General features: G+C 36.8%; 1 pseudogene; it reads left to right on the forward strand.

Moving 5' to 3' along the window:
- The first annotated feature begins 639 nt into the window (after positions 1 to 639).
- LOC149246463 (uncharacterized) lies at positions 640 to 59,204 on the forward strand (annotated as a pseudogene).
- The last annotated feature ends 12,885 nt before the right edge of the window (positions 59,205 to 72,089 follow it).

The following is a 72,089-nucleotide window of genomic DNA, read 5'->3' on the forward strand; positions in this document are numbered from 1 at the left end:
TAAAACTCCTAGTTGTCTTAAAACAAAAATGTTCTGTGAATTTACCTGCATTGCTTAATTCGTTATTGCATGATGTGGCACGATGTATGAAAACGGCACAGCACAAAGAGTCTGTGGTTAGCCACCACAGATTAATTCGTTTGATAGTAAACCATAGTCTTACCCAGCAGCAGAGAAACTGGGAAGAATTAATTGATGTCATTAATAAAGAGACGGCCACGTCTGGACGCCCAGAAAAGCGGAAACAAATTGATAGCACACCCCAACGCCTAGAGAAGCAAAAGAAGGATGCTTGCACAGAAGTGCAAGCTGAAAGACAAGCCAAGAAACAAGCAGAAAAGCAACTTGAGAAACAACCCGACTCTGGTACATCTGAGCAACCAACAAAACGTAGAAAGTCAGCACGGCTTGCAGGATTACAAGCAAAGCTGAAGAAACCCCGGGCTCGCACGAGCCAAGCAATAGAAATTATAGATGAGCAATCGGCAGAGACAGATACAGAAGAAGAAAGTAATGAGGAAGTAGAACAGTCCACAAGGACAGGATGAAGAAGAAGAAGAAAACGAGAAAGAAGAAGTTGAGCGGCCCGAGCAGGAGGAAGAAATGGAACAACAGGGAAGAAGCCCAGAACAAAACCCGATGGGGGAAGATGAATTGGCCAATATTCTGGCCAATATGGGCGAGTATGGCCAGCCCCTGAGTCCATCCAACCTCCAGGCCGAAGAAGAAACCCAGGAAAAAGATGCACCCAAGGAAGTTCATACGGAAGAAGCAGAAGTAGAAATTTCACCCGTCCATGATGAGAAGGAAACAGAAAATATCAGGAAGGAACGACCTGTTCCTAGTCAGAAGGCACCAGAGGAGAATCCAGAGGAAATAAGGGCAGAGGAAGAATTGGCCCAAGAAACAACAGAGCCAAGAGAGGTTCTTACCCCGGATCAGCCACCTCAAGAAGAAAATCCAGAAATTAGTCACACTCCAACCCACGGCAAACATTCAGCTATTCTTTCTGAGAAGTTGATGAAAATAAGGGAATTGCAAAAGGAAAAAGGGACACTGTTAAACGTGATAGTCAGACTTCGCCAACAGATTAGGCTTCTAAAAGCAAGACAAAGGGGCGTAAGGACTTCAACAAGAAAAAATTCGGCCATGCCAATGAGACCCCGTAAGAATAAAAGGCGAAGAATTGGGAGCCGTTCCACTACTCAAAACCCTGACAGAAGCCAAACTGCTGTCCCTAATGAAGCAGAAAGACAAATTGTTGTTCCAATTAAAACAGAAGGACGGACTACTGTTCCATTTGAAAAGGAACAACAGTGGGCTGGAGTTCGTGTTAAAATTGAAAAAGATGATAAGGAGGTTCAGACGGAGGCACCACCTTCGGGAGTAATAAGGGTTATGAATTTAAAGCAGCACAATAAGAAACTCTAAGTAAAGCTCCCAGCCTCCACAGATGCATGGAAAAAGGACCCAAAAACAAGAACCCTCCACCATTAATTGAAGCAGGCTCAGTAAGACGCAAAAAAACTCAGGGAACAAATGGTCCCCCGTGAAAAATATGAGGAATTACAGCAGCAGTTAAGGAACGTCAACCTCTCAGAAAGCCATGCCTTCGAAGGATGGCAAAGGGAGCAAGAGAAAGTTTCCAAGGTAACCCGTAGATTAGATGTAGTCATTAAACAAATCGATACCTTGTGTGCTCTGTACAATGATGCCCTAGCATGTAGAGCTCCTGCCAAAAATTATGCCCTGTTTCTAATGGAAAGATATTTACAATTGAAAATTAAAGCCGTTAGGGTAGGTGCTCCCATAGAAATTAACACTATAGACGATTTTATAAAATGCTGTAAGCATTATGGAGTAAAAGTACAAAGGTTATTGTGTGAGTTTTACCTGCATAGCCTTGTACTAGAATAGGAGACCGAACTAAACCCTGGCCTTTTTGTCGGAGATATTCAATTACAAGCATTCATTTCATTTGCAGTTAATCAGATTAAATGGCTCAAAGCCTACAATGCATTTCAGAGGCAAGAAAATGGATTAGACATATGGGTAAGAGCTGAGCCTAGAGACCCGGAACAGTTATGGAAAAGTCATAGGAATCTCATGAGGACTCCAGGCGTGATTGAAGCATTAGGACCCATGCATGAAGCAATCATTCGGCAAGGGCTTGAATTCTTTTCTTCTATTAAAGACCCTGCCATTGAAGCAGCTAAATTTCGATATCGGGTATCTAATCCAAATATTCAGCTCCGAGAGCCGTTTAAGTATGAAAATTTTAAGCTTGCTGCTAACCGATTCCCCCTCTATGGTGAAATTGTTTTGAGGGCAGGGCCATCCTGGTTAGGATATAGGTTCCGGAGTCCAATCATTTGGCATCCTGCACCCGGATACCAAGCCCTGTATGAAATGCCTGAGGGCCAGACAAGCCATTTCTTTGATCATCTAGTTTCGCATCATGGGTGTAGGCCCCCACACGAAATTCCATCTCCAGCCTACTCCCTCACTGCTCTGCATGTCAACTACAATGTTTTCATGAGGCCATGAAAAAAGGTAAGCTGGGGGGTGTGTGGAGTACCTAGGAAGGTATGTTTTGATGGTCATTTTGGTATCTTTTCATTAGAACTCAAAAGCCTTTTGCATGAGAAATCTAGATAATGATAAGAATTTATAACGAAACACGAGAGATTAATGGAAAGCATTGATAGTCGTCATTTTTGTGTGCAGGAGGGAGGAAATACGGGAAGTGGCCATTCCAAAAGTAAAGACAAAGCTAAGCTAACTATTGTCCCTTTGACGGAAGACCGGAAACGAACCAGATCACACCAAATCAACCCAAGAAAGGACGCGGAGATACCAACATGAAACATAAAAAGAAAGAAGTAACGCAGTATTAATGATTCTGCGAATCCCTCAGGATCTGAGATCCCGAGGGATCGCTATTTTGCCTATTTTCTGTGCCTAGATATCTCCGCCATTTTCCCTATAAAAGGGGTAGCATTGTTGGCTTCAGGGAGGATCTTTTGGGAGTGTAATTTCTTTTAAGGAAGATCAGGACTATGATCTTTATGTTCGGTTGAAGACTTGAGTTCCTGTAATTTTATTGCATGCTTTAATACAGACTTGTTCACCCTTTTATCTTTGAGCCTGGATCTATCTTAAGCGGTGTACCCCTGGAGGGTAAGGGCCCAGCCCTGGAGGACACTTGCTCTTGTATCATTACGCGTGGTTTCCGTGTGGTTTGTTCATAGACATATTCCGGTAATCTGCTGTGTTTTGAATATTCTATTACATGCTCTGTTGTGATTAAGTCATTCCGTGTTCTTGAAACTTTATATTAATGCTATGTTGTGTTACCAATTCTTTAAGCATTGATTAATCCCTACAGGACACTGTTACTTTATTACGGAGTTCTTCACGATTGTGTTTTTGCATTCTAACAAGTCATTTGGAAAGATCTGTTTTACATGGGTATTGAATGTGACTATTCTTTGTTATGAGATACAGTCGTATGTGTTTCAACAGAAGCAGATTAAGTATGGTGCATTTCTAAGGTTCTATAGTATTGTTCCATCATATAAGATTGAGGGATTGGTGTGTTGATTGGCATGGTTAAATAGAGTTGCAGCTTAAAGAACTCAGTTATTACTTATCTCGATTACTATTCTATTCTTGAACTGTTGTTCCATTTACCTGCTGTTCCATTTATTTTCTGTTCCATTTATCTGCTGTTCCATTTCAATTTGCTGTTCCATTTCCAGATTGTTGATTTGTTGTTTCTTGAGGACGGACTTAGGCTGTAGAGGACCCCAGCATCTACTACTTGGTCCCCAGACCTCTGATCTGCTCCCGTCAGCTATGAAAGGGATGTGTTATTGCTACCAAGCCCTTGGCTGACGTGCTGTTCCATTTCATTTATCTGTTGTTTCATTTCTAATCATTAAGAACGATCCTAGGCTGTAGTGAGCTCAGCATCTGCTATTTGGCTCCCAGACCTCTGATCTATTCTCATCAGTTATGAAAAGGATGGGTTATTGCTACCGAACCTTTGGCTGGTGCAATACTTGGTGTGATTTAGTCCTTTGAAGTAGCTAAGTTGTAGACTTGCATTAGTTTACTTTCATAGTTGTAAATAGCTGCACTACAAGCATTACTCGGGAAAATGCTAGCCTCAGACTGAGACACCCTTTGAAATAACCAGACAATCCCGGATTGACATATTAATGTGAGGTAACTAGAGGTGAAAGAGACCCTTTTTATAGCTCTACACGGACCTTCGCGCAGCATAGGCATAGTTGGAGGGGCTCCATGTCAAGATCGCTGCACCAGCAGAGTGACTCGGGACGAGTCACGATGATTGTGTTGGGGGCCTGTTGGGCATGGGATCCCCCGCAACATGTTTTTGGGGCTCAAAGCGCAAGTTTTGTCAAGTATATTGTAAGACTCCGTGAATTGCGGGCGCGAAGTGCAAAGTCTAGGATGAGTCATAGGGTTGTTCGTCCTAAAATATTGTAATTTAATGTAAAGTAGTGTCGGCCTACCCATGGCGGACCATGGGATTGTATAAATAGAGCGAGGCTCTAAGTGTAAAGAGAAGTAATAATAGATAGAATAGCGAAGGCATGGTTTGAGGTTAGAGCTGAATCTGAAGTGTACTGGGTCATAGTAGTAAGAGGAGGCTCTGCAGCTAAGTGCACAGAGACCTATAGAGTCCGTAGCTAATTACGCAGACCCCTGTAGCTGAGTGCACAGTGCGGAGGCTTGTCTGTACTTGGGATTGAATGTTAATAAAGAGAAGTTTACTTTGTGCATCTCCTCTTGAATCCATATTTTGATGTTATGCATTACTTTACTCTGTTTACTTACTGCGCGAAATTGGTAAATACTTGTATGAATGCTTATATATGAAAATAATCTAAGTAATCAGCTAACAGATCCTAATTAAGGAAGACTTGGGAAAATAACATGGGTCGCGCTGCGGCTAGAACTGTGCGAAGACATCATCGCAGGGCGCCGGGTGCCCGTTGATGCACGTAGCACAGTAAGTGTGAAGGTTGGACCGCGTACCAATCACCTCCTACTAGACATCCCCAAGGTGCGGAAACTTGGTTCTAGCACACTCCCATACTACTTTGGGTGAGACCTCAGTTTGTGCTCCACGGACTGTTGTCGAAAGGGCTAGTAGTATCGGGATTTGCTTGGCTAAATCACTTTTGAACCTGGGTCAGGCCCCACTAAGCCAATAGAAATTATAGTGAATTATTTAGGTAGAGAAATAAATATTCTAAAGAAATAAGTCGCAATACTCAGAGCGAAAATCGGCAGCATAGAACAAAAGAATCAAATAGATCTCTCGGCCAGACAAGAGATAAAAGAATTAAAAGAAAAAATCAAGCAACTTGGAAAAATGCAACCTCCATTAGAAGATCTTGATGAAAAGGAAAACATTAATATATTTGATACTCAACATATGTAAGGAATTAATCAGGATACTTTCCATACAACGTCAAAAGTATCACATCCTCATAAAAAACAATGATCAAGGGCCAAAGTTTTAAATTGAAAGATTTGATAGATTCGGGCTCTACACTGAAAAATTCTAAACAAAGAGATCATCCCCAGTATTTATTGGGTTCATACAAATCATTTTTCTATTGGGATAGGGAATAAGTTAATGCATATGGATTATAAAGTACCTAAAGAAACTCTATGCTTTGATCACTACTGTCTAGATATGAGATTTCTAATTGCAGATATCCTAATGCGCTGCATTTAGGAATGCCATTCCTTGTAGTAGTAGAAGCCCATGGATCTATGAGAATAAAATAAGGCAAAGTAGGGTATTTTATCACAATCCCATCCTTCCCTAGAATCTGCAAGACCAAAATCAAACCTAGGATCACCCTTCCATTTTTATCCACTCCACAATTGTCCAAAATAGTCCAAGTAGTAGAAACTATAAAAAGAAAGCAGCAAAAAATCCAAGAGCTCAAGCATATCAAGGCTAATCTGAAGATTGAAGAGAAGTTGTAGAGAAAATAAATCAAGGATAAGGTAAAAGAACTGTAGAAAAAATTTCAAGATTAGGTTTCTTCTGAAAATCCAACAACAATTTGGAAGAGAAAAAGCATTTTGTTGTAATTTTCATACAAGTCCTCCTATGAAGGAAGACCTTGTAAAAGTAAAGCTATTCTGATGAATGCCAAATCCTTGAAAGGCCTATAGGAGCTAAGTCTATAATCTTGTGCATGCTATCATAATGAAACGATGTTAAGGAAGGGGAATAAGAGATTTCAATGCAAAGATAGCTCATCCAAGTGATAGTTTAAGAAATGATTTGAGTAGGATGATGAGATCATGTGGCATTATGGGAAATCCAGGGTTCATTCTCTTTAAAACCTACACCATCACTAAATATGTATGTTCATTCTCTTTATGCAAAAAATGTGGGCTCAACATAGGCACTTCATCCTCTATCAAATTATACCCTTCCCTATAAGGGCCACAACACATCACTAGAGAAATGCCATCAGAATGTTTGGCAACTTCCACTGTAGATTCTATATGGCAAGAAAATATGAGGTGGCTAGCATTGAGTAGGTTTTCAAGTGAAAAACATAATAACTCTCCAATGAATATCTAAAGGTAAAGTTTAATGAATGGGCCCTGGACACTAGTTGCCAACAAGATATATGGATCACGTTCTTATAACTAGTATGTTAAATGTTATTGAACCTTCTAATTATAAAGAAGCAAGTCAATATATTGAATGGAGGGCAGCCATGGAAGAGGAATATGAGTCAATACTTAAAAATAAAACCTGGGATCTAGTTGAACTACCTAAAGGCAAACAACCCATAGGTTGCAAATGGTTATACAAGCCTAAATTTAAAACAGATGGAGCATTGACAAATATAAAGCTAGGCTGGTTACAAAGGGGTACTCGCAGAAGGAAGGCATAGACTATGAGGAAGGCATAGTGAATAAATTATTTTTCTATTTAATATAAAAACCAATCTACACAAAATATAAAATTAACTTCCATATATATAGATAATAATGTATATTTAATATGTATCATCTTTATTAATTTTAAATTCACTACTTTACAATTTTATATAGCTTTTTAATGATACATTTTATTGTTTTGTTTTACACTAATTTTGATGCACTAATTTTATATATGCCATTTTTTTTTAAATAAATAAATTATTCCAAACAAATATAAATTTCATTTTAAGCTTTACACTAACTTTTTTGATAATATTTCATTAGTGAATAAATTATTTTTCTATTCATGGAGACTAACCCCACACTCCTAACCTATTAAACATATTTTATGATGATGATGATGATATTTAACGTCCGCTGAGACCAAACTTTGGTCTATCGGACCTAAAGAAACAAATTATTTAGTTTGATTTAAGATTTTATTCCTATGCTCAAAAAGCTTGGAGATAAGCCTCCCGAGCTCACTATAATTTTGACATTGTAAAAGGCTAGGAAGGTCAGTATTACAACAGAGATTATGAAATTGAGATCTAATGTGGTTGTACGCAAGGCACTCTAAGAGGAAATGATTTTCATCCTCGATGTTCCTATTCTCACATAGATGGCAGATCCTTTCCATCCATGGTGTTTTAGGAACTGCGCAATGACTTGTTTCACTATGGAGCTCATGAGATTTCATTCAAATCTTTGCTATACTAATTTTCTTCTTTGAGCTAGTTAAAATAGAGAGATACTTTTGATCTTCTAGGGTGAGGTTGATGACCTTCTTATAATAACTTAATTTTCTTTTAGCCGCTAAATCTTTCTCACACCACATTTTTCTTTGAACTTAGAAGTAACAATATGTTTAATGTTATTAATGTTTTGAAATGCATCATTTTCGTTGATCTCCCAATAGTTTAACCAAGCCCTCGTGTCTTTATACCACCCTCGTTTGAGACTTAGGTAATTTTGGGTGGAATTTAAAGCTAGCTTAGGAAGTCTATGATCTCCTATGTTATTGAGTTTGTGCTTGTACAACAAAAGCCTAATCATAGCTAGGTTCTTGATAGGGGAAATATCTACTTCTATAAGGAGAATAGGATAGGGTGTATTACTTTTAATTTTCAGGTTATATGTTATAAAACACTTCTGGATTTGCTCAATCTTTCTCTAGAATTCTCTAGAGATGTTGCAACCCCAAACCTCACATCCATATAAGATAACAGGAGTGACTAAAGTTTCAAAGAAGAACTTCTTTTTATCTCACATTACAAGGTTTGTCGTTTTACAATTATTTTCAAGACCAAAATAAGCTTTCCACCCCCCATTAATCCTATTCTCAATGCTATAGTTCCAGTTGAGCTTATGATAAATATCAATTCCTACATACTCGTAAGAATACACTTTCTCCAAGTTATTATTGTCATATATAAAATTAGTGTAAGTGTCCTTCTTGGATTTGATAATCATAACTTTTTTTTTGTCAATGTTAACAGTGATACCCATGGTAGAGCAGAAATCCTTACGAAGCCTGAGTTGCTTATCAAGATCAGATGGGCAACTTGCGAGAAGAAAAATATTGTCAGCATAGAGAAGAAGGATGATGACTATCCCAGCTAAGATCATGCCAGCACATCCTGCTTCCTCTAAATAGCCTTCGAGCTTGTCGATATAAATGCCAAATAAGGTAGGGGAGAGAGAGCAACCGTGTTTAACTCCAATTATAAACATAATATCTTTTTTATTTTATATTTTTGTTAATAAAAAATATAAATATTTAATGAAATAACTTTATTTTTAAAACATCAAAAAAATATAAAAATATCATGTACAACTTTCACAGATCATTATATGTTTTATTTATTAAAAAAATATTTAATACAAAAGCTAGTCATGCTTATTAATTTTGATGCACTAATTTTATATATGCCATTTTTTTTAAATAAATAAATTATTCCAAACAAATATAAATTTCATTTTAAACTTTACACAAACTTTTTTGCTAATATTTCGTTAGTGAATAATTTTTTATTTATTTATGATAATATTTCATTAGTGAATAACTAAATTTTCTATTAACATGGAGACTAACCCCACACACCTAACCTATTAAACATATTTTATGATGATGATGAGGATGGTTAATGTTGGCTGAGACCAAACTTTGGTCTATTGGACCTAAAGAAACAAATTATTTAGTTTGATTTAAGATTTTATTCCTATGCTCAAAAAGCTTGGAGAGAAGCCTCCTGAGCTCACTATAATTTTGACATTGTAAAAGGCTAGGAAGGTCAGTGTTGCGACAGAGATTAAGAAACTGAGATCTAATGTGGTTGTACACGGGATGGCTCATTTCTTGACGACTCTTATCACGGAAGCCCTGACGAACCGAGTTGTCAATATTGTAATATTGCAAAGTTCATCAATGATGGTTAGAGGTGGTTACATTTTAAATAGAGGTCAAGTGATAGCTAGAAGTTGTGGTGGTGAAAGAGCAGTGTTTGCGAGATTCCAAAGTGGATGTGAGTGCTAATGAAGAGTAGTCATACAAAGATTATCCTTGTTGTTGTAATATATATTAAATATATATTAAATAATATATATTTAATATGTATTAGGTTTGTTATTTTTGATTGACATGAACATGTAATCTATTTTTCTAGTATTATTGGAAGTAATGTGTCCATGTGTTGTGAGTTGTCATTGTGAATTATCAAGAGTAGGTCTATAAGATGTTGATTCCTATGTTATGAGTTGGAGTCATGATCTAGATGTCTCAAATTCAGTGTGTTATGTCCTATATATTTGTAACTGTTGTGATGAATAAAGATATCAAGTGATTTGTGTGTGTCATAATGTGCTCTCTCTATTTTTCTAACATGGTATCAGAGCTAGTATTGGCTTGACTCCCTCAAGGGAGAGCCAGGAATATGTGACAGATCCTGAGTACTATTGTTTCTATACATATTAGTATAGATTGTTGGCATTACGACACAGGTTTAGCGCTATGGCATAGGTGTTTTCCTTGATGGCAACTCACTCAGATGAAAGATCTCAGTTCAGGCTTTCAGAATGAAGGAAAAAGAGATATACGCAGGTTCCCCTTTACCAAGTTGCACATACACGCGGTTTCGCCGACCAAAAGGTGCGTATGCGTATACATGCACTTTTACGCAAGGAAAGGCACATACATGTTGGAGAACTTGGTTTTGGTGCATGGTATTTGGTCCATGGTATTGATATCCATGGTATTGGTCCAAGGTATCTTGTCCGATGTGTTGACCCTAGGTATTTGGTCTAAGGTATTGGTTCTAAGTGGTTTTGGACCATGGTATTGAGTAAGGCCTAAGACTATAAAAGGAGAAGGAGATCATTAGGCAAAAGCACTCAAGTATTGAATATCTAATGATGAGAAAGATCTAGAATACTAGTCATTGGGTTATGGTGCATAGCTGTATCTGAATCAAGGAGGAACCTGAGCGCTTGAAGAAGGATAAGTTCTATTGATGGGTCAAGATCTTAAGGCTTGAAGAGAAATATCTTTGCATGGTTTTGATATTTTATTGGCACATGTCATAATCTGTAAATTTGATGATCTGGGTATAACTGATGTCTAAACAGTTGTAAAGGTTAAATCATCTTTTACGGATCTGTACGCAAGTTCAAGGTAGCAAAGGCGCGTATACACGCTAGTTCGGCAATTCAAAACAGCATATACACAGCTTTGCCTTCATATAACGGCATATGAATGCAGGTTCGACACATTGAAGTAGCATACGTTAATGCAGATATATTTGATGTTTGATTGATGTTATTGATGGATCCAGTTTGAAAATTTATGAAATGTGGTCCCTGGAAGAAAAGAGAAGGTTGTAGCCTTTTGTAGGTCAGCACCTATGTACTAGTAAACACATCAGCTAGTACAAGAGCTAAGGGGGTTGTAGCTCCCTTCCAGGAAAAGCTAGAGAACGAGAGAAGGTTGTAGCCTTTTGCAGGAAGAAGCCTGCGTACTGGTATAAGTCTGCACCAGTGTAAAACTTGTAAAAAGAAGTTTCTTATTAAAGAAATATAGAGACGATTGTAGCAGGTGGTTTTCACCCACATTGGGTTTCCACCTTATATCTTGTGTTCATGTGTTTGATTTCCTGTTCTGTTTACTACATTTGATTAATAGTTATATGGTTCTGATACACAGATTAAAGATAAACTAACTAAATTATAAGTTTGCAAGGTATACGTTGGTTGCTCTAAACACAGTTGTGTATGCATGCAAGTTTCATTAACAGAAGGAGCGTATATGAATATGTTTATGGAAATGAAATATTGTTAAATTGCTAATACTGATTCACCCCCCCAAGTATTATTTCCAACAATTGGTATCGGAGCAGGTCCTTCAAAAGAAGTTTGATCGCCTGAAGGAAGATATATCATCATGGGCAGCTACGAAAGAGAGGGATCCATTAGCCCACCAATCTTTGATGGGAGAAACTTCGTCTATTGGAAGGTAAGAACCACAGCCTATCTTCAATCTCTTGGAATAGATGTTTGGGAAATTGTGGAAGGAGGATATACATTTCCATCAGCAATTCCTACAGATACGGCAGGTAAAAAGTAGTATGAAACAAATGCCAAGGCTGTCAATACACTATTGGGGAGTCTGTCACAATCAGAATTTGTCAAGGTTATGCAGCTCAAAACAGCCAAAGAAATATGGGACAAGATTGTTCTAAGCTATGAAGAAGACAATCAGGTAAAACGTGCAAAACTATAATCCCTTAGAATTCAATAGCAAACTCTCAAAATGCACAATGATGAAAGTATAGCTCATTACTTCCTACTTATAGATGAGATTGTTAATTGCATGAAAAACTTGGGTGAAGAGATAAAAGAAGTTACTTTAGTTGAAAAGGTTTTAAGATCCTTGTCTTCTAAGTTTGAATCAAAAGTTTCTGCCATAGAAGAAAAGCAGGATCTTCAGAGTATGACTATGACACAGCTGCACGGAATCCTAACTGCTGTTGAAATGAGAAAAGGAGTTTCGTCAGATATGATAGAAGCCGCATTCAAGGCTTCAGGAAGAGAAGCGCTCAATGAATCGGGACACATTTCAGAAGGAGAGGAAGAAGTAAACTTTGTCAAAAACCTTCAATGAGGTTCTGGAAGATTCAGAGGTAAACTACCTTTCAAATGCTTTGCTTGTGGAAGAGTCAGTCATTATGCAACCAAATGTCCTCATAAAGATAAGCTTGATAAGGATAAGGAACCGACAAAATGGAATAGAAAATAGAATGTAAGTAAAAAGAACCACTATACGCATGACGATAGCGATGGTTTATCAAATAGTGATGAAGATGAATATGGTAATGATTATAGACTTTTGATGGCTTTTGAAGATGATTATTTCTTGGATGCTTTAGATGAATATGGTCACTATGAAGAAATTTCTAAACATAAAATCTGTTTAGAAGAAAAAAGTATGATTATAGATACTCTGACATTCCAACTTGTTGAAAGGAAAAAACATAATGAAAAGTTAGAATGTCAAATTGTGGGTCTGAGAAAAGATATTGAGAAAACAAAAGCTCTCAATCTTAGATTTGTGAAAAGATCAGAAGCTTTAGATAAAATTATCAAAGTGCAGTGTTCTCCTCTGATAAAGACAGGTCTTGGATATACTAAAGAAGCATCTCAACCACAGAATCCATCAACCTCCAAAAGCTATTTTGATTCAGCAAGGAGAAGTGAACAGGTTGACAATCGTCAGCAAAGGCATAAAGTAGATCATCAGATAAATCAGGTTCAATCTACTTCAAGGATGAATAGAATCTATAAACAAACACATGTAAATCAGTCTCAATTTTCTTCAAGAATTAATGTCAATGAAATCTAAAATCATCAAGTCAGTAGATTTGATAATCGCAGGAATTTCTTTAATGGCCAATGTTTTTCATGTCATAACTTTGGACACAAAGCTGCTCAATGTATTGCTTACAAGACCATCATGACTAGAGAAGCATGAAATCAAAGGAATGTGAATGGGATCATGAAAAGGACCTACAATAACTTTTCTGCTCTTGAAAATGAAATAGAATGCTCTATCTGTAACAACTTCAGTCATGAAGATTCTGAATGTAGGAGTAAATTTCGGAAAAAATCTCAGAAGGAGCAAGCTTCATCGGGTCCGAAAACATGGAGAAAGAAAGAACTGCAAACAAAAATATGTGGAATATCATTGTATGTAGAAGGACAAGAAAATAAGTGGTATATCGACAGTGGATGCTCAAAACACATGACAGGTGATAAAGAAAAACTTCAGTCATATAATGCCTTAGAAAAGGAAAAGAAGGTCTCATTTGGTAATGACACTCCTACAATCATAAAAGGTAAAGGCTCTGTTCTCTTAAAAGAAAAGGTTAAAGCTGAGAATGTTATGTATGTTGATGGTCTAAAGCATAACCTATTAAGTGTCAGTCAAATGTGTGATCAAGGAAATGAAGTAGTATTTCGATCAAATGGATGTGTTGTTCATGAGCTAGATACAGGAGAAATAGTAATCAATGGTGTAAGAACTCCAAAAAACTTGTACATACTCAAGGGAGGACAACAATAGTGCTATGTAAGCAAAAATGATGAACACTGGCTATGGCACAGAAGACAGGGGCATCTAAGCTTCCCTCAAATGAGAAAAGCATGGAGATACCAGGCGGTTCGTAATCTTTCGAATACCCGCATTCCATAAAATACAATATGCAAATCATGTCAATTTGGTAAGCAAACCAGAACACATTTCCCTGAAAAGGAAGGATCAGCTAGTAAGCCTCTTGAACTTGTTCATACTAACTTATGTGGACCATCAAGGAAAAAGTCACCTCGTGGAGAAGAATATTTTATATTTTTCATTGACAATTTTTCAAGAATGTGTTTGATAGGACTTCTAAAGCATAAAGACAAAGCATTCAAAAAGCTCAAAGCTTTCAAAGCTTTGGTTGAAAATGAATCAAATAACAAAATCAAATGCCTCAGGTCTGATCAAGGAGGGGAATTTACCTCGGATGAATTCTTTGACTTCTATGAAGAACGTGGAATAAGAAAGTAATTCTCTACTGCAATAACTCATCAAAATGGAGTGGTAGAAAGGATGAACAAAAATGCTCAACAAATGGCTCGTGCTATGCTAGATGAGTCTGGAACTCCTACAACCTTCTAGGGTGAAGCTGCATTTGCTGCCGTCACTATTCTCAACAAAACATATGTCTGGGTAAATAGCACTCAAACTCCACATGAACTTTGGTGTGGTAAGGCTCCTACTGTAAAATACTTCAAAGTTGTTGGAAGAAAATGTTACATCAAAAGGACTGATGAAAAACTTGGCAAGTTTGAACCTAGAGCAAATGAAGGCATTCTCCTTGGTTACTCTTCCCGAAGTAAAGGATATAAGTTGTAATAAAAGTCTTGGGAAAATTATTGAATGTATTGTTGTTGTGGTTGATGAAGCAGGCAAAAATCCAAAACGAGTAAAAACCAAAGATTATGAAGAAGATGAGGACTATCCTTCCACACCAAAATCAAACTAATTCTGAAGAAGAAACCAGTGAGGCACTAGAAGAATAGATAAGGGTAGAAGAAAAGACTCCATCCAAGCATGTTCAGAAGAATCATCCAAAGACTCAAATTTTGGGGTAGAAAGAGGTAGGTGTGCAGACAAGAGGAACTATTACAGAAGCTTCAAGCTATTTAGCATTGCTTTCCTTCGTCAAATCGCAAAATGTAAATGAAGCATGCAAATATGAATGTTGGGTCAAGGCCTTGAATGAATAACTTGAGCAGATTGAAAAGAACAATACTTGGGAATTGCTTCCTCGACCTAATGATAAGAATGTCATGGGAACCAAATGGATATTCAAAAACAAGTTGAATGAAAATGGAGAAGTTATTAGAAAGAAGGCCAGACATGGTTGTAAAGGGTATGCTCAACATGAAGGTATAGACTTTGAAGAAACTTTTTCACCTGTTGCTAGACTTGAAGCCATAAGAATGCTTCTTGCTCTTTCTAGCTTTTAGAAGTTCAAAGTATATCAAATGGATGTGAAATATTCCTTTCTTAATGGAGACCTAGAAGAAGAAGTATATATTGAGCAACCAGACAGATTCATCCTTGGAAATGATCCAAAACTTGTATGCAAACTCAGAAAGGCTCTCTATGGTCTAAAACAAGCTCCAAGGGCCTGGTATTATCATCTTGACAAATACCTTCATCAACAAGGTTTTTCAAAAGGATCAACTGATAGCAATATATATATAAAAATTGACAATGATAAATTGCTAATACTTGTTGTGTATGTTGATGATATCATCTTTGGTAGCAATGAAGAAGCCATGAGTCAAAACTTTGCTTTGGTAATGTAGAAAGAATTTGAAATGTTCCTGCTTGGTGAGCTCACATATTTCCTTGGTTTACAAGTTCAACAAAATAAAGATGGTATTTTTCTATCACAAACCAAGTACCTCAAGCAGATCTTGAAGAAATATGGCATGGAAGATTCTAAACCAGTATGTACCCCTATGGTAACAGGATGCAGCCTCAGCGCAAATGATGGATCAACAACAGTACATAAACCAACCTACAGATCCATGATTGGTAGTCTGCTCTATCTAACAGGTACCCGACCAGACATCATGCATGCAGTGGGAATCGTTGGAAGATTACAAGCCAATCCAAAGGAAACACACCTTCAAGCAGTCAAAAGGATTTTCAAATATCTTCAAGGAACACAAAACTTTGGTTTATGGTATACTAGAGATACAGATCTTACACTTCATGCATATACAGATGCAGATTGGGCAGGAAGCGTGGATGAAAAGAAAAAGCACTAGTGGTGGTGCATTCTATATGGGTTCCATATTAGTTTCTTGGTTCAACAAGAAATAAAGTTCAATTGCATTATCTACAGCTGAAGCAGAATATGTGGCTGTTGCATCTTGCTGCACACAACTCCTTTGGATGATGCAAACATTGCAAGACATTCAAATCACATGTACTCCACCCATCTCTATTCTATGTGATAATACAAGTGCAATCAATATTTCAAAGAATACAGTCATGCATTACAAGACCAAGCACATACCTATCAAATATCATTTTCTCTGGGAACAAGTGCTTGAACAAAAGGTCAAATTGGAGTATGTTCCCTCCAAGGACCAGGTGGCTGATATATTCACCAAACCACTGCCCAGAGAGACATTTGAATACCTCAGACAGAAGCTGGGAGTAGTTGATGCATCATCTTGCCATTGACCTTCATCTGTTTCAAAGAACAGTGGTTGTACACGAGTTTCATGAAGCGTATCCGTGTACATATGCAGGTTTCTGTGGATACAACTGTGTATATGCTGGTTTGAAGAATATCAGTGGGCCAGACTCAGGATGAAAAGAGTCTAATATGGGTCTGATAGAGACCATCTGGCACAGGTTCAGGGGGAGCATATACTTCTAATAATGCATTGTTGGCATTATCTTAGAAGATCTTGGTACAATTTAACAGTTGTTTTTTATTTAGGTGGAATAGGTGTAGAGGGAGATCATGGTTGCTAGTCTGGATGGTGATTGACAGATACTGCTGATGATAGTTGCTGATGACTATCATAGACTTATTTTAGATATTTTGTCTCTATGTCATGTATATCTTTTATTATCAAGGTCATGTAATGACCTATTTTGTCTCCCCACCATGCCTGGGACGGATGATGTAATGTTCTTGTTTTATCATGTATAAACTTTTGGTGCATCCCCACTTGGTTGCGTGGATGAGTCAATCTTGGTATATCCCCACTTGGTTGGGAGATGCATATATGTATGAGTCTTTGGTGATAGGAAGGTCATTTATGATGTATAGAGTCATGCTCTTCTTATAGAACATCTTTTTGCAGACCTTGCTTACAGTCAGGGGGAGCATGAACAACACACTTCAGCATATCAGAGAATTCAGCATGTACTCAGGGGGAGCATAACACTTTTCCCTTGATGACAAAGGGGGAGAGTGACTTGGGGTTGCCATCAAGTCCAAAGGGGGAGATTTTTGGCATTATGACATAGGTTTGGCGCTATGACAAAGGTGTTGTCCTTGATGGCAACTCACTCAGATGACAGTTCTCAGTTCAGGCTCTCAGAATGAAGGAAAACGAGATATACGTAGGTTCCCCTTGACCAAGTCGCATATACATGCTGGTTCGCTGACCAAAAGGCACATATGTGTATACATGCACTTTCACGCAAGGAAAGGCGCGTATGCGTATACACGCACTTTCATGCAAGGAAAGGTGCATACATGTTGGAGAACTTGGTTTCGGTCCGTGGTATTTGGTCCATGGTATTGAGATCCATGGTATTGGTCCAAGGTATCTTGTCTGACGTGTTGACCCCAGGTATTTGGTCCAAGGTATTGGTTCTAAGTGGTTTCAGACCATGGTATTGAGTAAGTCCACTCAAGTATTGAATATCTAATGAAGAGAAAGATATAGAATACTGGTCATCGGGTTATGGTGCATAGCTGGATCCGAATCAAGGAGGAACCTGAGCGCTTGAATAAGGATAAGTTCTATTGATGGGTCAAGATCTTAAGGCTTGAAGAGAAGTATCTTTGTGTGGTTTTGATATTTTATTAGCGCATGTCGTAATCTATAAATCTGATGATCTAGGTATAACCGATGTCTGAATAGTTGTAAAGGTTAAATCATCTTTTACAGATTTTTAGGTAGGTTCAGGATAGCAAAGGCGCGTATACACACGGGTTCGACAATTCAAAACAGCGTATATGTAGGTTTGCCTTCATATAACAATGTATGAATGTAGGTTCGACACATTGAGGTAGCGTACGTCTCATAAAATATGTTTTAGCTACTTCTGTCTATTGTTGTAGTGTTCTGGGTTCTGGTTATTGTTACTGTAGTCTAGTTACAACATTTAGAAAAGTGATTGTTTGATTCAGTTTTGGTTGGTGCAAAGGAGAATGGTTAATGCAGATATATTTGATGTTTGATTGATTTTATTGATGGATCCATTCTGATAATTTATGACACGCGATCCCTGGAAGAAAACAGAAGGTTGTAGCCTTCTGTGGGTCAGCACCTACGTACTAGTAAACACATCAACTAGTACAAGAGCTAAGGGGGTTGTAGCTCCCTTCCAGGAAAAGCTGGAGAATGAGAGAAGGTTGTAGCCTTCTACAAGAAGAATCATGCATACTGGTATAAGTTTGCACCGGTACAAAACTTGTAAAAAGAAGTTTCTTATTAAAGAAAGATAGAGACGATTGCAGCAGGTGGTTTTCACCCACATTGGGTTTCCACCTTATGTCTTGTGTTCATGTGTGTGATTTCCTATTTTGTTTACTACATCTGATTAATGGTTATATGGTTCTGATACACAGATTAAAGATCAACTAACTAAATTATAAGTTTGCAAGGTATACGCTGGTTGCTCTAAACACAGTTGCGTATACACGCAAGTTTCATTAACAGAAGTTGCTTATATGAATCTATTTATGGAAATGAAATATTGTTAAATTGCTAATACGGATTCACCCCCCCTCTATTGTTTCTATACATATTAGTATAGATGTGTGAGAGTTTATTTTTAGTATGTGAATTTTTTTTTGATCCTGTGTGTAGATTTGTTTGTTGTTTGCAGCTTCTTCAAGCATCGTCAGATCCTTTCGTCATCTTGCTATCTATAAAGTTTTGTTTGTGCTTATCTGAACGGAACCTGTAAAGGAGTTAAATTCATGCCTTGATGGTTTTGTCAAAATTTTGTGCATGGTTATATCATACATATGCAAAAACGTGTCGACGAACTATACATGCTGCTACACGGATCTGGACTTGAGATATGGATATGAGATCTGGTGTGGGGGAGTTTCAAGTGGCCAGTGATATATGTAAAAAGTGTTAAAATTGGAGGCAAATCTCAATTTTTTTCTTCCACAGGGAAGATATCTCTGCGTCGGATGTTTCTATTGTAATATTGTTTCGATCTCAAATTTTGGAGGTTGCATTTTAAACATATTGAGGTTAGTCAACTCAATATGCGAGTGTAAATTTGTTGGAATTGACCACTCTAACAAATGCTTTGTGAAGAGGAAAAAACTCCAAGATAAATATTGAACTAGATGAACAACTTTTGACGTGTGCGAATGAACGACGTGGTGACTTGTCTATGCTTGGATGACAGTTGATAGTTTGATGAGATGTCTTTGTCAAGTAGTTTTCTATTTCTTTCAATTATGGCTATAAAAAGGTGGTGGTTCTTAAACTAGAAGCCCCAGTGTCTGAAACATCAATTCTTGTGCGTTAGTGAGGTCAAGTTGTTTGATGAACTTTTGAACACATTTAATGTCTAGACCTCCATCCTAGCAACTAACGGATCGACGAAAGATAAATATCTGACAGATGGTGGTTGTTCCATATGATGGCTCATTGCTTGACGACTCGTATCATGGAAGCCCTGACGAACCGAGTTGTCAATATTGTAATATTGCAAAGTTCATCAATGATGGTTAGAGGTGGTTACATTTTAAATGGAGGTCAAGTGATAGCTCGAATTTGTGGTGGTGAAAGAGCATTGTTTGCGAGATTCCAAAGTGGATGTGAGTGCTAATGAAGAGCAGTCATACAAAGATTATCCTTGTTGTTGTAATATGTGTTTTCAATGTTTTCCATGTAAGCATTTTGTAGGGTATTGGAGGTATTGCTTCCATGTGTTGTGAGTTGTCATTGTGAGTTATCAAGTGTTAGTCTAGAAGCTATTGATTCATATGTCATGAGTTGGAGTCATGATCTATAAGTGTCAAAGTCAGTGTGTTATGTTGTAATATCCCGAACAATGAAATAATCAACCAATCTGGCACACATAGGTGTTCTAGTTAAAATTAATTGCAAACAAAACACTGAACACAAGGGGATTTTAAAATGCAGCATTTATATATATTAATAACTGAAGGAAATGGTACATGTCCAACAATAAATTTCAAGCCCCTGCAATCGCATGCACAAATGGTTATCAAAACAAAAGACAAATGCATTGAAGCACAATCGTGGACCCTGGATGGATCCACCAGATAAAATAACACCCATGGGGTTTTCATCACTGGGATCAAACTGGAACTGGCCACGCCAAGTTCTTAAGAAAAATACAACAAGATAAATAAACCTGAATGATCCAAATGATTAGCTTCTATCCCCTTTATAGGTTTGATGGACTCTCTAAAGACCCTATTTTATTATTTTCCCTTGAAAACCGAAGCCAAATACCAGGGGTTAATACCATGGGAAAATTCCACAGTAAATACCATCGACATGTTCGTTCATTTTGACCAGATTAAGAAAGGGAATATTATAAATCTTCCTGCCCAAAGATTTCTTACCCTCAAGCAATTAATTGATATCTTCAACGGAAGCATTGATACCAGGATCCCATACAACCTAGTGTGTTATTCCATACCTCCATGCTACATGATCCCAAATGGATCCTTTGGTACCTGGATCCCAAACAATCCTCTTACTAATCCTTCCCTCGATAAATTCATCCGGATCCCAAACAATCCTCCGACCAATCATGGCCCCAATGGATTCTCCTAGATCACAATACCACCTATGTCCTAGGACCTGTGGGTTATGGTACAATCTCAGCCCTCCACCACTGCCCAAGCCAAAGGCCCTAAGCTACAATATGCCCTTGGCTTTGAGTGTCCTCCTAGGAATCAACCCATCAATAGAGTACCAACTCATAATTTCTCGCCAATCCATGCCTTGCGAAGGTTGAATACTTGCAAATCTACTATGTTGATGTTGTTCGGTGCTCAACTCATGCTATTCCACTTGGTCAACCAACATAATTCATTTGGAGAACTCTGCCCTGCTCTTCCCAATGTATAAGGGGGGGTTGGTGGTGTTGAAAGACTTATCTATGCACTCTTGTAGAAGGCTCCTCTGGAACTCCCAAATGTACTCCTCTTGTTGCCTTGTGAGGGACTTGAGTCATTCCTCAACACTAGACATTTGGGTCGTTGATTTGGTACATACCCCTATGAGCTCCTCAATTTTTCTATTCTCCTGTAAGATACTATCTCGGACTGTCCAAACTCTTTGCGTCAACATCATAAGATATATCTTGAAATGCATGATCCTTTCCCAAAAGTCATCTACTGGAAATTCTCGTGCCCTACTGAATGTCTTTGTATATGTCCGCGTCAGATTCCCCATGACGACAACTTAAACTTGAACCTTTGACCAACCCTTTGGTACGATTCATTTTTCACATTATGTCTATCATGTTTCTCCTCGTGATCATGCTCATCATGCTAGTTCACTAATGTCGACTCCTCACTCAAATTTCCCTGGCCTCCTCCATCTGTGAAGACAATATGTTGTTCATCCTCTCTAATTGTTGAACAAAGATTCACTAGTGGACTGCTACTTATACTTGATTGTTCATATTCTTTATGGACGTCCCCCTGGAGACCTATGGACTCATTTGTATAGGAATATACCTCATCAATATAATTAGGTAGAATTCCTCATGCACTTCCAATTACTTGTCATCTTGCAAGTCTCCCTGAATAATATCACCTTGTTGCTCACCATCCTGAAGATCAATAGACCCAACTACTAAAGACTCCCCATGATCCAAAGGAATCTCCTCTTTTTCTGTCTTTGTTGCCTCTTTCCTATCACCTGGACATGAACGGTTAAGGGCCCAAGGTCCCTTGCAGATAAAGCATAGTCCTCTCCTCCTTAGTTCATTCTTGTTGTAGGTTTTGTTCTTGCTTTCTCCATCAATCCTTCTGAACTCCTTCCTAGTCAGCACCCTTCTGAGCAATTTTATGTTTTGTTTGACCAACTTCTCGACTAGATCATAGGAAACTTGTGATACCATTGGTTCGTTCCTTCAAATGGTCAACAATTTGGATCTTAGTATCTTGCATACATTGGCATCTTCTTTTAAGACCAAGGACACAATATTCTGCATGCATGTCTTGACATGGTCTGAGTGAGTAGATGTAATACTGGTGTATAAGTTTTCTAGCCACTGAAAGATCAACTCATCACACTCCAAATTCGGCATGAATGTGACAAAGTTTAACTCTACCATCAGTTCTAGAATTTTGTGCTACTTTTGAAAGGTAGGAAGCATGATGTTGTTCAACCCTTGAAGGCTTTCTACAATTAGCTACAATTTCTCCCTCATGATATCATTGTTGTAAGGTGGTAGCGGCGATGTTAAAGCTATGATCCTGCTGAGACAAGAGGTAACTATGAGTCTAGCCTTTTCACAAGAATGCTCCAAGAACATCGGTTGTATCAAAGCAATCATTGATGGCTTCAAGGCCCAACCTGACCTTTTCCAATTTGATTGCTCTATCAGGGACATCATTATATCTAATGTGTCCAACCATAAGAGTATATCTTCAGAGTTTGTATACTGCAATTTGGATCCAAGTTCAAAGAGACGCTTTCTTTTTACATATTCCTTCTTGATGTCCTTTAACTATTGAAGGATAGCATGAACCTTTCGAGAGAAAGGCTTGTTGTTCTGTTCTTGCTTCTCATTTGTAAGTTGTTTCCATTTTTTATCCGAAGAAGTATTGTATCCCAGAGGATCGACTGATGTATACCATGTTGATTTATGAGGTGCTTCCAAAAGTAAAATGATGACATTTTGGCTTGGCATTAATGGATTTTGATACTTAGCCTTTCTTTTCTCTCCTTGACTCTCTTCAATAAAGTCGATTTACACCCCTTTTGAGAAATCAATCTATACTGGTTTTGAATCTTCACCCTCCATAAAGAAATTAAATCCTACAAATAATAATATAACTGAATACAACCATCGTTGGTGAAGAAATAAAAACCTCAAACAAATTCCCAAAAAAACACAATTAATTTTAATGCTCAAAATATTTCTCCACTCTCCCTTTGTCTCTTTCCTTTGTTTTAATAACCACCCCTTCTCATGAAATTTTTCCTTATATTTCCTACAAATAAGTATCTAAGCTCCTACAAAGCTCCTGAATCCAAATAAAAATTTCCAAACATAAATTGTGGTTGATGCACCCCCATATAAACTTGTTTCCCAATGCATTTGACAAGTTTTCCACTCAAAGCAATTACATCACCCACATAAGACGAAAGATTGCATGATGCTTTGCGGGGCCGCTCTGTCAGTCTTCAGCAAAATTGTTCCCATGATAAAAGAAAATATCGGGATCGCGTTCCCTCCACAGTATACCTCCAATCAAAAGCGTGTCACTTTGGGGGTTATGGAGTAAAACCCATGAAAAATTGAACATCTTGTAGGCTTGTACTAGATCTGATTTGCCATTGACTCTGAAGACCAAGATTTGCTTTAATGGAGTCATGATCCTAGTGGTTGCAGCGCAAGCCTAGGCTTGCTGTAACAGCCCATCACTTCCCATTGGGGTCCCGTCAATTCACTCTAGTGACCATCCCTCCTGGAATAGACCAGTCCAGCATTATCTTGCTTCGCTGATATATCTGTCGATCTAAGAGACCATTTGGGTTCTGGTGGCTAGAATAATCAGTTGCCATGCTACCATGGCCTCCTCCCTAAGCTTCATACTTGTAGTTACCAGTATTACATGCCTCCTACTCCTCCCTAATATTCATACTTGCAGTTACCAGTATTCCAGTATTGCATGCCTCCTACTTGCAATCAAACATGGATATGCCTACTCTATTTCAAAAGAAAACAAGGATTTTGAAATACATGCCAGCAATGTCACTGATGGAGATCTCGCACTGTCTGTAGTAGTTGCAGGGGGAAATTCCATAACATACACGAATTTAATTGTCAATGCATAGTTGCTGCACCATATCACTCCATATGCAGTCGTTCCAGAATGTGGGGAAATTAAGTCAAATCTCCCTTGGCCATGCAACGAGCTGAATAGACGTTTTTCACCCACAACAATGATGCGCTCAAGCTCCTCTGCACCCACTGGACGGATCTGGAACTGTGTTGCGTCCTATTTTCGTTGTCTAGATAGGCTGGCACTATTGTGTTGCATCCTTATTAGAATCCTAGTCCAAATGGCTCTAGCTAGAATTCTAAATCCGTTCTTTTAGAAGAGATTTACCGTTCGAATCCTACCAGCTCTGGTTACTAAATTCAATCTAACTGGCTCTGACAATTATGTATTCTTGCTTCCATCTGGATGAAAATTTCATTCCTGATAGAGATTGTAGCATAGTGAGATATTGCATTCCTGATAGAGATTTTACCCTAGTGAGATATTAAACACTGTAAATACATTTGACCTCCCTCTAAAATTATACAATTTGCCTAGTATAATTGCCTAATTTGGCCTCTTGTACAATTTGCCTAGTATAATTTCCTAATTTGGCCTCTTGTAGCTCCAATGAAATCAATCTACAGTTCTGTCAATAAACATTCTCAGTTGTAGTTCCAATGAAATCAATCTACAGTTCTGTCAATAAACATTCTCAGTTCTGTTCCCTCTAAAATTATACAATTTGGTCTCTTGTAGCTCCAATGAAATCAATCTACAATTCTGTCAATAAACATTCTCAGTTCTATTCCCTCTAGAATTATACAATTTGGCCTCTTGTAGCTCCAATGAAATCAATCTACAATTTTGTCAATAAACATAGCTCCAATGAAATCAATCTACAGTTCTATCAATAAACATTCTTAATTCTGTTCCCTCTAAAATTATACAATTTGGCCGCTTGTAGCTCCATTGAAATCAATCTACAGTTCTGTCAATAAACATTCTCAGTTCTGTCTTCTCAGTTCCCTAAATTTGACCAAAGAGGCCTCTTGTAGTTCTAATGAAATCAATCTAAAGTCCTGTCAATAAACATTCTCAGTTCCCTAAATTTGACTTCAATTTTTGGTGATAATGTTGCATCTTGGCCTCTAAAAAACTTATCTAAAGTGATAATGTTGCATCTTGGCCTCTAAAAATATGATCTACAATTCTGTCAATAAACGTTTTCAGTTCCCCAAATTTGACCTCAACCTTTGGTGATAATGTTGCATCTTGGCCTCTAAAAATTAAATAGGCTCGTCCTCCCAAAAATTAGACAGACTTGCCCTCCCAATATGTGAGAAATTCAGCCTCTATCAATAAATATTCTCAGTTCCCTAAATTTGACCGCAATCCTATCTACAATTCTGTCAATAAACATTCTCAGTTCCCTAAATTTGACCTCAATCTTTGGTGGTAATGCTGCATCTTGGCCTCTAGAAATTAGACAGACTCATCCTCCCAATATGTGAGAAATTCAGCCTCAGCCTCCTCGGAGGAATTGCTCTTGACCCAATTAGAGAAGATTCTCGACCTTCTAAGGGAATGAACACATCCTCCTGAAATTCGACCCCCAATCTGGAAATAAATTCCACCAAAGTTCCCTGCATCAAAACCCCCAAATAACCTTGCAAATAATTTAGAATTTGCCAATAAAATCCTCACGCTGGCAACGTGCACAACTCTGATACCATTGTAATATCCCGAACAACAAAATAATCAAAATATGGCACATCTAAGTGTTCTAGTTAAAAATAATTGCAAACAAAACACTAAACGCAATGGGATTTGGAAATGCAACTTTTATTTATATTAATAACTGAAGGAAATGGTACATGTCCATACAAGAAATTTCAAGCCCCTATAATGGCATGCACGACTGCTTATTAAAAGAGAAGACAAATGCACTGAAGCACGATCGTGGACCCTAGATGGATCCACCAGACAAAATAACAGCCAGGGAGTTTTCGTCCATGGGATCAAACTGGAGCCAGAGAAAATAACATCCACAGGGTTTTCGTCGCTCGGATCAAACTAGTGCGGGAGAGGCCAAGTTCTCAAGAAAAATAGAACAAGATAAATGAACCCCCATGATCCAAATGGTTAGCTTCTATCCCCTTTTATAGGCTTGATGGACTCTCTAAAGAGTCTATTTTATTATTTTCCCCAAGGAAAATACCATGGGCTCATACCATAAGAAAATACCACAGTAAATACCATGGACATGTTCTTGTCCATTTTGACTAGATAAAGAAAGGGAATATTGCATATGTCTTATATATTTGTAATTGTTGTGATGAATAAATGTATCAAATAATTTGTGTGTGTCATAATGTGCTCTCTCTATTTTTCTAACAAATACAACTAGTGCAATTATATAAATTAAATAGTTGGCAGGCATCAATATCCATCAATCTATAATAAGCATCTAAACACTTATTTTATGATACATCTCATTGCTAAAGTAAATAAATAAAAAAATTATAAAACTAACTAACTCATAAATTTATTTTATAATTTTATAATTATTATTAACTATAAAAGAGATTTATATGTAAATTAAACACACACACACACACACACACATATATATATATATAATATAATATGGAACAAGATTCATAATTTAGAAATAAGATTTATTACAATACCATGATTCAATACTATAATTTGTCAATACCATATCCTAAAAACAATAAATCGTATTCAGAAATTTATATATTTATTAAAAATTATGAAAATATTATATAAAAATTAAACTTATACTATCTATTTAATAATTAAACTAAAATTCTAAAACTTATTTTCCTAAATAAACGCAGGTATAACTACAATAATACATCATACCTCATGCATATATAATATCATCCACGACTGCCCATATTCATAGAAATAAGGTTTTAAATCAAATTTAAATTTGATTCAAAGTCATTCACACAAGTTAAGCAGACATGGTGCAGTCTTCCTTGAATTAGATTCAAAGTCATACACACAAGTCAACTTTGAATTAGATTCAAATTCAAATCTAATATTTGTTAACCACTTGTTTCTAGGTAGTTTAATTAGATTGTTTTTGTTTAGAATTATGAAAATTCCCGTAGATTTTCATAAAATCTAAATTATCGTTAAATTACAAAGTGCAGAATCCATTTTCAGCATCACAAACATAATTCAAACATTGTTAATGTAAAACTTTTTAAATTTTTTTTTATCAAAATTCCAACCATTTTTAACCATCCAAACAATTCTTCCAAAAAGACATTTCCCTTACACATGATAATTAACAATCTTACACATGTAGGATATCTATACAACGAACAAAACAATCATGATAACTAACAATCTTACACATGTAGGATATCTATACAACTAGTGTTCACCAATTCTCGTAAGTAATGATACTTACGATGATATTACACCAAGTAAATGATCCCATAAACACCCAAATGATCATTACCAATTGTAATATGGTGTATTGCAAATCATTAAATAATCATGGTCAGTTGTATTATGGTATATTGCAAATCATTTTAATTTATGAGTAAAGTGCTCAATCCTTATTACAAAATGGGACTAGATTTATGTCATTAAACTTAGAAATCCCTCTCATCTATATTTTAGTAATTCACAAAACTAAACAATTCCTTCTCATCTATATTTAAGTAATTCATAAAACCAAAAAATCCATCCAAACCATGCATTATTGGGTCATCAAGTTGTTCAATGAGCAAAGCATTATTGGGTCATCAAGTTGTTCAATGAGAAAAGTGTAATATCCTAATTCTTTGTGATGTCCCTCTATATAGCACTTCATTGTTTGATTATTAGCTTAACATTTTTATTTAACACATAGGAAAAAGTCCATGATCATAAATTTGGAATGCTTTATATCATAATGCACACATTCCATTGTCCCACCATGTTATATTTGCTATCATGCTAAACTGTAAAATTGTAAACCTTCAATGATGAGAGCTTAATATTTATTGATATATTGTGCCCACCTCTCCTTGATATCTCCTTCATAGCATAGGGAAGGTATCCTAGGCAAAATTATTGTTTGATATGGTGGGGCAGAATTTTAGAACAAATCCCTAGGCAAAATTGTTGTTCGATGTGGTGGGGTAGAATTTTAGACCCAATTTTTCTCGAAAAAAGTTGTGAGTTCAATCATATATTGTGGTAATAGTGTAGGATGTATGGTCATTAAATTTGATTCTTTTCACTCCAAATCTTAGGACAATAATTTTATACAATAATACAATACATACATGGTGATTGATTAATTTTATATATGTTTTCTCTCCACCCTACGTAAATATAATCTTCTCATACCTCAAACAACTAAGCTGACTTAAAAAGTAATTTATTTGTCTTAAATCTAAATTAAAAAATATACAACCTAAACATTTACCTACATTGTTGATAATAAACATGCAAAAAAATTAAGTTGTATTTAAAGAAAAATGGTGTCTAAAAAGCATAGAACTCCAAACATCAACTCTCTTTGCTCCTTGTATTATATACAATCTGTTGGAAATAATTTTTCAAAAAAAACATTATAACAAATATTTATTTATTATCTATTATTGATTATAAATAGAAATAAATTGCTTCAAAAATACATAGCTATAAATATTGATTTAATTCAACTAAACAAAAAAATATATTTTAACAAACTACCAATTAAAATCAATAATAGTAAAGCCCCAATGGTTAACTCAATTAGTTGAGTTCCCATCACTTTTAAATTAAAATCAATAATAGTAATCCCCAAGGGATAACTCAATTAGTTCAGTTCCAATCATTAAAGAACCTTGCTAATGAGAGGCCACGGGGTCAATTCTCCTTGACACCCTTATAGTTAGGCTTTCTAATAAGTTGATAATATGAATTTACCTGGATATTTCTTCAGAAAAAATAAATAAATAAAATCAATAATAGTAATTTAACAACAATATAGGTAAAGCCAAAAATATTTTTCTTTCACTACCCTTTCTTGGATTATTTATCAACAATCAAGTAAATTGAGGATTGTACTTTAAAAAATAACAAAATAACATCATGGGAAATAACCCAAATTGGTATAGCAATAATTTAAATGTTGAAAAAAATATTAGCTCATTTACTCATTGCTTTAATTTGCGACATTGTGCTCATGATGTCATAATAAAATTTTCAACAATGTTAATATTCAATTTCACATGGTAAGGGGGGAAATTAAACCAACAACTTAACACTTAGGAGTGTCTTAACAAATACAAATCATGTCTACAAGTGCATTCCACTTAAAAAAACTTATTTTCCTAAATAAACGCACGTATAACTATAATAATACATCATACCTCATGCATATATAATATCATCCACCACTACCCATATTCATAGAAATAAGGTTTTAAATCAAATTTAAATTTGATTCAAAGTCATTCACACAAGTTAAGCAGACATGGTGCAGTCTTCCTTGAATTAGATTCAAAGTCATACACACAAGTCAACTTTGAATTAGATTCAAATTCAAATCTAATATTTGTTAACCACTTGTTTCTAGGTAGTTTAATTAGATTGTTTTTGTTTAAAATTATGAAAATTCCCGTTAGATTTTCATAAAATCTAAATTATTGTTAAATTACAAAGTGCTGAATCCATTTTCAGCATCAAAAACATAATTCAAACATTGTTAATGTAAAACTTTTTAAATTTTTTTCAATCAAAATTCCAACCATTTTTAACCATCCGCCCAACCCTCGATCAACACAAAAGATCCGCTGCTTCTCCATCGCCTGAACGTCAGTCCAATTCTTGGCCCTCCAATATTTCCATTGCCATCACCATCCATATCAACTATCGAAATCCTGCATCCGTTGCCTTCAGTGATATCTCGCTTTTGCAATGAAGTGAAGAATTCCAGACATGTCTGGGCTGAATGAGTTGGAATAATTAAGCGGCTGAACCTTCTATTTGCGTCACTGGCAGTCAAAGCTTTTGAAAAACCTGTCGTCCATGATATCAACGTTTGGCATGCTAGCATCTCACTAGAATCCATTTTCTATGCGTCTAGAGATTTGGTGCACAAAATCTACACAGCTGCCTCTGATACAAAACTTCTCTGCTCTGAGTTTGAGTTTACAAAAACGTTTCTGGTCCTCTTGTCTCTGTAAATCAAGTTAAAGAGCAAAGCTTTGCGTCATGGGTAAAGGATTGTCTCTCTCAATCCTAAATTATAGAGGCTATAGGCAAAGAGCATCCGGGTAGTCTATTTATTATTGAAGATACTTCATAAATTATTGAAAATAGTTAATTTATTTAGACATTCAAAAACACATTTTAAATAACAAAACATACAATATCTTCCAAAAAATTTAAAAACAAATAAATATTAATGACAAATTTTTTTATACCATTACTTAATGTTTAACATACAAATAAAAACATGTACTTTTACCCCAAATAAAAATATTAATTTTTTATATATTCTTTTACCCTTACTGAAACTTCCCAATTTTCCACACTTAAAGACCTTCAAATTCTATATTCGAAAAGCCACATGTCTTTCTTCTTCCCATCTCAAGATATGGGTACATTCCTAACCTGTTGACCTGACCAAGCCATAACCATGGTCACTATTGTTATCGAGACGCAAATTAAAGTTAAATGTTGGAAAATGTTCAAACCACTGACATTACACATTCACATTTCTTGACAAATAATTTGCGTCAATGAACGTCTCTCGCCTTAAATGCGAGAATCGTGATAGAGTTGGTTGCAAGGTTTGCTTTATCTATTTTGAATTTTCAACTCCACTCGCCGTAGTAAGGTGTATTTATTCATATTTATAAATGCTCGGGTTTTGAAAGAATATATGTTTTTTCAAATGTGAAAGATGCTAAGCAACCACGCATTTCACTCAATAGAAATCACAGATTTTATTTAGGGAAGGATAGAATCTTTAGGCCGATATTTCATATTCTTATAAAATTAATACCCAACTTTCTTTTTAAAAAATGTATTATGGTAGGGTAGGGTTCTTGAACGCGTTTAATAAAAAAATCAATGAATAAGGAATCATTATCCTTTAAGGTCGTAGTTATAGTTGGTATAAGAAACTATTGGATAATTATTTTAAAAATAGAAATTTAAAAAAGAGAATGAGAAAAACAATAATATGTGACTTAATGGTTTAGAATTTATAATATATAATTTTAATTTAAAAAAAAGGCAAAGCAATGTTGATATATCATTTTCATGACTTAATATTTTTAATGTTTTCGAGGAAAGTTCTAATATAATGATAGTAGTTCGCAAAGCATATTATTTTTGGAAATAATTTTTCTCCAATAAAAACTTAATTTTTTTTTGGTTATATTACTCATAAATATCTCAATACTAAGTAGTTATTATTTAATTAATATGAATATTACATCGAATAACAAACAACTAACTACATAATATGTGTTTATATTTAAAAATAGAGTTCAAATAACAAAAATTACGATTTTACTTGACTTTTATTACTGTAACTAATAAAAAACTTTAAATCAACCATACTTAACTTTGATTGTAACGGGAATAAAAGTCGAGTTCCCACTCATCCACTCATGCAAAGTCGTTCCGACAAACTTAAATTGAAGCGCAAAACATACAGTTAGGAGAGTTAAATTGAAGCACAAAACATACAGTTCCGACAAACTTAAATTTACACCATTGTGTTTTGCTTAGTGTTTTTCCAGATATTTTATCGGATAGGAAATAAGTTTAAATTTATAAAATTAAAAAAAATAGATTAAAAATGATAAATATATATGTATATATTTTCGAATTGGTAAAAAGAATTATAACGCTATTTACCATTTTTAAAGGAAAGTTTTGGGTTTAAGGCATTCCTAGATGTCAACTCACTCTTTGATTTGAGCAATATTCAAGCGAAATATATGGATAATGAAATATAATCAAAGTTTGGGTTTCTATATATTTTCTAAAGAATGTAGCACAAGTTTAAATTTAAGAAGAAAATGTACACTAACATAAATGTCCCAGAACAATGGTAATCCTTGCAGGGAGAAGGTACATAATAGAGGAGTTCAATTTCTGTGGGGTTTTTTTAAAAGGCATGAAATAAATTCTGAACATAAATGAAAATGCATAAGGATTGGGAGGAGGCGTTCAATGTTGTTGAAAGTGTCTATTTTAATAAAAAGGGTGAAAAATAAATGATGACGTTTGATGTTGGTGGAGATGTCTATGATGGATTCTAGCTCGCTTGAAAGGAGGAAAAAGTCCTTTGTTGTTGCAGCCAAGAGTTTAGTTGCAATATCAATGAAAGCAATGACATTTTTTAGATGGCTAATATGCTCATGCAATTCAATACAGAGTCCATAACAGTGATCACATTCAAGGAAGGTACCATTGCATTTCATGCAATGCCATATGTTTTCAGATTGTTGGACAACCTTTTCCAATATATTTAATCCCATCAATGCGAAGGGGCCATGCAAGAAAATAAATATCTTCCATGTTAATTTTTGTTGTAGTAGAACATATGACAATCCATTGAGATTCCTTCATCACAACAAGTTTATCGATTATGTTTGGTTTGAGGGGCGTGCTAGAAACGCCTGTGTATTTTTTTACCCAGTGAAGGTAAGGATGCATGCGAACCTCTTTCCAGAAACCATTGTTGAAATTGATGTATTTTGACAATATATGGGTTTATAAAAAGGAAAGTTGAGGGGGTAGTTCCAATAGTCCTTGCATTTAACTCGAAGAGATGATCCCCTTTGATTAGAAGGAAAGAGTGAATTTTGAGGTGTTAAGGTCAGAAATTCCATCCCCTTAAGGATGGCATTGATGCCCCATAAGGTGAGATCGATGATGCAACCTAACATGTCATATAAGGCGAGATTTTTTTTGCGATTTTGTAAGCCATAATGTTGGCATATGATGGATGTAGGAGAAGTTGATCTAATAACACCAACAATGTCAACAATTGAACCAAATAGAGTCTCCCGACCTCGCGGCCCAATAGAGTCTTGTTGTTGCCTAGATTGTATAGTGATCCAGATTTAAACAAGAACACAACAAATTACAGATATAACCATACATACAAAGATGCAACAGAAACAATACTTCATTTCATTACTGTAAAATACTGAAATATGCTTATAAATAGAAATGGAAATAAACTAGCTAGGGCGATGGTAGCTTATCTCTGAGAAGAGATGTGGTGGCTACATGCCTCTGAACTGTGTTACAATGAGGCTCAAAGGCCTATTTATTGTTGAGAAACAATGGAAAACCATAAACATCCAAGACCTAACCCTAGGAGATGAAGCGCCACACTATGGGCCCCGTTTTGGGTAAATTGGGACATCAACTTCCCGGGGTCGTAACTTTGGCATACAATCTTCGTTTGATGCGTACCATAGCTCGTTAGAAAGATATATCCGAGGACTACAACTTTGGAACAACAACATCAATCCATGGACCCATGTTGCTCCCAATTGTCCCAAAAAATGTTGTTTAGGGCCTCAAAATGGCTCTGAAAGTTCAGGACCCGAAAAACTGCTAAAAATAGTAAATTGTGATACAATTAAGGAAACTGAAAAACTAAAAGAGACAGTTGTGGGGGTCCAAGTGGGATAGGGATCATTCCTCCCCCCTAAGGAAGCAATGGTCCCCATTGCGTTGAGTTCCTTCATGAGATGAGGAAACTTCTGCTGAACTCAATTCCTGGTGAGTTGTTCTGCAGCCTCTGATGTGTCCAGTAATGGTGGGAAGCATGGTCGAGGGCGGTCCACATTGAACACTCAGTGCAAGCAAGAATGGGGAAATGTTGTGCTCCAAAGCATTGTTTCCCACAACCTTGGTATGGGCTCTTGTAAGGCGTTCTTTCTGCAGATGCAACCAAAGTTTGTCGCCCACTTGAAACTTGTGTGGTACCTGATGCTGATCATCTCGTTGCTTGTACTTGGCATTTTCCAGAATGGAGCGGCGATATATAGACCCATTAGGTAGAGGCGCTTTAGGAGTCAGATCGAATGAATTCTTGACCTGATAGTGCAACGGTGTCCCTGTGGGTGTGGAGAAGATGCTCATGTCTGCTTTCATGACTGTATCCATCTGTTGTTGTTGTGTGGAGGAACCCTTCGCGGGGGTCATGGATGTGGTGATGATCTTCCCATTACTTGGGAGCGAACCAGACAGAAAATGAATTTCCTAGTCTGGGAGATGAGCTTGTTGCATTTCTTAGCAGTGATCAAAGAGGTGGCGGTAGTTGGGGCTACCTCCGGTATCCTGTATAATGAGTTACCCAAAGAAATAATAATAACGCAAGGTCTTGACTCATACACAGCATGTCGCCTCCACAAGTGTGGTTGGCCTAATAATACATCGCAAACATCAAGCGGTGCAACATCACATAATACCTCATCTATGAAGGGCTTGATGTTGTAGGGAAGGCAGCACTGCTAGCGAACTCGGAGATCTCGTCCTTGGTGAAGCCACCCAATGTTGTACAGTTGCGAGTGTGGTATGGTTGGGAGTCCCAGCCACTTCACAACCTCTGTTGAAATGAGGTTCTTTTCACTGCCACTGTTGACAATGAATTGTAGCGGCGAACTCTTCACCCACATCTGTGAGTAGAAAAGATGCTCCCCCTCCTCTGGATCTTCGGGCTCATTCTTCTGGACCTTGGCGGTGGCAACAGTGGTGTTGGGCTCCGCATCAATGATTTGCTTCCCTTTTCCATTCCCCTTGTTGGGTTCTGACTAAGGGTCAGAGCATGCTTTTGATTCTGAAGCCTTCAACTCAGCCACCAGGGACTGCTTGGTCCGACACTCACTTGTGTTGTGGGTGGGGCTCTTATGGAACTCACACCACTTTCTTGTGTCCTTCTTCGACTTCATGGTGTTCTTTTCTTGTGGCTTTGACGGGTTGTCTTGGGTTGCTCCGTCTTGGCTTTGTCCTTGGTTCTGCGATTTGGGGAAGCCTTTCCCTTACTTTGGATTTGTAGATCCAAAGTCTCGCTTCTTCTGTTTAAACTTTTGCTCGATCTTGACAGCGTATCGGTATGTTGTGTCAAGCAAGAAGATGTTCAGGAACTCCATCTTGTCTTGGATATACCTATGTAGGCAGCCGCGGTATTTGAGTACCAAATGTAGCTCATAATCCTTGATACCCAACTGTGTGCAAAGGGTATGAAAAATGTTTGTGAACATCGGCACATCTTGGTCCCTTCCCTGTCGTAGCGTGGTCCACTTTATGTATTTGTCCTCATAGCTTTTGACATGGTAGTACTGCTCCTTGATGGCATCCCGGAATGAATTCCAAGTGGGTGCAGCTAAAAATAGTGAGCCCGTACTTTCATCCTTCTGCTCACAGTAGGTTTCCCACCAATCCTTGACATGGGGTGCTACTTTGAGAAGAGCGAAAATAATCTTTTCCCAACTGGAAAAATCATGAACAGAAAAATACCCTTCTAGCAGATTTAACCATTTATCTACGACATCTATTTCTATCTAACCCTTGAATATGGGGATTTCAAAATTAACTTGTACCTTAAAGGGTGTGGCTTTTCCAGAGTAGCTGTTGGAAGCCGATGCGTCACCCCTATGTAGCCACTGAAGGATCTGGGGAAAGTTTTCCATCATCACGTTCCTTTGTCGCTTGAGGGCTTCTTCGAGCAAGATTTTGATAGGATGTCCTTCCCCCTCGTCTTTCTTTTCATCCGCCATGGGAGGTTGTCGGGATTTTCGAGGCTGGTCTTGCAAAGGTTTTACTACTTCAAGCCCTAACTCCTTATATCATGACTTCGTTGGGGACACACAAAGAAAGACAGAGAAAGAGCAGACCACTCTGATACCACTAATCCGGATTTAAATAGGAACACAACAAATTACAAATATAATCATACATACAAAGATGCAGCAGAAACAATACTTCATTTCATTACTATAAAATATTGAAATATGCTTATAAACAGAAATGGAAATAAACTAGCTAGGGCGATGGTAGCTTATCTCTGAGAAGAGATGTGGTGGCTACATGCCTTTGAACTGTGTTACAATGAGGCTCGAAGGCCTATTTATTGTTGAGAAACAATGGAAAACCCTAAACATCCAAAAACCTAACCGTAGGAGATGAAGCACCACACTGTGGGCCCCGTTTTGGGTAAATTGGTACATCAACTTCTCGGGGTCGTAACTTTGGCATACAATCTTCGTTTGACGCGTACCATAGCTCCTTAGAAATATCTATCCAAGCACTACAACTTTGGGAAAAGCGGCGTCGATCCATGGACTCATATTGCTCCTAGTTTTCCCAAAAAACGTCGTTTAGGGCCTCAAAACGGCTCCGGAAGTTCAGGACCCGAAAAATTGATAAAAATAGTAAAGTGTGCTACAATTAAGGAAACTGAAAAACTAAGAGAGACAGTTGTGGGGGTCCAAGTGGGATGGGTGGATGGCCACCAACATCCACCTGGATCATACAGGCACTGTGACAACGACTCAAGTCGGGAATTGTCACTCTGATCCCTAACCTCTTCATTCTAGTTGTCTCCCAATAGCATGTTATGGGGGCTAGTCCCTATCGAAATGTGAAGATGAACAACAAGTTGGCAACCAACAAGTCCGAGAGACACGATTGAATGGCCTAGCTACTTGGTTAAATTTAGCAAGACTTAAAGATTGGATTATATTTAAATGTGAGACCAGTGCCTTATGGAGTCAAAATCTTGCTTATTATCAATTGGTGCCAAGTAACCGGATGAACAATTGCTGCTTGGATGTTTGACTATCCTAGATGAAGTGGAAATCCTACAAGCTAGGTGAAATGCAAAATCTTGGTTGATTTTAAGTTAGATGCCTATTCTAAGTGTAACCTTCCTCCTAACTATTTTGGAACTAGTCTCTAGAGTAGGTTGTGGGATAGAATCCAATGGGAAGCCAAGCAGAGGCTTGATTAATGATACCTCCCCCCGTGTTCTAACCACTTGATGCCTCTGGTACTGCAAAGGTTGTGGCTCTGACGATTGAAAGGTCACCATGTTAACCACTAAAGAAGTGATAAGCCCCTCAAGCTAAATTTAGAAAGGTGGTCATATTCTCTATCAACCAAGCTTATGCTTGGAGGTAAACTATTAATGCAAGAGGTTATCCTTAGTATGCAAGTGGAAGAGATGAATGCTCTTAAGGTGGGATTACTTAATTTGTTAAGTACTTAATGACAATGATTTTCAATTAAAAACAATAAGGTATTTAAACAATAAATGAATAAAATCTCAACTACAAGAGAAAGTGTTCAAGCTTAATAGTGCTAGAGAAATGTGGTAGTAATATAAATAGACAATTGCTCAAAGACAAGATTAATGCAACTTAAGACAATTAACAATCTCCAATATTAAAACTAGAAATTGCACCAGATGTTGCAAAGGAAACATTGTAAGGCATAAATTCTAGAAGAGTCTGGCATATTGAAGATCACTCAATATAAAAATTAGTAAACAAAATGTCATTCTTACTTAATTTCAAATCTCAAAACTAAAGGCACCGTTAATACTTTGTACATCCCAATTGTTTTTGTTTGCTTTCCTGCTGCAGTTCTTATAGGCGGCTCATAGATATAGCAAACTTTAACATTACTCTCGGCATTACCGTAAACAAAAATATTCCCAGAACACTAAATCCTTTCAAGAGTTTTAGCAAGAGAACCCAACGCCCTTCACACGTTTTCATTGGAATCGTATTCCATCACTCCTTGCTGCAAGAAGAAACAACCAGACATGCCAGTGGGCCTTTCCCTTCTCTTTATATCCCATATTCTCCAGTGTTGTCCATGCCCTTGTTTCTGGATCATAAACTTTTGCACTCCACTTGATTAGATCACGGCTAATAACGAAAAACTTGTCGCGGATGAAAGCACCAAAGCATCCATCTTGTCTTCGGTTCATGTCGGGAATTGTAATGGTCTACAAACAAATTGTAAACCACTATTATTATTCATGAACTTGAATTGGTGCATAGATTCATATGGTGTGAGGTCTAGTTGGGACTTCATACCGAGGTGATCCCCTTGACCAAGACTCTATGTTGGTTCAATTGTTTTGCCATATATAAAGTAGTTTTTTTCCAGATATTTTATAGGATAAGAAATAAGTTTAAATTCATTTAAAAAAAAAAAAAAAAGTTAGATAAAAATGATAAAATTTTTATATTTTTATGAATTAGTAAAAAAAATTATAGCATTATTTAAAGTCTTTTAAAGAAAGTTTTGGTTACTTTGTTAAGGCATTTCTAGATGTGAATTCACTTTTCAATTTTGTGTCTTATTCAGGTTTCATTTTTGGATAGCCTCACCAACCTAAGTTACGGAAAAAAAGAGTTTGTTAGGCACCTAAATCTATCACTATTGGATAGAAGATTCACTACACTTCCATAGTTTGGTTGAGTTATCAAGTTAGGAGGGTTGATATTGTTATAGATATTTGGAAAATGATATTTAATGAGTAAATAGACATGGAATTTTATGTGAAAGTTCTTCCCATATTCCACCTTTTTAATATCACAAATATGACAAATTCTTTTATTCCATGTTGTTCTAGGGACAATCTACCACATTGTTTGGTTATGAAGCTTATAAGGGTTTAAACTTATTTTAGCTATGACAATTTTCCTTCTTAAGTTACCTAACAAAAATATGCTTTTTCTTTTTTATATTGGAGTCGACCACCTCTTTACAATATCTTCAGTTTCTAAAATTCACTATCCTCTACCAAATAACTTCTGGCCTCAACTTCAAGGTATATATGGTGAAGGCTCTAACAAAGAGAAGATAGTGAAGCTCCATATCACTTTCATGACCAAAGACACAAGCTCCAATCTAATTATCATCAAATATAAACCTATGAAGTAAAAACTTAACAAAGGAAAATAATACATTACCTCTCCCCAATTAGGTACTTTTCATATGCCTTTAGAATCATGTCTCTAAGCTTGTTTTTTTATTCTTGTCCCTTTAGCCATGCTCCTTGGTAAGTTTTCGGATATAAGTTTAATTGAATTTTTTTAGAGTTATCTAATATGTATTCTCACATGTTATATTCAAATAGAGGTTGGTTCTTAAAAGAGATGTTATTAGTATATCCAATCATAAATTAAATAGCTGGTAAACATTAAAATAACAATAAATATTAAAACACAATATACTGATAATTTTTATTATAATATGATAAACCAATATTATATTATTATATTATAACTTTTAAACAAGGCCGCATAGCTAGCGTTCTTTGCCTCTTAGTTTGATAATTGAACTTGAAAGGTATGAACAAATTCCTAGATTTGAAAAGGGGCTTAGTTTAACATAGTTAAATTAAAGTACAAAATAATAGGGATATAATGGGAATCAAAGATGGTGCACTAGTTTGAAATAGACACTAGAAAAAAATCATAGTAACTTGGAATGATATGAGATATTATTTTTGGGATTATATACATAGAGAAAGTCATGAATTTAAGACCCGTGTCCATCAATATTAGTTGCAAATGATCAATTTCTCATGATTTTGAATATTCATCTTAGCACAGATTGAATGAAGGAATGCTCACAAGGGTGAAGAAGTGAGATTCAAAGTAGAAAAATAAATAATGCAGCATTGATCATCACTTTTGGGACTTGCACCTTATGACTAGGACATCCTGGTAAGTCACCCATCTCAATACTCCTTTGGCTCAAGTGCACTTAAATTTGAAGTTCTTTTGATACTCAAACATATTTAACTTGCTACCCCATTTGTAAAACCATTGCAAGTATTGCTCTATATGAGCTATTCAATTAGAATTCCCTAGATCATTTTATTTATTGAGAAACTTTTATAATTCAACATATAAAAATAATATTTCAATGCAAATATACACATAACTACGAGCCAATTTTTTATTAAATATAATGTCACAAAACCATTACTAGCAATAAGTTAAAAATGATTTATAATAATAATCAATAATATCACAAACAATATAGGAAAACAGTTAACAAAATTATGGAAAATAAAAAATAAATATAAAAAAGAAGAATAACATGTAAAGTTGACACCTAATTGACAATATAACCAAGATCTTACACTAAATATATCAATAAAACAATATAACTAATATTTTAAAGAAATATTTAATTGTTAAAAAACCTAAACAACATAACAACATCTCTTATGCCTTATAAAATGTCTACTCTTACTTAATCTTCTTTATTATTTAAGTGGATTAAAATAAACTTTTTTATTTTTTGAAATGTAAATTTCTTATTTTTAAATTTTAGTGATTTAAATAATTTTAAAACAAGTTAAAAAATATTAAATTAAAAATTTTATAATTGAATTTTTCTAAAAATAAAATAAAATAAACAATAACTTTCTAAAAACTTCTCCTTAAATTAAAACTTTTATTAATTATTAATTAAAATAACATGTCAAAAAAATATAATTAAAATATTAAAACATATATATATATATATAATTTGATTAATTACATTAGAATTGGGATAATAGAAGCTTTTATTAATTATTAATTAAAATAACATGTCAAAAAAAATATAATTAAAATATTAAAACATATATATATATATATATAATTTGATTAATTACATTAGAATTGGGATAATAGAAGCTTTTATTAATTATTAATTAAAATAACATGTGAAAAAAAATATAATTAAAATATTAAAACATATATATATATATAATTTGATTAATTACATTAGAGTTGGGATAATAGAAGGTTGAATATTAATTGTTCAATGTGCAACAACCTCTCTCGAAGGAAAATGTAAAAGCAATTTTTTAAGAGTATCATGGAAATATTAGAGAATTGGATGGACCAGATGAAAAAGAAATGTAGCGAGATTTTAGAAATTCATTGATCTAATGTAACTATGACCTTGAATGAGCAGTTGAAATTCTATACCAGATATACATTCTATGATGGTTATATTTAGGAAGATTTTCTTGCCATTGCTTGTGCACTTTACTACATCATACTAATACGTATGTGCACATGTTTGGTTTTTCAAGCATTTCAGATCATTGTTTTTATGGTTTTGTGTACATACTATTAGAACCTGCACATTGAATAAAAAAATCAAGTCGTGATAGTTTGGTGAAAATAAATGTGGTGAGGTTGAATTTACACATTGAATAAAAAATCAAGTTGTGAGAGTTTGGTGAAAATAAATGTTGTGAGATTGAATTTATAATACGAAAATAAATGCAATCAGGGTTTGAATCTACAATACTATGATGAATTTAGTAAGATATTTATCAAGAGTTGGAACAGAGAAGTAATATGGAGTAATGGCTTCCATATTTTAAAAAATCTTAAAATATCTTACATGGTTTTCTATAATTTGAAATAATTAAATCTTAAATAAATCTCCATGATTCTCATCATCTGTAATATATCTCTATCTCTTTCATCTTGTTCTACATAATTAGGAGTCATATAATTAAATATTTTTTTAATAATTAATGTATCAAACTCTATCTCATTATTATTAAAATTTATAATTATATTAATATCTAATAAAAAAAACTAAAAAACTTAAAATGCCTTACACATTTTTTTTTTTATAATTTTGATATAATAAACAAATCTCCATGCCCCTCATCATCTCCTCTTGCTTCTTGCTCTCCATGATTAGGAGTCATATAATTAAACAATATTTTTTAATAATTAATGTGATATATACCATGTTTTAAGTACCAAGAGTGTGATATAACATTTAGGTTGAAGAGTCACTAAATATGAGAGCATATTTTTATTGTTTTATAGGATGAAGGATGTTGTATACTTGTGTTTGGATGAAATAAAATTTGTATATATAGTTAGTCAAGAGACTGAAAAAATAAGTTGTATTTAAATATGCAAAACATATTATATATTACAAAATTATTTAAAAATATTAAATATTAAATATTAAATATATTAATAATAAAGTAATAAAAATATCAATATTCAATCACATTAATAAATATTGTAGTAGTAAAGTAAAATCCGGTGGTAAGCCAAATATTGTATCTTATGTCATATTATATTGGATCTTATGGATCTTATCCATGCCTACATCGATCAAAATCTTATGGTTCATCATATGCATAGTTGTAGTAGGCAATATTTTAGGTGGCTGTAAATCTCTACCCTTTGTGCAGTACGTGGATTTTTGGTTGCAATAGCTGTCTACTTTCCACAATTCACTTCTTTTTGGAAGCTTAGATGAAGTTTCTCTCTATATTTTTACACTGAAGGCAATGAAAGTAGACAGACCAATGAAAAGACATTTTGGGGTTAGTGAAAGTTGATTGGAGGACTTCAAATTCCACAAACTAATTTGGTAACTCTACAAGCAATAAATTGGATTTTTATATATGGAAAAACTTAAATACATATTATGTACTTTGTTTGAGATTGGATAGCATAAAATGTTATTCGTGATGTAATACATGCACCGAATTTATTGTTTTGCAATCACTTTTCCCAAGTGGGTCAATTTAAATTCAAGGTGCATATTTGAGATAGTGTGATACAAAGAAGAAACGAAACTGCACATTATGAGGAAAATATCCTGTAGCCACGAATGGAAAACAAGGTTTGTACTTTGCAGTGGCCGATGTGAAGTTAATAACCTATAGACATGTATGGAAAACAAGATGTGTATTATGCAATGGCTGAGGTGAAGTTGTAATGAAAATGATCCAGCGACAGTCGTACAACAAACCATCTGGCAACAACAACATCATTACTAAATAAGACTTAAGTTCCCTTCACTAATGACAATTCAGAAAATTTTAAATTTAATATAATTAAAAAATCAATTAATCTGTTTTACAAAGTTAACATTGCAAATTTACCATTGTTTTTGGTCAACGAACAACTATTTCATATTCAACGCATTATTAAATGTGTAATATCTGCCTTACGCTAGGGATAATAATATAGTAATATATGCAAAAAAAAAATATAAGTCATTTTATAATTAAAATATTTTCCATATTTTTGTTTTAGTTAATTTTAAATTAAAATAAAATTAGCATAACTATTTTTTTCATAAATATCCTTAATACTAATAAAATATTCGTGAAACCTTCTTAAAATACTAATGCAAAAATGTGTTATGCAATTTTTTTGTTTTAAAGTTGAACTTTGTTTTTACTCTCACTCTTAATAAAATCTCACACTGGAATTTGTAACTTGCGAAAATAGATTACCGAGTAAATATTTATGCGGGGGTGCTGGACATAAATCATGTATTAATGTGTGAATTTGTGGCCTGTAAAGAAATGAATGTGTGAATTTGTTGCACATAATCGTTTCTATGCAGCCACAATAGTTTAATGCTTCGCAGATGAAATGAGTGGGGAAGGAACATAGGCGTTGGATACAAGTTTAACTGTTAATATGTTCTGAAGACAAGATTCCACAACTTTGTGAGGGGCAATTATTATAGGAAAGTCTTTTACGATGTTTTCGGTGCAAAGTCAATTTTCCTCCGAGAAGAAGAAACCTAGAGGTGAGTGAGAGTGAACTTTTTCCACGTGTCAATTTTTCATTTGGTCAAGGACGAAGAATATTGAAGATCACTCATTGGTTGCCGTAAACAGTCTTTGGACATCCAAAGCCTGCAGTGAAAAACTCCTTTAATGTAGTTATCATTTTAGAAGAATTCCATCCTAACTATCATTCATGAGAATTTCAGTATGAATTAATCAAAATTAAATACTAGCACTCTTCGTAAAATAATTAGATAGTCAAACAATTTATCATACATTTCATATTGCTAAGATTCAAGAAATATAAAAATCAATTAAATTTTAATTAAAATTAAAATTATATATATATATATATATATAACATGGATTCATCCACACTTTATCATAGATATTCTTAACTTTTAAATAGACATTGTTACAATACCATGACTTATCAATACTCCATTCCCAACAAGCATAACACATTTATGTGATACTCATTCCATGTTATACTTGTCGCAAGCAACAACTAACGACCAACTTCTAGGAAAGATGAGTGGTATCTATGAAAGAAATTTGTTGTTGGAAGTCATTGAGGCAAGCAGTGGTGGATAAATAATGGCAAAACTTGAACATGGATGAGTCTTTAAGGTGTTACGCTAGTTATGTGATAAACAAGCCCAACAATGTCTACCAACATTACTTGCCATCATTTGATATCAATTGACTGCAAGAAGAGGCATCCCATGGAAGTTGGTGGGAGTAGTTATAATGCATTGGACATGAGGCAACATATATTCTCGCAATTGTAGCAATAACACCCGATTGATCTTCATGTTTCTCACTTTTCCTTTGCAAGACAAAAGGCATGCGGAAAAATATGTAGATCAGGTGGTTGTTCATGACTCTTTACTTCTCTCGTACCATTATTTTCATAATGATTGACTTGATTTGATGCACTTGATTTATGGAAATCAAGTAAGAGAATGTGGCTATGTCCTAAAGTGATTTGGTTGAAAAATTGAGTATGGTAGATATTTGGAAGTTAGGGAAGAGATGGTAATTGGCCTTTCAACATTTATTCAGTTCACTAGTACAAAATAGCTAATTAGTTACTAAAAAAATTTAAAATTTGCATATAAACGACCATTTTCAGTCGGTGACTAGTAGTAGCTAATTTATAGTATCTTATAACGCGACCAACTTTTAGTCCTTTGTAACTTAGTCATTAATTGGTTGTCTCAAATGTACCATCTAGTAGTATACTTAGTCATAAATTTGGTCATTAATTTAGTAATTTATTTAGTCATTAATTGTCGCAATGAATGAGAAAATATACAACAAAATATATTACTATATGATCATTCGAGAAAACAAATTAATGACTAAAGAAATATGACCAAAATTTTGGTCGTGTTATAAGATACTGTAAATTAGCTATTAATAGTCATATATATGCAAATTTTAGTTATTATTTGAAACCAATTAATGACCAAAGAAATATGACTAATTTTTCGTCGTGTTATAAGATACTATAAATTAGCTACTAATAGTCGTATATATGAAAAATTTAGTAGTCATTTGTAATCAAAAATTTATCATTTGTAGTATTCATTATCTTTTTTTAGTAGTTTCAATTTCATTATATAAATGACTATTTTAGTAGTTTATATTCATTTCATTTATTTTCATTAATAATTATTATAAACGATTAATTTAGTCATATATTCATTTTATTTGTGTTCATCATTAGTTAATATGAACTATAAATTTGGTAGTTTTAGATTGATTTTATGTGTTCATTATTAGTCAGCATAAATTAATTAGTATGATTTTGTGACTAAATTAAAAAATGTCATACAATGCACATGTTCATCTAATATGAAAACACAAAGTTACATATGTTTATTACAATGCTAAATAATATCAAATACAACTATAAATAATTTCAACAACGTAAATTATATTATATGAAATTTCAAGTATTACAATATTAGTTTTCAACTTAATATTGGTTGGACTACAATTCACACATAAAATAGTGTTTCATCACTTCAAAACTACATTATCATTATTTTTCCAAGGCATTGTAGGTGAATTCACCAACTCTAAATACTCAACCATCACTCTGTATGTGTATGTCTCATGCGAGATATTGTCTTTAAGGGAATCACTAGACTCGTTCTCTTCTCTCTCTTTCTGCATTAATGTTATTGTTGTCTTTCCTCAATTCATGCTTCTTACCATCAATATTGAGTTCATCTTCTAAAAATAAAAGAAGATACAATGTAGAATATAATTCATCAAAGACGATGAACATTGGAATATAAACTAAAGTAGACTATAAAGGATTTATACGACATATACCTCAACATCAATGATATCAATGCCATTTTTTCCCTAAAAAATTAAGAAACTCAAACAAGTTTTCTTTAGTTGGGCGATAATATTTAGTTGGGCGATAGTGGCCACTATGTAGCTAGATGACTTGTATAAACAAAGCAAATAAAACTTTTCCATAAAAAATCACACCTTAGGAACTTAGTATTCAACCTTCAAGAAAATATTAGGCATAATGATACCAACTAAGTTACATGCTAAGAATATCAAATAATAATCTATAACTTGTGAAAACAAATGGAAAAAAAGAAAAAGAAAAAAGACCAGTGTAAAAAATGTCCTTATTGCTTGTCCTAAAAGAGTCATGTTCCTTAAATTTGGAGATGCTTTTGCCCACAGTAAAATTTCATGTCTATTATGACCTATATTTTTAGGATCATGAGATTGATACAACATCATATTGGATTGTGGAGAAAAAATTATTCAACTTTCCAAGATGAGTACCTCACTTGGTTGAATGAAGGTGAAAAACCTTAGGGAAGCAGAACACTAAGGCATAAGAAAATATATCATCACGGTCCACTAAAAGAAAAAATTTCAATCCCACAATGGCCTCTAGTAGTACATTTCGTTGGACGGATATCACACTCTGTGAGGTTATTGTCTAATACAATGAGAAGTGTACATATATTGTCATAATTCCACTCACAATCAGACCGTATAGTAGTGTCCTATAATATTAATCATATTATACTAATTAATTATAAAATTATGACTATTAGATAATTATTAGTTTGAATAATTGTTCTGAAATTGTGTTTTGAGTATTTATGTATACATAAAAATATTCGAAAAAAAAGGTACTTTTTTGTGAATAGTTAATTTCGAGTGAATCTAAATGCATAAGTAATTATGGTGCCTCATTGTTTCTCTAGTGGTTATCTTCTCACTGTACCAATTTCTCCCATGTCCTCTACTACTTTTGGTGAAGTGCTCTTTGATGATTTCCAATGCCAATGCAATGGACATTTATCTTGGATGTTTTCTGAGCCAAAGGGAAGCTCCACAAGTAACAACGAATAAGTAGCCTCAAATATATTATTGGGGGCCAAAATGCAGTAATTATATGACAAGCCAAGAAACACTACACATTAATCATCTTCCCTTTAATATTGATTAATAATTTTTTTGCATGATCATGTAATACTAGAGTGTCAAGTAGGGACGTTTAAAGTTATTCATCCATCAATATCACCTTTGAGAGTGCTTAATAGTTAATAATTCCTATTACACACGTAGTAGGTCGCAAACTTCAAGGATAACAATATAAACATGACTTAAATGAAATTAAAAGGAATGTTAGGAAGTCAAATACGACTACTCTTGAGTCAAGAAAATATCAAGCCCTTCACATTAGTAAGGCATTCTTAGGCACTAAAATATAAAATCCCTCGATTACATCATTTTCACATTTTCTTTGATTTCCTTCATTGAGAACACAACTTTCAGAAGAAAAAATTCATTGAAAAAGGTCTCAAAATCCTAGCAAATGTTGGAGTGATTGTCATATCAATTAAACAGAAAGGGAATTGTTCGATATTCTTTTCACTTGCGGAAGAGATTGAATAATATGAATCTTTCTCATCCCTTGTCCCTAATCAAATTGTAATCTCTGGGTTTAAACCAAGTAATCACTTTCCCTCCAAGATAGTTAAGAGATCACTTTGGAGAAGGGCTTCTAGAAGCACTGTGATAGTAGAAAGGGAATTAACTACAAGGAAAATGAAGCACTTTAGTGGGTGCTCAAAAATATTTGAAGGCAATTGAAAATGATTTTATACTCCCTCCATGAATTTTAAAACAGAAACCCTTCAGTTGCATCTCATTTATTTTCCACCTTTTTGTAATCTATAATTCTTTGAGAAAAAATAGAGCATTCATAAATATTCTCTTGAAAGAGGACTCTTCGTAATCCTAATAGGTTTGGCTTTAACAAATAAAAAATTTCATGTAGTGAATAAATCTTACATGGTATATTCCATTGATTGAAATGATAGCTTTATTCTTAATCTCATTACAACAAAAACAAATTCAACCCTAACTAGTTGGAATATAACAAATCAAGAATTTCATGTAGTAAAGAAAACTTACATGGTAGATCCAAATTATTTGCAATGGTGGGTCATTTCCTTCTCTAAATCTTTCCCCTATGGATATAGGATAAATAATCTTCTCGAAAATTTGAGGTACTTGCTTCATATTCAACACGGGATGTTGGGTTATTCACCTAGAAAAAGTTGCAAATATTAGATGCATAATGGAAACAAGCATGCAATTCAAGATTTCTCCTAATGTCTCTTGCCTGAATTATTAAACATTAGCTAGTTAAAACTAACTACCCAAGATCCCACTTAAGAATCACGACAATTTTAAGGTACTACCTACGGACAAGGGCACAAAGAGAACGATTGATACCATTTCATTATATCCAGACTCTAGACCAGTGAGAATCTGTGGGACCTCACACCACTACATGAGACCTCAGTAGCTAAACCGCCTCAGATCTATCCCTAGAAGACAGACTAGGTCCTCAAGACCTCAGCAGTGCACAACCTCCCCTGGACAACGAGTTAGTGACAGTCCGTACCTCCCACTGACTCTTCATCAGGCCAACAAACTTTGTGTAATTTTTTTAGTGCTCTTGGGTCAGTTCCGGATGTTAGGAGAGATTGGTATGATCCTCTTCGTTAGAGCATTCCATTCATTGTATCTTTTATGGTCCTGCATTGTACCTTTTATATTCATGCATTGTATTTTTTATAGTAGATCATTTGGTTCTTCCGCACTTTATGGACATGATTGTACTCAACAATCCTTTTGACCTATTTTATGGTCATTAGTTGGACACAAATATAATTATCGTATCTATCTAGTGCATTTTCACGTTCTGGCAAGCCTGAATTCCAATAAATTCGTGAAAGTTGAGTTCCATGATTTCACTAAACACAAAGATAATGCTAATTTCTATAACATATTACTTGGAATAATATCATGGAACATAGGTGGATGGATTAATAAATTTCCATTTCCACATCCAACAGAATCTAATCCATTAATGTGCGTGCCTTGGGTGGGGGGGCAGTCCCTTTCATCATGCACGTGGCGCAAACACACAAGCTACGAATCAATACTACTATGGTTAGACTGGCACATGATGTTGCCATGGTACTGACACCTACTACTATTGCACGCTCTAGTTGGAAGGGCCAATTATTTTACTAGTTCTGATAAATTAGAGCCACTGCCACCATAGTGATAGAGGTGTTGAAGCCATTAGTTTGACTTACCGCATTTCCATTGAGGTTTGGATGTGGCTAGTTAGCTCAAGCTAGGCCTTGGTGTTATTGGTTTTAATGAAGTCTGAAGATCCTAAGGGGCAGGGTCTACGTTCATTGTTTTAAAAGGTACACCCTGGTCTTACAGTCCTAACAAGTTAGGTTCTGAAAGGCTGTAAGGTTGTTATAGACATTTTTGTGCCTTACAGCATTGAGCATGAAATGTCCATAATCTAAGGGATCCAAAGTCCCTAAACATGTTGTTCCTACCCCTAGAGGAACAAGGCTAACAAACCACAGCAATTCACAGAAGTTTTCCACCAGAAACTGCTCAAAAACAAGTCAATTCAGGATCATTTCAGTGGCTACACTAGTTGTTTGCGCTGAATGTCAAAGCCAACACTGGCTACCTGCGTTGAATGTCAAATGGAACACTGGCTACCTGCACTGAACGAGATTGGACATGTGGCAGGCTCATTTCTCAAGGTGTCAAAACCCAGGAAGCTTCCAAAATGACACTTGCCTCAGGGAATTCGACTGGTGATGAGTAAGAGGTTCCAAATCTCCAAGTGGAAGCAAGAACCTCCAAGTGGACTCAAGAACTGACAGAGGGAGAGGGCACTAGTCAGATCTCAAGCTGACTCATCCTCTCTCCAAACATCTATATATGGATCTCTCCTCCATGAGATCTAGAGGCGGGAATTTTGTTATTGCAAAGAATTGCTGTTGGTTTGAGATTGGAATCATTGGGTGCTTAATGCTTTGAAGGGGGTGAAGATAGGAATTCCATTTGCTGGGAAGGAGATGCTAGATTGGAGCCCTCTCGGTTGTATCTCTTCCTGAACCTTGTTATTCATCAATAAATCTATCTTGGTTTCTCCTATATGCTGATGTATTTTTGATGTATGAATGCATTAGTATGTTTAGTTTATTTCTAATCCTGAACTAGTTGTGAATATGAATCCATGTCATGTGTAGTGTTCTCTTCTTGTGATCTTGAAGAAACCTCTTGAAGCTGGGCGAGTGAGAAGGCAAGTAGCTGGGAACTCTCCAAGAGAAGAGAAGTCGGATCGAGGGACAAACGGAAGACACCGGTTAGTCCATCTATCTATCTCTTCATTCTTAATTCATAAAGGAAGAATACTAGAATAGTTGTCTCTGTTTGTTGCTAAGGCACTGTCACACCTTAGGTGGATAGGATCGTCCTGCATAGGCATTTTTCCCCACAACAAATTGGCGACTCCACTGGGGAGATCTGTTTAGTCATTTTATTTGTGTTTCTATCATTGTTTGTTTCATAGACTTGACAGCAACAATCAAACTGCATCTGCTTTTCCCGGATGCAAAGTAGACAGTTGCTGCTTTGATCCAATCACTGGACTTGTCTATGATCTGAACAATGGACTCACAAATGATTTGATTATCCTTGTGATAGATCTTAGTAGCCCCTCAAATCATCCCTTTGATTACACCTTGCTTGTTGCTTTTATTTGGCCTGAAACAGTGAATTAAATAGCAATCTGTGACCCAGAACTAGTGAGAAACGAGAGTTTCTCCTTCAGCGCAGACCCAGTGAAGGGATTCTGCATTTCAATGCAGGTCCCGTGAAGGCTACCTGCGCTGAATGTCAAAACCCCTGTGTTGAGGTTGCGCTGAACCAGTTTGTCCTTGTGCAGCTGGGGTTCTCTGCTCTGTTTTGCCTTGTTTTGATCTCTAATTTTTGCAGCCTGTAACCAGCATTGGTACCAGTCTGATAACTCCTTTTCTCTGCTTAGATTCCGCCTCCTTTTGTACAAAAAGACTGTGAGTGTTTTTATGTGTTTTTGCGTCATTTACAGTTTTCCTTTGCATGAGTGAAATAGTCATCCTGTAGCCCTTGATTCAGATCTGTTGATTGTGATCTTAGAAGAGAGTTCATTGGATGTTTGCAGATTGATTATATATTTACTTTTTCTTATTGGTTTGAATTTGTCTCTTTTAAGTGTCGAAACAAGTCTTCATTTCGAAAATCGTTAAGTGTTGTAATCTCTTCTACCCTCTCTGATTTCGAAAAAGTAAACTTGTTTGTATTGATCATTTAAAAGCAAATTCAAAGTTGTACAAAAAGCTTTCTTTGTAGGCATCAATACTAAGAAAGTGGAAAACAAACACCTGCATTGTGAATTTGCATTTGATAGTTTGCATGTTGGATTTAGGAAAAGTGCATTAGAGTGTGCTGATTGCTCTTTGAGAAAAGATGGTGTCTTTCTTTTCCCTTAGTAGCTAGGATTTTCAAAGTTGAAAAGATATAAAGCTTGCTTATCATCTTTAGACTGCATTTAGGAATTGTATCATACATCTCGTGGTGAACCTTGAAAGGCAAACTTCTAAAAAGATCAACCTAAAATAAATTGAATGAACTTAACAACGCTTTGCAACATAACGCACAACATAGAGGTCTAGGCTAGAGACGTGTTCCGGCGTCGTTAAGCCTAGTGACTGTCGATCTCGTGGATGGTGGGTGATTCCTCCTGAGGGACGATAGCGCCAGTACGGATTGTGCTCCCACGTACCATCGTGTATATATTGGGAGACCCCTATAGGCATAAAACCTTTATCCTTAGGAAGCCGTGTCGGCCGCCCTACTGATCGCAATGCACTAAACACAGCATTCAGGAAGATTGACCGCCCGTACCCTAAAAAGTATTCTGCGGTTTTGCGAAAAGTTTGGCACACCCTCTGCCTAGAACTCCAGAGCAGTTCCTTTTGGCCTTTTTCAGACTCTATAATGGAAAAAGTCCATCCGAGCATTTGTCACTTCGAGCTCGTTAAAACATCGAAGGAGACTAGAGTCATCTTTAGCTTTTTCTCGACTCTTTAAAACTGAAAAAGCAAGTTGTGTCTAAGCATCGTTAAAATTTATTTTAAATGGAACAATCACCCTTTATTCCTGCGTTGATCTTTAGGTTGAAAAAATGGAGCACACCAACCAAGGAATTCCCCTTGGTGGAAATCCTAGTCCCTTCTCCTCTTGGGGAGATGTTGGTGCACCCCATATGGCCACATTGTCACTTCCAGGACTGACGATTGGCCTGCCGGTCTAGCTCTTTTCAACCAATGTCGTTCAGAACACCACCATTCCTGAACAGTCGAGTCAACAGTTAGACCAGACCAGAGTTGCCAACCAGCCTTCTACCTCATCTAACTCTTCCTCTCCTCCTTCCTCTTCACTTGACGGAACTGGTAAAACAAAAAACCAAGTTCCTAAGGAGAAGAAGGAAAAGAAGAAGAAAGAGAAGAAGAAGAAGGAGCCAAAGGCGACTGGGGGCAAACAAGTGTCGTCTGACAAAAATCCACACACAGCACTGACCAGGCCTAAATCGCCATGTGTCATATGAAAGGGAGACCATTTCCACAGAGATTGTCCCTGCATCCCTCGGATACTAAGGGACTGGTCTCCCCGTTTGCACAATTCGGTAGCATCAACCTCTGATAGCCATGTTGACAGCTCACCGTCGACTAGTGAAAGTGAAGTCCCAGGACAGAGAGGGAAAGCTAGATTTCCCTGTAAACTATGTGAAGGCAACCATGCCATCCACCGTTGTCCCTTCTTAGACGAGGCTAAAAGAGTTCTGGAAGATCGCCCGATTTTACGAGCGCAACTTCTTCCTGGATATCAAAAACTCCTGCCAAGTCCTTCACTAGTCAAAAACCCGGCTGGCCTGCCCAGGTGGTCAGTCGAAGCACCTATCATTGAAGATGAACCGTCTGGATCCATGCCTGACGAAAGTCAAAAGGTTGAGATGGCAGTTGACCCGGTTTTGCCTTCAGAGGCTCTATCTTCGAATGATACCATCACAGAGGAGAATAAAGACGACACCGTCCAAATTCTCTTCATCAACACAGACTCCGACGAACAAGGGGGCAATTTGCCCATTCCTTTGTCGCAGGAAGGAACTCCGTCAGAGTCATACCCGGCCGTCTATTCGGTCCCACCACCAAGCAACCTAGTTGCGTCCTTCGACTGGAAACAACTAGGCAGACCCCGGTTGCCAGCAAGCATACCATTTAGAATTATCGTTCAAATATAAAGAATGGTAATGGCTGGCACTATCATTGATGAGGGGGCATTTGTGAGTATCCTTTCCTCTATTGCTTGGAAAGCGCTTGGTTCGCCAACGCTTTTGCCTGAAATGAGAAATCTATCAGGCTTTGATAAAGGAACCAGTCGACCTTTAGGGATCCTCCCCAATGTGCCTATCACATTGAAAGGGAAGACCGTTCAAATGAACGTGATGGTCGTTCAAGGACCCTTGGATTATAACCTACTCCTTGGACGAGACTATATATATTGCATGGGAGCCATCGTCTCCTCACTCTTTAGAGTAATGTGTTTTCCGCACGAAGGAAGAGTGGTCAAGCTCGTGGACCAACTTTCATTTCCCGGATCACGCATCGCAAATAGTCATGTACCATCCCTAAATGGTCTATTCACGCAAGAAATGTCTCAACCCACGGTCCGTCCTCTTGATGAGCGCGAGTAATCCGGGAGGATATGACTGGAACCCAGGGGGCATGCGTCCTGGTCTGCTTTGGCTGGAAAACTTTGGGTATAAGGTAGGTTTCCGTGGGAGAATATGACTAGTCTGTACCCCGCCCATGCTGGAAGAGGGTTATTCTAGAATAAGATTCTCTTGTCAAAGTTACGTGTTTGGCACTAAGGTCATTCACCTTTGTCTATCTCGGTAGACACCGCCGAAGAAGTGTTTTGTTTGAAAGATTAACGAGACAATCTTTGGGTAACCTGAAAGAGGTAGGCGTTTCCTGGTAGAACAAATGTTTTACTTGCAAATTGAGGGGTAACTTCGAAATCATACTTTATACCTGGGGGCATGCAAACCTTTTGGAGTGCAAGCAAGGGGCGGCTATTTATTTTTTAAATTTTTAGGTCCTTCCCTTTAAACCTGTAGGTCTAACCCTTTAAACTCGTAGGATTAGTCGTTTCCGAACTTGCATAACGAAAGGATCCGGAGCAAAGCTTCGTGAGATGAAGCTCCATAAAAAATAGCATCTTCACTGAGACATTCTTATCATATGACTGGGTAATCGAGCAGTTTTAGCACACAGTTCATGCTCGTTAAAAAATAAACGCAAGATCCAAGCAGTTTTAGCACATAGTTCATGCTCGTTAAAAAATAAACATAAGATCGAGCAAATGTTTCCACCCGCGTTTAAGCTCGTTAAAAAATGAACTATCCCGGTAAATAACCACTTTGAATGTAATATCATCAGCCATTAAAGCCTTGGTCGTGTTTGCACCGTCACCTCCACTTTTCCATTGGCCGATCGTTCACCTCCATATGATTGTTTGCCCATTTTGAGGAACAGCTGCGAAGAGTGATTTCACCTAGCCATCCTTGTGACACTGCCGTGATTGGAAAATTCCAACCTGTACCTGGAATGAGCTGCTAACCCTGTTTATCACTCGTTCCTCAAAAGACGAGTCTTCTTTAAGCTCTTTTCAGTTGACTCGTAAAATATGAAAAGATTGCCGAGTCCTTGGCCTTCTAGCTCGTTAAAGGGACAGGAAGAGCTATCCCTCCTCTAGATTTTAATATTTTTGGACCTGAGGGATTATTGCACAAAAAGATCGAGCGCTTGTTTTATTCGGCTCGTTAAAACTATCGAAAACTCATCCCTTCTGTATTGTTTTATACTTTTTCGGACTTGAGGGATTAGATGACGAAAAAGGACTTTTGGAGTTAACTTTATGTACCTTTTCAGACTCTCTAAAAATGAAAAGGACCGAGTCATCCTTGTCGTTAGACTCATTAAAATCATTAAATAGCGACAAACTTGTCTTTAGAAGAGAACGAGTTTCACTATCGCTAGGCTCGTTAAAACATAGCGATGGGCTTGCCCGAAGGGCAGGTTATAGAACAAGCATATGTTATCCTCCTCAAGCTTGACAAAAATAAAGAGGTACTGGTCAGCAATGACTGGGGAAAATTGGGAGAAACTAAAGAAAACTTTGATGGTAGCAAGTCGCTCTTGAACATGACACTTTTCCTCCGTACCACAATCGGGTTGGGTTGTTTCATTCACCGGTCATATCCATGGTCTCGCCATACCATCCATATTTGGGGTAATGCTACCAATCCATCGCATCAGTGTCGCCATATGTTCAAGAGAAGTCGTTCAGAAAAGTCAACCGTGTCCCATCCACTGCCATACATTATCCTTCATCCTTTCATGACCGCCACCCTGAATCATATGTCCAGATCGTTTTCACCTCCATTATAATCATTAGCTCTGTTCCGTGTCACTGATGTGGGATTCATCAAGGCCCTCCTTTGACGGATCGCTTCTTGTCGACATCAGCTCATTATCCAAGAAGTTGATCTAGTAACAACCCCTTCAGTACTTTGAAGCTTGCATGCCTCAATGGCAAGTTTCTCACTTCCGGCGACAGGTATACATCAATGACCTTCGACCGAAAGATTTTGCGTGGTGTTCGACGCCAAGTCCTTTATTCACACCACGTGAATTGTACTGCAGTACCTTGAGGGTCATTATCATTATCGGTGATTCCTCTCGCGCTTGTTAACGGTTTACATCATTGACCGGTAATCAAGCGATGTCTTTCCATGTTCGACTTCAGAACATTTCTCACATGGATCGACTTGTACTTAGAGTGAAGATCGAACGAGTTTGAAGACCCCGGATCTAGTTTCATCCATCTGGGCTGCGATATATATTCAGGAAAGATAAAGACATTGACATGTACATCATTGCAGCAGATAATCATCCTACTCAAAGGATGATAATTTCATCAAAATTATCAGTCTACCATCAGACGATTGTCTGTTCTATGTACAGAAAAATGAATTTATAAAGCTAAGCATGGGAATGCCCGCCTCAGCTAGATCATGAAAGCAGTATGAAAAATAATGTATTGTATTGTATCTTATTACAGGTCTCCTCCCAGCATTGGATGAACTTCGGATCCCCCTGATAAAGCATTTCACCCGATAAACAACCTCATACTTTAGGGGGCAACTGTTATAGACATTTTTGTGCCTTACAGCATTGATCATGAAATGTCCATAATCTAAGGGATCCAAAGTCCCTAAACATGTTGTTCCTACCCCTAGAGGAACAAGGCTAACAAACCACAACAATTCACAAAAGTTCTCCACCAGAAACTGCTCAAAAACAAGTCAATTCAGGATCATTTCAGTGGCTACACTAGCTGTTTGCGTTGAATGTCAAAGTCAACACTGGCTACCTGCGTTGAATGTCAAATGGAACACTGGCTACCTGCGTTGAACGAGAGTGGACATGTGGCAGGCTCATTTCTCAAGGTGTCAAAACCTAGGAAGCTTCCAAAATGACACTTGCCTCAGGGAATTCGACTGGTGATGAGTAAGAGGTTCCAAATCTCCAAGTGGAAGCAAGAACCTCCAAGTGGACTCAAGAACTGACAGAGGGAGAGGACACTAGTCAGATCTCAAGCTGACTCATCCTCTCTCCAAACATCTATATATGGATCTCTCCTCCATGAGATCTAGAGGCGAGAATTTTGTTATTGCAAAGAATTGTTGTTGGTTTGAGATTGGAATCATTGGGTGCTTAATGCTTTGAAGGGGGTGAAGATAGGAATTCCATTTGCTGGGAAGGAGATGCTGGATTGGAGCCCTCTGGATTGTATCTCTTCCTGAACCTTGTTATTCATCAATAAAGCTATCTTGGTTTCTCCTATATGCTGATGTATTTTTGATGTATGAATGCATTAGTATGTTTAGTTTATTTCTAATCCTGAACTAGTTGTGAATATGAATCCATGTCTTGTGTAGTGTTCTCTTCTTGTGATCTTGCAGAAACCTCTTGAAGCTGGGTGAGTGAGAAGGCAAGTAGCTGGGAACTCTCCAAGAGAAGAGAAGTTGGATCGAGGGACAAACGGAAGACACCGGTTAGTCCATCTATCTATCTCTTCATTCTTAATTCATAAAGGAAGAATACTAGAATAGCTGTCTCTGTTTGTTGCTAAGGCACTGTCACACCTTAGGTGGATAGGATCGTCCTGCATAGGCATTTTTCCCCACAACAAAGGTCCTACCCTACCTTGGAAGGGAAAAGTCTTATCTTAGCTCTTAGCTAGATATTGGAAGGGAAAGGTCCTGAAAGATCAACCTAGATATTGTCTTGACCCTCCAAAAGTTGAGGAATCGATAGTGGTCTATAAAACATTTAGGGTCAAATTTGGTTTATTTTATACAACTTTTTCTAAATAGATTTGATTCTTCATTCTTTGTGACTGTTCATTTACTTGGGTAGATGGAACCTTTTGTTTCAATCCACTACCAATTCCAGAGAAATAGGATTTTGCACTGCAACTTCATTTATTTCCATGGGGATTAGACTTTGTCATTGATGTTATTTGAACTGTGATCTTGATGTTGTTCCTTTTTTAAACAGACAACTTTGGTTGAGTTCATTTCTTGCTAAACAAGCCTTTTTTATGTTACACTGCCTGTAAAGGCTAAACTGTTAAATTTGGGGCTTTTCTAGTGTAAGATGGGCATTGCATAAGAATGAGATTTTTCTATATATCTCAAAAATGAATTCTCTAATTTTCCAAATATGCAAATCAATTCCCTTCCATGTCTTAGAACTATTACTTGGATATGTCTCTTTGATTGATATGGCAACCTTCAATCTTAAAATTAATCATCTCATTTTTATATATGGGTATGGACTCTTATATGGACATGGGTGTTCTTCTGTTTTAAACTGAATTCATTTATAGTGTTCTCTCATATTTATGCCCATGTCATGTTCCTGCAATGGGAAATTCTTGTTTTTCATTCTTATTTTCTTTCAGTTATTAGAAATTGTTATTTGTTTTGGTCTGATATGCATTTCCAATTCCTACAAAAAAGGCATTGTTTGGAGAAAAGGAATGGCATATTTTCACTCCCTGGGACAAGAAGTATCCAAATGGTTCTCGCCCCAACAAGGTTGTTGGCTCAGGATACTGGAAAGCCACATCAGCAGCAACAGGGATGTTGGCATCAAGAATGCTCTGGTTTTATATGTTTGAAAAGAACCTAAAGGAAACAAGACTAATTGGATTATGCATGAATATCGCCTTGCTGATTCTATTCATGTATATTCCTATGTGTCAATAGACATTGTAGGTGTTTCTTGGTTTAAAACACCTGTTAGGTTGGATGCTATTATGGCCTAGTCATTACAAGGCCCACACCAATTGGACTTTAGAGGATGAATGTATCTGGGAAAAATCAATTTGGGAAACAGGGGGTTGTTTTCTATATTATAGAAATCAAGTGTTTTCTAATTTAATCCAAAGGCTTTCAATAAGGAAAAATATAAATATAAAATATTATTTTTGTTTTCCTCAGTCCAGTTTAAAAATGAGGGCTTGTGACGGGTTTCAGTGATGTAAATTTAGCTCAAAATCCTTTATTTTCTCTTTTGGGTTATCCATATTTCTAATGAGGAAATTGCTTCTTGTTGCAGTTGGATGATTGGGTACTTTGTCGAATATACAACAAGAAGAGTAGTATGGAGAAGTTAGCTAAGGAGAAAGAGTGGTCCATGGAAGAAGAAATGGAACAATTCCACGAAGAAATTGATGAAAAGGTGCCAGGAATACTACCCATGAGGAATACTATAATGAACTCGAACATTGAGCATTCAGAAAGAACTTCACAAGATTCAATGATAACTGCCCCGTCTCCAAATTGTGGAACGATCTCTAACCATGATTCAAGAACTTCTGCCATTACATCCATGAACCACAACTCAAGCCCCATTTTTGAGCAGAATTTGAAAATTTCAAATGCGAGTATTGCTCCAATGGACCTTCCAGGACTTGTCCCATTTTTCAACTCTCTGACTAATCATAGGACAAATTATGATTCAACATATTTAATTCCTCCTATTCTTCTCATTGATTCAATTTGTTCCATGCAATCATTGCATGATCTTAAATGAGATAGAGAAGAAGTGCAAAGAAGATGTAGGTTGGAAGAATTGATGTTGCAGTAGCAACAACTGGAGGAGAATTCTGGTTTGAACCAATCAACGCTCAACTTTTCCTTCGAGGCTCTAAAAAACCCATTCCCGTAGTTAGACCAAATACAACCTCCATCCAACAATGATCCTCTCTAATGCTGGAGCACACAACTCAACAATTTCATTATGTTCTAGTTAACTTAAGGGGTCTTGTGTTTTCAAGGAAGTTGGATTCCTATGTATGTAATCATTAATGTTTTGAGTGATAGGATAGGAATTAATTAGATATTGTGAGGATATTTGTAAATGATCTCGAATGTAGGAGAACGTGAGTGATGATGAGAGAGTTGGAAATTAATTGTAAGTCTTAGACTATAAAGTGGTTTCATGATTTGAGGAACTAGAGAGGATTCTTAGGGATTAAGTGGAGTTAAAAGTGGACTTGGAGGTACTCAAGATTTGGTAAAACAGATTAAGGATCAAAACCAGAATTGGTTAAACAGAACCTTTTTGTATAAATGTAAGCCAAAAAGACATAGAGTTAAGTCAGGAGTCAGTCAGTCAGTGAGTTCAGAGGTTAGATTGGTTTGACTGTAAGCCTACAGGCAGGAAGAAAAGGACACTAATATAGAAGATCAGGCCGAGAAGGAATTCACTGTGTAAATGTTTGTTATTAATACAGATAACTCCATTTTGAGTCCGGGTGATGTGTATTGAGTAATTGAATTATAGATTGCGTGTGAACTAGAGTAATTCTGTGTAACATAGGTTGTGGGTGAGCAGAACCAGAGAAGAAGTGCAGAGAGCAGTGTTATGGTTTTACACACAAACAGTATTGGAGAAATCCTTTAATGTTGCAGTGAAGGTATGACTGCAAGGTTTCCTAAATCCTAAGGATTTATGAAGGAAGCATAAAGGTGTGAGCGAAGGTGGAGATCAGAACAAGTGAAGATTGTAAGATGAAGCCAAATACAGAGGCAAAAGGTTGAATGGGCGATTACACAGTAAGAACCAAAAGAACGTAATGGTGCACAAGAACCATTGGATCCATCAGATCAATGAATGAGAACGAGGGAGACATACGGTTAACATTAAATCGATCAAATAAAGTCAAGAAGATGAATGGCGGAGATTAAGTTCTAACCCTTTATTAATTTGAGTTTCTTAAAGGGTTTGATTTAAGCACGTGGGCGGTTTCCAAAGATGGGAAGTAGTTTCTCACATGCCCTAAAGGTGGTAAGTGGTCTTTCAAAATTTCACGTGATTACCTTTAGCAGCTAACACGTAGCAAATGATGGAGAGAGAAAACCACTTTTCTCGCATGCTCTTAATCTGATATCGGTCATGCAAATATATGCACGAGATTGTGCGATAACCATTGTATCAAGTGGGATTGATCAATGGCGGAGATCAACCAAGCTTTTTGATGATCAGGTGACGTGACAACTGTTGGATTGGGCAGAGCAAATCAATGGTAAAGATTGTCTGGTTAGTTGATGATCGAGTGACACGATAACCATTAGATCAAGGAATGAGATCAACGACAAAGATTTAACATGCTAAAGAGAGCATCGATGTGTGTGCAAAGGTTCGTGGAATGGTGGAAAGGTAAGGTTTAAGTGTGACATATGAGATATTTCTATTATACAGGAATTATAATATAAATAAGCAGACTAATGTATTATGGGTTAAGTTTGGGTTTTAACCAAAGTGTAAAGACTAGGGTATGGTTGATAAGTGCCAGAGATGGAAAGTAACCCAAAGTTGTAACCTGTGGGAGAGTTAAATGAATGTTTCTGCATAGAGTTAATTAAGGAGTTGTCAACCTTGATTTGTGAAGATTTTACTAAGTATGGAATATTAGAAATTCCTGGGACACATACACAATGTATATGACATGTAATTTTATTTGCATATTATGGGTATATGCGGCTTAGGATGCATCATTATGGTATGAGCAGCTTAGGCTGGCATGAATTTGGTATCAGAGCAGAACAAGGAAATTCTGCGTGTAAGAATTCTTTGAGAAAACTTAGAACAGAGTTATGTTTTAAAGGTGTGTCTGCAGGCAAGAGGAGATCAGATTTTAAATCTGACAAACAGTAGGAACACAAATATAAAGTGTAGCAGAATTTGCAAATGCAAAGGAAACAGAGAACAATCCATTCAAATTGCATGTGAATTGTTGAACAAGATCATGCAGAGGTCTTCAAGGTAGCAGTAAAGAAGGTGAGAATATTGCAACAACCTAGAGCAAGGAGTGCTCAATTGGTTCCAGAGGAGAGAACCAGATAGATGCCAAAAGATTGAGCTGAGAAGAGAGCAGCTTAGTGAGGCATGTGTAGCAAGAAAGAGACTTGTTACTGCAGGTGATCCAAATTTAAATAGGAACGCAACAAATTATAGAGATAACCATAAACACAGAGATGCAACGGGAATAATACTTCATTTCATTAATTTAAAATATTGAAATATGCTTACAGACAGAAATGGAAATAAACCAGCTAGGGCGATGGTAGCTTATCTCTGAGAAGAGATGTGGCGGCTACATGCCTCTGAACTGTGTTACAATGAGGCTCTAAGGCCTATTTATTGTTGAGAAACAACATAAAATCCTTAACATCCAAAAACCTAACCATAGAAGATGAAACGACAAATTGTGGACCCCGTTTGGGTAAATTGGTACATCAATTTCCTGGGGTTGTAACTTTGGCACCTGATCTCCGTTTGACGCGTACAATAGCTCGTTAGAAATATCTATCTGAGAAATATAACTTTGGGAAGAGAAAAATAGGATTATGGACCCGTGTTGCTCCCAGATTTCCAAAAAAACATCGTTTAGGGCCTGAAAATTGCTCCGGAAGTTCAGGACCCGAAAAATTGCTAAAAATAGTAAATTGTGCTACAATTACAGAAACTGAAAAACTTAAAGAGACAGTTTTGGGGGTTCAAGTGGGATAGGTGGGTGGCTACCAACATCCATCTGGATCATTCCTCCCCCCTTTGGAATAAATGGTCCCCATTGCATTGAGTTCCTCCATCTACTAAACTTGGTCCTTGGTGAGCTGTTCTGTAATCTCTAATGTGTCCATAAATGGTGGGAAGCATGGTCGATGATGGTCTACATTGAACATTCAGTGCAAGCGAAGGAATGGGGGAATGTTGTGCTTCAATGCATTATTTCCCACAGCCTTGGTAATGGTGTGAGGACCATGTCGGCGTGGTCGGAGCTTCTATTGGGCTCTTGTAAGGCATTCTTTCTGCAGATGCAACCAGACTTTGTTGCCCACCTGAAGCTTGTGTGGTACCCGTGTAGGTGAGGAGAAGTTGTTCCTATGTTCTTTCATGACCGTATCCCTCTGTTGCTGCTGCTGCATGGAGGAACCCTTTGCGTGGGTCATGGATGTGGTGACGATCTTCCCCTTACTTTAGGAGAAAACCAGATAGAAAATGAATTTCCCAGTCTAGGAGATGAGCTTGTTGCCTTTCTTGGCAGTGATAAAAGAGGTGGCAGTAGGTGGGGCTACCTCCGATATCCTGTATAATGAATTACAGAAAGAAATAATGACAGCACGAGGCCTTGACTCATACACAGCATGTCGCCTCCACAAGTATGGCTGGCCTAATAATACATCACAAACATCTAGAGGTGTAACATCACACAATACCTCGTGTGTGAAGGGCTTGATGTTGTAGGGAAGGCAGCACTGCTGGCAAACTTTGAGATCTCGTCCTTCATGAAGCCACTTGATACTGTACAGCTGTGGGTGTGGTGTAGTCGGTAGGCCCAACCGCTTCACGACCTCTACTGAAATGAGGTTCTTTTCGCTACCACTATTGACAATGAATTACAACGGCGAACCCTTCACCCACATCTGTGAGTGGAAAAGACTCTCCCCCTCCTCTGGGTCTTCAGGCTCATTCTTCTGGATCTCGGCGGTGGCAATAGTGACGCTGGGCTCCGCATCAATGATTTGCTTCCCTTTGCCATTCCCCTTGTCGGGTTCTGACTCAGGGTTGGAACATGCATCTGATTTTGAAGCCTTCAACTTGGCCACCAACGATTGCTTGGTACGGCACTCACTTGTGTTGTGAGTGGGGCTCTTGTGGAACTCACACCACTTTCTTGTGTCCTTATTTGACTTTGGGGTGTTGTTCTTTTCTTGCGGCTTCAATGGGTTGTCTTGTGTCACCCCACCTTGGCTTTGTCCTTTGGTCTTCATATTTGCAGATCCAAAGTCTCGCTTCTTCTGTTTGAAATTTTGCTCTATTCTGACAGTGTATTGGTACGCTGTGCCGAGCGAGGAGGTGTTCAGGAACACCATCTCTTCCTGGATGTATCTATGTAGGCAGTTGTGGTATTTAAGTACCAAATGCAGCTCAGAGTCCTTGATACCCAACTGTGTGCGAAGGGTATGAAAAATTTTTGTGAACTCCGGCACATCTTGGTCCCTTCCCTGCCGCAATGTGGTCCATTTGATGTATTTGTCCTCATAGCTTTTGACAGGGTAGTACTGCTCCTTGACGGCATCCCGGAATGAATCCCAAGTGGGTGTAGCTGAAAATAGTGAGCCCATAATTTCATTCTTCTGCTCGCAATAGGTTTCCCACTAGTCCTTGACGTGGGGGGCTGCTTTGAGAAGAGCGAAAACAATCTTTTCTCGACTCGAAAATTCATGAACAGAAAAATACCCATCTAGCAGATTTAACCATTTATCTATGACATGTGCGTCTATTTGACCCTTGAATATGGGTATTTCAAAATTAACTTGTACCTTAAAAGGCATGACATTTCTAGAGTAGCTGCTGGAAGCCGATGCGTCGCCTCTGGGTAGTCACTGAAGGATCTGCACAAATTTGTCCATCATTGCATTCCTTTGTCGCTCAAGTGCTTCTTCGAGCAAGATTTTGATAGGATCTCCTGCCCTCTCGTATTTCTTCTCATCCGCCATTGGAGGCTGTCGGGATTTGCGAGGTTGGTCTTGCAAAGTTTCAACCAGTTCAATCCCTAACTCTTTATATCCCGACCGCGTTGGGGACATGCAAAGAAAAACAGAGAAAAACGCAGACCGCTCTGATACCACTGATCCAGATTTAAACAGGAACGCAAAAAATTACAGAGATAACCATAAACACAAAGACACGGTAGGAATAATACTTCATTTCATTAATGTAAAATATTGAAATATGCTTACAGACAGAACTGGAAATAAACGAGCTAGGGAAATGGTAGCTTATCTTTGAGATGAGATGTGGCGGCTACATGCCTCTGAATTGTGTTACAATGAAGCTCGAAGGCTTATTTATTGTCGAGAAATAATGGAAAACCCTTAACATCCCAAAACCTAACCCTAGAACATGAAACACCAAATTGTGGGCCCCATTTGGGTAAATTGGTACATCAATTTCCCGAGGTCTTAACTTTGGCACCTGATCTCTGTTTGACACGTATAATATCTTGTTAGAAAGATCTATTCAAGAACTACAACTTTGGGAAGAGCAGCATTAGTCCATGCACCCATGTTGCTCCCAGATTTCCCAAAAAACGTCATTTAGGGCCTCAAAACGGCTCCGGAAGTTCACGACCCAAAAAAATGCTAAAAATAGTAAATTGTGCTACAATTACAGAAATTGAAAAACTGAAAGAGACAGTTTTGGGGGTCCAAGTGGGATAGGTGGGTGGCCACCAACATCCACCTGGATCAGCAGAGGTTTTGTTGCAGCTCACAGAAAGATCATAAAGGTAATTCCACAGAGGATGTGGGTAGAATTGCTAAAGGATAAAGAAAGCCGGTACAAATTTCTGAGTGAAAGAAGAGGTGGTCAAAATCTAGTATTTTATTGTGATGAAAATACAAGAGGACAATTGTGATCTTAAAATTTGTAGATAAGTTGAAGCCTGGAAGGAGCAGAGAGAAGTGCTCAAAGAGGTTCAAGAGAATAGAGAACCAAGTGCTTTCCAAAAGACCAAGTATAGAGGAAATCTTGGTGAGGTAAGTGGTAGCAGTGAGGACTTGTTGTTGCAGAGGCTTTAATGTAGCTCATAGTAAGTGAGTGAGGAACTCATGAAGATAGAGAAGAAGATGACTACTAATAGTCATAACAGAGGTAACAAAGGTTCTGAGGAAGAAGTGCGTGACAAGGAGATTGTAGAGTTAAAAGAACAACTCAATGTATTAAGCATGATACTAGAGTAAAACCAAAGACAAGGTTGGGTCATGAGGAAAAAGGTAGTGAAGTGGTCTAAGTTACAGAGAAGGCTACAACAGAGGCAAGTGAAGTGGTTGGTGGAAGAACTCGGCGAAGCTGAGTTGGAAATGGAAGTTTCCATTTGTGAAACAGAACAGGATGAAGTTCTAGGGGAAGATGAAGACTGGATATCTGTGGAAGATCTTATGAATTATTGTGAATTCAAGGCAGCAAGGAGATATGATGACTGAAGCATCAACTGATGCCACAAGGCCTTATGTTTTTAAAACTGATAGTTTACGTATGATCGCAGATATTGCAGGAGAAATGTAACCTTTTGAAGATGTCTTCAGAATGGATGAAGATCTTGAAGTAAAAGGTGACAAAGAAAATTTCTCAGAAGAGAAATAGTTTGACTGGTTACAACAGAAAGGGTCTATGGGAGAGTTACTTAATGAGAGAAGACAATCATTAAAAGCTATCATAGAGATGGAAGATCAAGATCTTATTCTAATGAAGAACGAAGGAATATTGTCTCAGAGGTAATCTAATGAATTTAATTAATGTTATTGATGAAGAACAAATGAAGGAGAATATTAATGTAGATGATGAGGCAAGGATAGCTCTTGAAGAAGGTTTACAGAGAGATGACAAGACAAAGTGTATTGAAGAAGAAGGGGAGCCAGATTTGTCTCAAGGCAAAGAAAAGACAATCACAGAATTGAAGAAAGAAGAATGACATCTACTGAAAGATGTGAAGAAAGAAGAAGACCATGCAAAAGATTTAACAAAGGGAGAAAGCACATCTAATGATTGGTCAATAACAAATGAAGGTATGGAAAATTGTGTAAAATTTCCAAATCCTACTCCAATTGAGATTATTGAGTTATATAGAAAATTAGACATTCAAAGAAGGGATTTGGAAAAGCAGAGGATGTATACTCGGGATAAATTGTTGAAGAAGGAAGACAAAGAAATTGTCATAAATGACAATCATAAGGAAAAGGGGATGGTAATAAAAGTTCAGCAAATTAACATTATAGAAGGAGGAGTTCATTATTGTGAACCAGAACCGAGAGATATCATTGAAATAGATGATATGAAGGAGAGTTTAAATCAACATACTGATGTGTTGACAAAGGAATTGGAAGAAAACTCATAGTAGCATATTGAGATGTATCTAGAGAAGGAAAAGGTAATGAGGTCTTATATTTCTAATTCTAATAATTGTTTTATGATTACAGGATTTGATGAAGATGAGATAGACATGATTCAAGTTGAAGAGTCAGTTTTAAAATGAGGAAGATTGGAAGTTTCCAGGTCGGACATGCTGATGAGGAAAAAGAAAAGAATGAAGATATCGAGCTTGAAGAAGTTAAACTGATTGTCAGAATCAGTCAAGGAAGTGAAGGACAATTACTAAGGGTTGTCAAAGAAGAGGAAAGAAAATATGTGGGAATCAATGAACAACATAGTGATGTATTTGAGAGGAATGAAGTACAAAGAAAATTGGAGGAAAATTTACTTTTTGAAAGTAAATTTACAGATATTTAATAGAGGTTCTTTGGAAAGTCACAAGAGGGTAAGGATGAAAGGGTGGTAGTACAAATCCAACAACTTCAATGAGAAGACAATAAACTGAAGTTTGAACGTGAGTGGACAGAGTACATCAACAAATGGCAAAGTAATTATCAGTCAAAAGATAAATTGGACATAGAGATTGAAAGAACCATAAGATTGATGATGAAGGAGCCTCAGAAGAAAACAATAGTAAGAAGGCCAAGGAGAAGCAGAAAGAGAAAGACAACAACAGACTGTGAAAGCATAGCCAGTGGAGAAAAGTAACATAAAGTGTGGAAACCTAGAGAACAACAACAGACAACAACCAAAGACAAATTACAGAACAAAGTATGGGATCTAGGAAGACAAAGGTCGAAAGCACATGATCAAGAGATCATGATTCTTTTAACCTTGGAAGTCTGATGCAGGAGCATACAACTCAATAATTTCATTATGTTCTAGTTAACTTAGGGGGTCTTGTGTTTTCAAGGAAGTTGGATTCCTATGTATGTAATCAATAATGTTTTGAGTGATTAGAATAGGAATTAATTAGATATTATGAGGATTTTGTAAATTATCTCGAATGTAGGAGAACGTGAGTGATGATGAGAGAGTTGGAAATCAATTGTAAGTCTTAGACTAGAAAGTGGTTTCATGATTCGAGGAACTAGAGAGGATTCTTAGGGATTAAGTGGAGTTAAAAGTGGACTTAGAGGATATTCAGGATTTAGTTCAACAGATTAAGGATCTGAACTAGAATTGGTTAAGCAGAACCTTTTTGTATAAATGTAAGCCAAAAGGGCACAAGGTTAAGTCAGGAGTCAGTCAGTCAGTTAGTTTAGAGGTTAGATAGGTTTGACTGTAAGCCTACAAGCAGGAAGAAAAGGAAACTGATATAGAAGATCAAGCCGAGAAGGAATTCTTTGTGTAAATGTTTGTTATTAATATAGATAACTTGATTATGAGTTTCTCTGATGTGTATTGAGTAATTGAGTTATAGATTGTGAGTGAACTAGAGTAATTATGTGTAACATAGGTTGCATGTGTGTAGAACCAGAGAAGAGGTGCAGAGAGGAGTGTTACGGTTTTACACATAGATAGTATTGGAGAAAGCCTTTAATGTTGTAGCAAAGGTATGACTGTAAGGTTTCCTAAAACCTAAGGATTTATGAAGGAAGCATAAAGGTGCGAGCAGAGGTAGAGATCAAAACAAGTGAAGATCATAAGGCAAAGCCAAATACAGAGGCAGAAGGCTGAATGGGCAATTACACAGTAAAAACCAAAAGATTGTAATGGTGCACAGGAACCATATGATCCATCAGATCAACAGACAAGAACGAGGGAGATATACGATTAAGATTAAATTGTGCAAATAAATTCAAGAAGATGAATGGCAGAGATTAAGTTCTAACCCTTTATTAAGTCGAGTTTCTTAAAGGGTTTGATTTAAGCATGTGGGTGGTTTCGAAAGACGGGAAGTAGTTTCTCGCACGCTCTCAATCTGATATCGGTCATGCAAATATATGCCCGAGATTATGCACTAACTATTGGATCAAGCGAGATTGATCAACGGTGGAGATCAGCCAAGCTTGTTGGCGATCGGGTGATGCGACAACCCTTGGATTGGGCGGAGCAGATAAACGGTAGAGATTATCTGGTTAGTTGATAATTGGGTGACACGATAAGCGTCGGATCGAGGAATGAGACTGACGACAGAGATTTAATGCGCTAAAGAGAGCATCGATGTGTGTGCAAAGGTTCGTCGAATGACAAAAAGGTAAGGTTTAAGTGTGATTGATGAGATATTTCCATTATACGGGAATTATAATAGAAATAAGCAGATTAATGTATTATGGGTTAAGTTTTGGCTTTAACCAAAGTCTAAAGACTAGGGTATGGTTGATAGGCGTCGAAGGTGAAAAGTAACCCAAAATCGAAACCTGTGGGAGAGTTAAATGAATGTTTCCACATAGATTTAATTAAGGAGATGTCAACCTTGATTTGTGAATATTCTAATAAGTATGGAATATTAGAAATTCCTGGGACACATACACAATGTATATGACATGCAATTTTATTTGCATACTGTGGGTATATGCGGCCTAGGCTACATCATTATGGTATGAACAACTTAGGTTGGCATCAATTTGGTATCAGAGAAGAACAAGGAAATTCTGTGTGTAATAATTCTTTGAGAAAACTTAGAACAAAGTTATGTTTTAAAGGTGTGTATGCAGGCAAGAGGAGATCAGATTTTAAATATGAGAAACACTAGGCACACGAGATAAAGTGTAGCAGAATTTGCAAATGCGAAGGAAACAAAGAACAATCCATTCAAAGTGCAGGTGAATGGTAGAACAAGATCATGTAGAGGTATTGAAGGTAGAGGTAAAGAAGGTGAGAAGATTGCAACAAACTAGAGCAAGGAGTGCTCAATTGGTTCTAGAGGAGAGAACAAGAGAGATGCCAAAAGACTTAGCTCAGAAGGGAGAAGCTTAGTGAGGCATGTGTAGCAAGAAGGAGACTTGTTACTGCAGAGGTTTTGTTGTAGCTCACAAAAAGATCATAAAGGTAATTCCACAAAGGATGTGGGTAGAATTTCTAAAGGACAAAGAAAGCTGGTAAGAATTTCTGAGAGAAAGAAGAGGTGGTCAGAACCTAGTTGTTATAGACATTTCTGGGCACCGCAACCCCAAGCATAAAATGTCCATAAACCAAGGGCTCCTAAGTCCCTAAAATTTTTGTTCTAACCCCTAAAGGAACAAGGTCAACTGATTACAGCTTCTCCCAGAAGTTCTCCATGAAAAACTGCTCAGAACTGGTCAAAACATGATCATTTCAGCTGCTCCATAGGCAAAGTGCATTGCATCTCACCTAAGTACACTCTATGGGTGCGTTGCATTTCAAAAATCCCTTCTATGGGGTGCGATGGGTGAGAAGTGACAAATGGTCCTCCCCTCCCAAATGTTACTTGTCCCCAAGTAATGGTAACACAGGGTGTTGTAAAGTATGTTCACCATCCTAAGTGGCATCATCATTTGGAAAATTCCTCCACTGCACCAAAAACTCCCTGATAGTCCTACTGCTACTCCCTGATACTCCCTGATAGTTATGCTCTCCAGAATAACTTTAGGCTCAAGGACCAAATTCCCCTCATTGTCTATTGGGGGTAACTTAGTAGTTGCTATCACATGTTTCCCTGATACCTTCTTGAGGCATGAGACATGAAAACCTTTTTGTACCTTTCTTCCCAGTGAAAGTTCCATCTCATATTCCACCTCACTGATCCACTTGATCACCTTGTAAGGCCCATAAAAGTGGTTGTAGCTTCTACACCTCGTTATGTTTCAATGTAGACTACCTCTATTGTTGGAGGTGTAGGAAAACCAAGTCCCCCACCTCAAGATTCCTCTTGTCCCAATACCTCTCAACATACATCCTTTATTGATTCTTGGTAGTCTGCAAATTTTTCTTGAGAGCCTTGAGGATGTCTTGGCTCTCCTAGATCCAATATTTGGCCCTTGTCGCCCTATTGTCTCCAAAAACAAGGCCTGCAAAAGGTAAAGAATCATTTCCATATAAAGCACAAAAAGGTGACATAATGATAGACTTATGGTAGGTAGTATTGTAAAAATACTCTCCTAGGTGGAACCATTACATCCAACCCCACTGCTTCCCTATCACGTAGTTCCATAAGTACCCCTCCAACCACTTATTAACAATCTGAGTTTTCCCGTCTATTTGAGGGTGGTAGTTGGTACTAGGAGTGACCTTCTTGCCCAACAACCGGAAGATATCCTGCTAAAAGGTCCCCATAAAATGTTTATCCCTATCACTAATTATGGTCTTGGGAAGACTGTGTAACCTGAATATCTCCCTAAAGAATATCTTCGCAACTTTAGAAGAGGTGTACTTGGCGGGAATAAAAAATCAATGGGAATACTTCGTCAATTTATTGACCACTACATGTGTACAATCACAACCCTATACCATGGGTATTCTGGTGATGAAGTCCATCAGAATTATCTTGCATTTCCACTTAGGAATGGGAAGTGGTTGCAGTAACTTGTTAGGATGAGTCAAATCCCCTTTGTTTCTCTAGGAGACCTCGCACTCCTGCACATACCTCAATACATCCCCTTTAAGTCCCCTCCAAGTGAAACGATCCCTCATTATCTTGTATATTTTTAGGAACCCCTAATGCCTAGATAGTGGCGAGTCATGTGCTACTTGAAGAATCGTCCCCCTCAATTGTGATTTGGGTACTATATATATGCACCCCTTATAGTAAATAATCTCATCCATCACTTGGTAGCACTCATCTCCATGAGTACCATCCAGGATCTCACACGCGTGATGATCCTTGGAGTACTCCCCCAAATGTTGTGCCTTATAATTTTGGTAGATGTTCATGTGTGAAAGTGTCGAGGACCTCCTAGATACATAATTTTCCCTAACTTTTCGGTTTCCCTTAACATACTCTATGTCAAGATCATAGGCGTGAATCCTACTGACCCACTTTTGTTACCTCTCTTTGAGACCCTTCTACTCAAGAAAGTGGCAAAGACTATTACGATTAGTCTTCAATTTGAGCCTACTTCCCACCAAGTACTACCAGAATTTGTCCAATGCATGCATAATGGCCAACATATCCTTGTCATAGATAGAATATACCCTCTCATGGCTAAGGAGATTTCGACTCTCAAAGGCTATGGGGTGCTCCTCCTGTGATAATACCATCCCAGTTCCCTCACCTGAGGCATAACATTCCAAAGTGAATGGATGTTTGCAGTTAAGTAAAGAGAACACTAGAGAACTTCTCAACACCTTATTGAGGTGCTCAAACATTTCTTGTTCCTTGTCTGTCCACGCAAATGCCCCCTTCTTCATCAAGTCTGTGACGGGTGCTACTAGCTGTGAGAAACTGTAACAACCAAAAGTTGTATACGCGACAAAAATATTAAAATACTTCATAGACAAAAACATCTATCATAGGACAGCAATTATACATTGTATATTGTATAAATAATTGATGTAGGATGATACAAATGAGAATGTCGGTCCTGTATATATAGCCAAGTAAGTATCCTTTCATGAAGAGTCATGTTTAGACATTCCCCTTTGTTTAACTAATTATTATTTAATTATATATTATTATGATTATTATTTATTATCTATTTATTATCTATTTTTACATAATTTATGTTCATAATATTGCCTTCCCCTTCAAAAATATTTGTCCTCAAAGCTTTTTGATGAAAGGGGCTTGATCTCTTTGTTTTCTACGAGTGT

Source organism: Pinus tabuliformis, chromosome 7 (genome assembly GCF_031772625.1).
Source record: "Pinus tabuliformis cultivar Carrire ecotype Pingquan chromosome 7, CPIR1, whole genome shotgun sequence".
Lineage (NCBI taxonomy): Eukaryota > Viridiplantae > Streptophyta > Pinopsida > Pinales > Pinaceae > Pinus > Pinus tabuliformis.